Source organism: Rhipicephalus sanguineus, chromosome 5, assembly GCF_013339695.2.
Source record: "Rhipicephalus sanguineus isolate Rsan-2018 chromosome 5, BIME_Rsan_1.4, whole genome shotgun sequence".
Taxonomy (NCBI): Eukaryota; Metazoa; Arthropoda; class Arachnida; order Ixodida; family Ixodidae; genus Rhipicephalus; species Rhipicephalus sanguineus.
Window position 1 is genome coordinate 10,530,425 of NC_051180.1, and position 60,948 is coordinate 10,591,372.

Consider the following 60,948-nt stretch of genomic DNA (forward strand, 5'->3'; position numbering starts at 1 on the left):
CGACCGTGGCAAAAATCACACACACACACACACACACACACACACACACACACACACACACACACACACGCGCGCGCGCACACGCACGCACGCACGCACACGCACACATACGCACACACACGCACACGCACACACACACACACACGCGCGCGCACACATACGCACACACACGCACACGCACACAAGGACGCGTCGGCTCCCACACGGGAGCCTTCTTCACAAGTAAAATAAAAACATGTGTCCGAGCAGTTCGATTTAAATACGCTTGAATATATCACACGGGCAGCGCGCATATATTGAAGGTAGATTGCCATCGCTCGTGTTGAGAGTGCGCGGAGTGGTCGGTATCAAGAGCGACTCGAGATAAAGACGTCGTGACAGCCATTTTTCTCTAGCGTGAGCACGTGCCTTCCCTTAGTCGATTGCGTGTCCTCTGAAACGTGCTCAGCCGAAACACTGTATTTAACAATTCATTTTTCACGTCATAAACGTCCTTCTGTGTGTGTGTGTGCATTAAATGTTTACTTTGGTCGGCGCAGTGCCTCGGGTTTTCTACATTCAGCAACACACGGAGGGATGGTGCGTTTCCCTTTAAGACACTTCAAAGGCCTTTCAAGTGTCTTAACGCCATTTTATTGTCTTTCGTGTACTAACACGCTCGCTGACATTCATTTCGGTAGCGCAAAAAAAAAAAACATGGGCACAGACACAAGAGAGGACACATAGAGAGGACGGGCGCTAGACATCAACTGACTTTACTGCAAGGAAACATACAAAAACCCGTTGCACAGGCGCGCACGCGCTACATGAATGTCTAACCGTGAAATTTTTTGCGATAACCTGATTACGTTCCTTCATATATTCTACAATGATGTTCCACTGTACTAATATAACCTGTGTTTTGTTGCCTTTTTTATTCAATGCTTTTTTTTCTGTTGCACGCTTACTCAATACCCCTGAATGTGTCTGTATGGTATTGTAAATTAATTAATTAACCTTGGGATTTTACGTCCCAAAACTGCGACACGATTATGGGAGGCGCTGTGGTGGAGGGCTCTGGACATTTCGACCATCTGGTGTTCTTCAACTTGCACCTAAATCTCAAGCATTTTGCCTCCATCGAAACGTGCCCGCCGCGGCGGGGATTCCATTCCGCGACCTTAAATAAATAAATAAACAAATAAATAAATAAATATGTCTTGTAAATTTAAAAAAAAATTACATAATCGGCCACAGCTGGCACCAAACACGCGGCTGCATCGAATTTTGCGAAACACCGCCGACTCTCGGTCGCTATTCACAGGAAGACAGACTCAGTGCACTGCCACAGGTCACGCATTTCTCAGAAAGAATAAAGAAAAAGACTACGTACACAGAGAGACAAAGAATGGGTGCTCTTTCCTTGAGCATGGTACCGACCATTACGAGAGAGACGCATGGCTTTAGAAAAGCGCCAAATATAGTTGCAGGGTGTGCTGAATGCCAGAGTAGTCGCTCATTGTTTCAAGCACGAACACACGTCATTAAGTAGGGCTGCAAGGACCACCGAGTCACTGAACTTGACCCGAGTGCTTATTAAAGTGCTTTCCGTGATGGTCCTGTTTACACGTTGTATAGTTTCCTGATAGTCTTTTATTGTGAGTGCGAAGCAAAAATAGTACATAGTACAAATGATATATACACGGATCTCGCATCAACAACAACGCTCGGCGTAACCTTGTCACCCAAGCCATAACAGGAACAACATGAACTCGTTCTTTTTTTTTTTTTTTGAGACCTAACCAATGATTATCTTCTCATTAAATAACGACTGTTTTTACTCCGTGCCTTCGTGATCGCTCTTCACCAGTTGTTGCGATCATTTCAAACCAGTGTTGGCGGTAGCGCGTTACCTTTTTCGGTAATTCAGTAGCGTACTCGTTACCACTGCGTAACTGTAACGGGTAACGTACTTACGCTAACATTTTTCGGTAACGTGAGGTGTCACGTTACTCGTTACTTGTTATGCCGATTATCCCGAGAGTCTTGCACAAAACTCCATTCCCCCTCCCCATGTGTAGCGTAGCAAACAGGGCGAATGGCCTAGTTAACCACCCTGCCTTTCCTACATTCCTTCTCTCTCTCTCTCCTTCGTCTCGTATGCGCCATATTCCCAGAGCTATCCTTTTGTCGTAGCGACGGACCGCCATCGGCCTGCCAGGCGTTGACAATAAGAGTATCATCGAATGCGTCCGTCGACTACCTGCCTATTTACCGTATAGGTGCCGACGTATTCAATAAGAAGCGAGGCAAGTTGTCTGACGACAGCTTTGAAATAGAGCTGTTGCTTAAATTATTCACGTTGTAGTTGTCAAAAATTTGTCCCTGCAATACACTGTTTATCATTCCTGCTTTTAAAATAAAGTTTGCTTCTATGTGCGGGTATAACTTTCTCGTTGTTGAATTCCTGAGCGAGCGAGGCTGACCTTGAACGCCTTCGCATAAACACTCGCAATTTGCGCGGCAATCATATAGGAGGGGCAACAACGTTGCAAATATTTTTTTCCTGTACTATGTAATTTACGGATTTCTTTATTCCTACAAGATGTGCGCATGCGTCTTGTACACTGGTATATAGAAGCACGCTGTCAGAATTACTGTAAATTTGTTGATATCAGTCATGTTTTCTTACCGGAGAGCGTTGATGATGAAATCTCGTTTTCTGCTTAACTTCAGTTTGAGAAATGGCATTACCATGTGCCACAAAGTTATAAGCCATCATATGCAACTCTGCAATAAACATTAGGTCACTATATTATTGATAAAGTCCGGCACACTCTTGCAAAGTTTTCTAGTTATGTCAGTAATACAGCTAAAATCGTTGTTTTTGTTAGGGGTTTCATGTGAAATATAAAATGAGGTTTATTAAATTGTTGTTCTGGTACCTGCAACGAAGGAGCACGCATTAAAATTTTTGATCGTGGAATAACGGCAGAAGTAACGTGCGTTACTTTTTTTCCGTAACGGTAAAGGTAACGTGTTACCTTTTTTGTAGGTAACGCAGGACGGTAACGCGTTCCTTTTTTGTTAGCGTAACGAGTAACGTATTTAGTTACTTTTTTTCGGTAACGCATACAACACTGTTTCAAACGCGCACGTACTGTTTTTCGAATTCCACCTAACCAGAGGGCATAGACCTTTCATATAGCTGCCTCCTTCTGCCAACACTCGGCCACCCACAGAATACAAAGTCTTTATCATGCTCACTTTATTGATAACCATGATGTCGTTGTGAAAATAAAGCTGAATCAAATGTGCTTTTATGTGAGTTAAAGTAGCAAGTCTATGTCAATTAATCATAAGTGATCATTAAGTGCATGAGCTGAATCAAGTGTGAAATCAGGGATTCAAACGTGAATTGAGGTGGATTAATTAACAATCACATGTGAACTGAAGTTTATTGAAGGTGAATCAAACGTGAATTAACAGTTAATAAAATGTTACAGTGGTTTAAGGTGAATTAAAGGTGATCATACGTTAATTAACGCTGAATAAAATGTGAGAGAGAGAAAGAGAGATAATAAAATAAGGAGCAAGGCACGAAGGTCATCCGGACTGCTGCCCTGCACTAAGGGGAGGGGGAAAGAAAGATGGTAACGAAAGCGGGGAGAAGAGCAAACGCGCAAAAAAGACACGAATGAATCAAAGGAACGTGTAGAGCGAGAGTACTACAGCATATTGAATAGGCCACTGCCACGCAAAAAGTTGAGTAAGGCATTAATTGCTTTCCGGTGTAAAGGCACTTCGGGTCGGCATTCTAGCACTGACTGTTCCGACAGGGGTCTGTCGTCAAGGCGGGCCAACACAGCGGCTAGCGGCAGTCTGTGCGCGCTGTACCGAGGGCAGCGACAAAGAGCGTGGTCTATCGTGAGAGCATATAGGCTTTCGCTTGTGCTCTCCTTAGCTTTAGCTAAAGAAACTGTTATTTTGTGTGTGTGTGTGTGTGTGTGTGTGTGTGTGTGTGTGTGTGTGTGTGTGTGTGTGTGTGTGTGTGTGTGTGTGTGTGTGTGTGTGTGTGTGTGTGTGTGTGTGTGTGTGTGTGTGTGTGTGTGTGTGTGTGTGTGTGTGTGTGTGTGTGTGTGCGTGCGTGTGTGTGTGTGTGTGTGTGTGTGTGTGTGAAAGAAAGCATTTATTGTGGCAGGCTGTTGAGAGCCACATTCAAATGACCTTAGCGACGAGCGCTGTGAGCCGGCGCTCATTGCCCTGCGGCCACTGTGCATGTGAGTATCAACAGATGGCGCCCGCTCTCGGAAAGGAGTTAGACCAGATCGATGGGCCCCGCTTACAGTCCGACGCGCCGGGCTGTCCCAAAGGAGAATCTGTTGACAGACTAGCATTTGACGATACCGGCACGTCTTTCGTTAGCTCATCGGCTCTTCTGCGCTTTGAAGCATCTCTCCTCTCCTCCTGTCGGAAGGCAACGGTGATTCGTTAAGAAAAAGGGACGGAAAGTACCGCCTTGTTGCCAACGAGAAATTGTGACAAGGTAAGTAGCCGTACAGTGGCACTTTGTTCGGACAAATGCGCTATCACTTGGAAAATTGAGCGCGTCAACATGCATCTTTCTACTTTTCCGGGGAATGGTATTGTAAGTCTAAAAAAATCACAAACTGGACCAGCAACAATTTAAGCCCGTTCAAGTATGGCATGATTGTGGTAACGCAGCACTGAATGGTTTCTGCAATTACAACTTTGTGGAACCATCCGAAAAAGCCTCTTCATAGGGAATAAACGAGAACTTGAAATATTTCAGTTGAGATTCTGGTCGTCTGCAAAGCAAAAGCATTTTAATGTGATTTGGAAGGTATAGAACAGGGTGGGGTCCAACCATGGCCAACGATTGCACTACCGATACCAGGGACTCTATTTCGGAGGTCGTGATGCAAATATGGCAGCGCAAGTCTACAGCAAGATAAAATACGTTCGCACTTTTTCGTACATTTCATGAGCAGACCTATCACGTGCAACCTGCTAGGGTTACTTTTGCATACCATTGTGTTTCATCCTGGTGGTTTTATGCCAACCAGTCAACGTGCACTGCACTGCTTCTGTCATGTCGTAGAAATATCGCTTCTAGCTTTTACGTCTCTTTACACGGTTACGCCACATGGCAAGTACCCGCACCCAACACGCTAATCCGTTACGCCACCTCTGAACCATACATTAAAACGCGTAGCCAAGTTCAGGCGTGGCTCAACAAATAACTCGTTATTGAGTTTGGCTGGGCTAGTTGGCACTAACTGAATGCATCCATTACTCTGTTCTCTGGTAGTCTGTAGTTCTGTGTAGTCTGTGCAGTTCTGTGTGGTTTTGTGTAGTCTGTAGTGCGTATTCCCTAGCATAATTGATGCATCATGCGGTTCGACAATGTTTACCTTCTAGATCTTTCAGGTGTATGGGTAGCCTCTGTGTGTGCGGTTGATCGGTATCTGTCATCTATTGAAGTTTTTCGCAGGGAAGACTTGGGGAATGTCCCCAAGTGCTATGCTACAAGCCTAAGAAGTGTTCAGTACGGAAAGCCCAGCTAGTTGGTACGAATGCATAGTACAATAGCGCAAGAAACAGAGGGACACAGGCAAGAGAGACGATACTGTATCGTCTCTCTGGCCTGTGTCCCTGTGTTTCTTGCGCCATTTTACTGTGAAAGTGTTCAGGCCCAGGCACTCCGGATTTGCCTAGGTTTGCCTCTTAGTGCATCAACGGTGGCTTCTATAGCGATCAACGGAGACCACTTTGTCAAGACACACATTGACGTTGAACCCCTCAGGACACATATAAGGCATCTTGCTCGGACTCCCCGCCACCACCTAGCCTCTTTGCAGCAGACAGACCACACACGTCTTTTTGCCAAACAATAACCGCGTATCGCGAGTCTTTAATTACCAACATGTTTCACGCCCGCCGCGAGATCCTTCGATTCCTCCGTGGTGCCTGACTCAGCCTAACATCCTACCAAGGTCATATATACAGGCCTAAATGTACAGAGGCTCTATATACACGTATACACCGACGGCTCCGCTTTGCCGAACAGCTCAACTGCAGCTGTTGTGATACACATGCATTTTTATGTGCATATATACGCGCACACATACAAACACGCACGAGCATACATAAAAAAGAAGAGCCCTCTCCACCACCCCACCTCCCCGCTCCCGAAACGTATTTCATGCTAAAAAGATAGGGCGTGCAAACACGGACACAAGAAAGAAGTCAGGACACCACAAACGCGTTTGTGGTGTCCTGACTTCTTTCTTGTGTCCATGTTTGCACGCCTTATCTTTTTAGAATGAATACTTACCAACTAGCTCAGCTCTCTGTTATTCTAAGCTGTATTTCATGCTGCGCTCGTCTTTGTGTATCTCTTCTTTGTCTCCGTGTGCTCGCGCGAATCCGTGAATATGAATGCGTTCCGACTAGGCCGACTTGGAGTATTGTTTCATGCTGCGTCCCTGCAGAGAACAGTATCAATAAAATTGCAGCAGCATTGTGAAACGGGTCTCGGTACTGATATGGATCGAACAATGCAAGGAAGCAACGCCAATCGCGTAGCGAGCTTGCCCGCACACTATCCGTCGGCGCGGACCGTGTAGCGGGGAAAATTTGTTCGCGTCATCGCTGGCTGGTGCATTTACGACCAGTGTTGCAACGTGGAACAGCAACGCGAGCTACTTATCTTTCGTTGCTGCGCGAGCTCTTTTCTACTTTCTCTCTGGCCTCACCCCCACCCTCCACCCTCTACCCACACTGCTGTTTGTGGGAAGTCCGCGTATGTGTATCTTCCGGCAGTGCCTACGTGATGCTATTCACGTACGTACGCCGGCGCCCGACCCGAGTTCGATGCGTCGGCCAGCGTCAAGGGCGCGAGACCGGCGCTCGCACCGGGCGGGCTTCGGCGCCTGTGCAGCCGAACAGCAACCGGTGTCATTGCGTCATCACACTACGCGAGCATTCGCCGTTGCCATGGAGACGGCCAAAGCGAGAATCGTCGCTACGCTACCGTTCCCGTTCTTCCTTTCGTCGGCGCCTTATATTCCATTGGGAGTCGCTGAGGCTCCGTAGAAATTGCCCTACCAGCCTAGAGTTTCTGCGACAGCGACAAGTTAAGAGATGATTCGAATTAAAAAATGTTATGCAGTGAGCTAGTGACTGGTTGCGAGCGCTCTCGTCGGACAACGCGTCTTATTGTGACAGGAAATATATTGCTAGGTATACTTGAACTCCCGTTTTCTGTTTTTCTTTTTAGTATGAAGCATTTAAGAGCTGGAGATCATGTCGCAAAAATACTAAAGAAACACAGCATCGAGCATAAAAAGAATATGCCAGCTTCGCACTATAGTGGTGCCAAGCCTGAAAGAAGAGTGCAGCTGCAGGTGACCTTCCTTGTTTCTCTCTCTATGTATATATAGATTTTCTCTCTTTCTTTCTTCCCCTTCTTTCTTTTTCTCTCTGTTTCTTTTATCTGTTTTTTGTATATGTTTCTTCCCCTCTCTCTCTTTGTTTCTCTTTATTTCTATCTCTCTCTTTCTGTCTTACCCTGCGTTTTCTCTCTCTTTTTCGTGTCTGTTTCTTATTCTATATCTTTCTCTCTCTTTCTCTCTCTCTCTGCTCCTTCCTTCCTCTTTCTTTCTTTTTCTTTATTTCTCCTTTCTTAACTCTTTATCTCTCTGTTTTTGTCTGTGTCTGTCCTTATTCCCGTTATTTCTCCCTATTTTTCTCTTCCCCTCTCTCTCTCTCTCTCTCTCTCTCTCTTTCACGAGTTCGTTTTCTTTTGACACTCGCACCTGCTGTACTCGGTAGTGGGGCGTGCCCGATTCCTGCGGCGCATACCCACCTGACGAGTTTTCTGGTGACACCGCACAAACTATGGCATCCGGCGAGCTGCAACAGCTTCGCTGATTAATAAAAAATTAAAGTTTCACAATGGACTCGTTAAAATCTCCAAGCACAGGGGCGATGCAAAGAAACGAGAACAGCTGTTAGCATTTGTTTTGATCGAGGTCTTACACTGGGGACAATGAAAAGACGCTAGAGTCGTCCTTGAATGCATCATAAATTACTCTAGTGCTTCTTTTTTGTTTTTTTATCACCAGCCAGGTTACAACTGCTTGAAAAAAAACTCTCGTGCCGCATTTGGTCCGTCCGGCCAGCAGCCGGACGGGACCAAATGCGGCACGAGAGTTGAATGTCAGTCACTTCGCCTTGTTTGCACATTACGACATTCATCTGCGCTGTTACAGGCAGCGTGCATCGCTTAAACGACTTCCTTTGACAACACATTGTTTACAATTAAGTATTCATTAACACATCTCGCGTTGATGCACCGCGATCGGCTTCGCCTGCCCGACCGTGCAGATATTGAATCCTTCATTGATTACGGCCGCCGACGGCGCCAGCGTTTTCCGTTGGGTCGCCATGCGCGAATAAGCCGCCGGGCCGACCATCCTTCCTCGTTTCCCTTCTCGGGAGAAGGTTAGGAGTATTCTCGCGCTCTCCGCATGCGGACGCCGTTATGTTAAAGTGAAAGGGGTCGACTTCTCGCACGGCTCGAGCGGAAATTTTTTATTCTTACACCTGTGGCCTGTGCACCCGCCGTGGTGGTCTAGTGGTCATAGTGCTCGACTGTTGACCCGAAGGTCGTGGAATCGAATCTCGGCCGCGGCGGCCGCATTTCGATGAAGGCGAAATGCTAGAGACCCGTGTACCTAGATTTAGGCCCACGTTAAGGACCCCCCGGTGGTCGAAATTTCCGAAGCCCTCCTCGACGGCGTCCCTCGTAATCATATCGTGGCTTTGGCACGCGAAACCCCATGTATTATTATTACCTGCTTTCCGTGAGTGCCAACTTCTCATAGAGCTTTAAAACCTTTTACACCTTTCCATTTAGTCCTATACGTAAAAGTGCCTGTCGATGTAATAACTATTACCTCTTCAAGACTCCATACCAGTGGGCTACATTTAGATCGCAGATGGGTTTCTGAGAGGCGATTTAGAGTTATCAGCATACATTGTGACTGTGACAGCATGTACTTGGTGGAAGACGCAGCGCAACTTTTTGCACAAGCGCAGACGTGCGAAGTTTGAAATTTGTTCGTTTACTCTCTGTCCGCTCGTTTAAAAAATGTTGCGCAACATTCTCGTTTATTCCCACAAAATGTGCCCGCTTTTAATTGGTTATCTCACAGGGCCACGCATATCGGCTTGCTGTGAAAGGCATGTACTGGGGAAAAGTTAAATTCGGTCGGAAATAATCGTCATTGTCGGGGATACCCCTTTACAAAAAAAAAAAACACATTGAAAGCGAGGACATTGCCTTTTAAAAAGATGTGGGTTAGTTAAATTTTGGGAGTTCTTTCTTTTTTTTCATAGTAAAACAGGGAATAAGTTAGCTCTATACCACTGCAATCGCCACTGCTCTCATTCACACGTATATATCGGAGGACAACTTTCCTCATCATCGTCTTATTCCAGTGTAACCTGCGACGCAATAATGCACGGCAACGAAAATATTTCGGGCGTTTGAAATGCCCGGACGCTCCGTCATAGTATGCTGTAACCTGATTCAACAATATTCGTTTCGATCTTAGGGTGTAAGCAGTAGCTGTCACCTGGAGTGCTGCGGAGGGGACCATTGCGCCGATGATGGGTCGCTGTCACCACCCCAGAAAGCCTGCTTGAAACAATCTCCTGGCTTAGCACTGTCCGGTTAACCGCTATGTTGCCTCTAAGATAATGCACGTCCGGTCCCACAAGCGGTGAGGCTCGAAAAAGCCACTTTGTTGATCCAACTCGGATCGATTCGGCGCCTTCCACGCTGACCCAATTCCAGGCTGTCACGCAGTGCTCGTAAAGAGCAGACATTGCGAGCAGATTGTGGCAGCCGCTGACAAATGCTGATGTTTTCGCCATTAGTGACTCGGGGGCAAACGGTGCCTCCGCACTACGATGGAAACGGCTCGGCAGAAGATACAGCGAAATGAAACGGTGACAAAGGGTCGCCTGGTAAGCAACAACGGCTGTTTCGCACGCGAGAGAAAAAAAATCACTTGCTCACCAAACGAGAATTTTATTTGCACACTCACTTGCGGATATTTATTATATTAATTTCGGTGTGAATAGCACACGGCTCTGTATTAAATGCGTGACCTAATAAAACTGAGACATACCGTCACGCGATCCTAAACTACCAGATCTCACGCACGTTGACATCTTGAATTGCATTTGTATGTTGCGCTTTTACGTTCGTTACGTTATTATGCTCCATAACTGTGGTCATGCCGTACGTATCCCGGAGTTCCACAGAGTTGTGTGCACATCTGTATGCGAAGCCTGTGTACGGTCCGAATGCAAGTTCCAGCAAACGAACCTATACGAAACTTGTATGCTGACCGTCATATATGGCGAGTGAACGTGCGCGTCTTATGCATGATACAAGTAAATTGCTGCAAATAACCCGAACGCACAACGCCGGCATCTTATTTTTACTTGGTTATGTGCCACTGCCACGCAAGGGAACAGAGATATTAAATTTATTTACATGTAACTGCCACTGTGACACCAGTGTTGTAAAAGTTGCGACCTTTACGACGCACAAGCAAAGCCATTCTATCGTATTGCCCGTTGCATAGGATGAAGATAAACACTAGTCCACGCACCCCCACTCACTGTATCGAATTTATGTATTCATTTATTTGAAGCTTCGATCATGCGCATTCAATCAGCACTGTCTTTAATGTTTTCATCAGCGGAACATACTTTAATCACAAAAGACCGGAAGCGCCGCGTGTGTATGCCAGAACTTATTGCTTTCCAGGTGTGTATAACGAGACGTATGTTCAAGCAGCTATCGGAGGCTGCGTCGTGCACACCTGGCATGTATTTTACGTCCTCCTCCTTTTCTCGGCCTAATTTTCTTGGATCTTCACTTCCTTCATGTCTATAGTAGAAAGCCATATAGTAGCCATATAGAAAGCCATATAGTAGAAAGACCGTAATAATTCTCAGCCTTCTTTATTCCCCATGCTCTGTCTCTGCACCTTGGGCCTCACTTTAGGCTGTCCGTCTAGGTGCACTGATTTGGCTTCACCGAGCACAGTTACTGGCCTGCGAGCTTCGCCTTTAATCTTATACGTTTAGCTTGTACTGTGACTGCATTCTGCAAGAAATACATTTAGCGAATTCTCTCCTTAATATTTGTACAGAGAAGTGGCACATTTCTGGTAAAATGGCATCGCGGCTTCGTGCGATAGAATTATATACTGCACTGAAGAAAAAAAAAAGAATGAATACTGAGAAAAGATTCTTACACATTAAGGCGCTTAGACACCATTAACACCCATTGGCCGCACTGACTTTCATTTCACACCTGACTATAACCTCCACTGTGCAGTTTTAAATAGCGACTGTCGAACTCTTAATTTTCCTTGCCTACAAACTCATTTAGGGCAAAGAGACATTTCATAGTTCATAATTATTATATATAACAATTGTTGGGGTTTTACGTGCCGAAACCACGATATATGATTATGAGGGACACCGTAGTGGAGGGCTCCGGAAATTTTGACCGTCCGGTGCTGTTTGGCGTACACCTAAATCTAAGTACACTGGCCTCCAGCATTTCGCGTTTATCGAAATGCGGCCGCCGCCGTCGGGATTCGATTCCGCGACCTCCGGGTCAGCAGTCGAGCACCGTAACCACTAGACCACTATTCATAATTATTAACGCTTGTCAAACAGTAAACTTATTACTGCTAACATGCTGACACGAAGATAACAAACCTCTCGCGCAACTTTCTTTTTACCTTGCGAAGCGGCGAGCGACTTGCCGATGCTACAGAAACCGCTGAACAGCCTGGTTCTGCTAAACAGCCACGTCATTTACGTAAATATTAAAACCCAGTGGCTCCAGTACGCTTCCTTACGGAGCTCCGGGCGTTATTTCTAACAAGAAGTAGCGGTTTTCATTAACGACAATATATTGCTGTTTATGTTTAAGAAAGAGTTTAAAAGGTTAAGTGCAACACCACGTAATCCATATTGCTAGAGTTTAACGGCGAAAATTTTATTATATATTCTATCGAACGCCTTCTCAAAATTAATACATACGCTTACCAGGTGAAACATTTCTTTTCAAACCCGTTAAGAATAAATTCTTTGAGTTAAAAACGCTAGTTCGGTTGATATACTGAGGAGAAAGCCAAACTTCGGTGCAAAGAGGCAAAATATCTGAAGAGGCGGATCTTCTCCGCACGAATGCCAACATGCACAGCTGCGAAGAAAGGCCACCGTGACAGCAAGGATGTCAAACACCGGTCACGACCGCGTCAGGGACATTCAACGTCGCTATATCTTTGGTTTTTTCTTACCGTGCGTAAACAGAGAGAAACCAAATACAGCAAAGAGCACGCAGGCCTTCATTTAGCTGCGGCACGAACCACCAGGCCAATTCGAGCCTCGATCGATGCGTCCTTGCTCGGCGCAGCCGATCTTGGGCAGAATGAAAAACGAAGGGCCCATAGTATGACGTGCTCGCGTGTACACTCACGGTTCATTGGAAATTCATGTAAAGGATACGACATCCGAGCGACAGGCCGGCCCGGTTACTCCGAGCACAGATCGTTACACGGCTATTGTTCAAGCAACGAACTCGCACGCGCCACTGTTTAATTTTGGAAATGACGACATGGCGGAAGTTTGTTAAGTATATATGCTCAATCGCGAACGTATCGACAGGTGTGTAACCAGCTTGCGCCTTAGTAGCGGCCGCTGTTTAACGCAGTTTCTCACGGACAATGCTAGCATTGCTGTTTACTTAAAGAATGAAGCCTGGCGACACCTGTATGCAAGATCGGCTGTACTGCTTGTGAGATAAGTGTACTTCACACTGCCCTACCGGAGCGTAAATGTGTGCCTCATCTCGATGCGACGCCAAGCCCGTCAAATGTACGCCCGTCGTAACACATACTACTGCACATTCCATTGCTCCCATGTGCATATTCTCAGGATATTCACCTCTAACTGACTTCGTTGAATTATTTTAAAAAACGCTTTGCCCTCGTCCCTCCCTCTCTACATTTTCATAAATCTAGATGACAAGATACCGATATAAAAATTACATTTAGGACGCCAATTCGCAACTTTCGTCCGCATCCTCTTGAAAACGATGTATTCGAGCCTAGCGCACGAGTTCCACCGCAAACGAAATGAGACCCGTGTCACTTGACCTTTACTTCATCGAGAGCTGGAAATACCCGTGTTTCGCAAAAGCGGCAAGCCGCTTGTCTGGCGTCTATGCTGGGCCCAGCCCGTCCTTCAGCAAACATAACCCGCACCCCTTAACCACATAAGAGGCAGCAAAAAGCGTTGCTTTCCTATCGCGCATATTGCCGCCTTGTTCGCCAGCACGTTCTTCGCAGTAGTTTTTTCTTCTCGCTATTATTATTTCCTATGCATCACCGCATTAACATAATTTTGGATGACAAAGAATGTGTGTGCATCTACAGGCGCCACTCCTTGAGCTTTCGCCTCTGCCGACCACTGTAGTGTTTTATCGGGGATTACCCATTCGAAGGGGTTTTTAGTTTTATCCATACTTTTAGAATAGATAAGAATATTTGTTAAGTAGACGTTTTCCTTAGAATTTGCTTTCCAGAAAATCTTTTTATTACGCTTGTGCGCGTACGAATGTGTCTTAAACCTATCCACTTTCAGTTCAGTTTCATTTTACTGAGCATTCTTCTTTTCACGATGTAATGTTAAGGTACAATGATCCAATATTCGTATACGAAGACAGTGGTTACACACAAAATAAAAACTGAAATAAAATTAAGCAGTGCAGAAGTTTGTTTTATAGCATACGTCTCTTTACCATTGTTTCCTCTTTACTGACCAAACTCATGCGATCCCTCCCCCCCCCCCCCCCCACACACACACACATATGGAGCACATGTATACTTTGAAAGCAGGTTACAGGACACTTAACGTAAAGTCGGCTATGTTCGCCAACGAATTGAAAATAGTATTCGTTGAATCGAAGTGGCATCTCTGCAAACACTGCAGTGCCTCCCGTGTAGAAGCAAAACATATATTCTCACCCTGCTATTCGTTCTCCATAAAGCACTGCTCCACAGCACTCGTTGAAAACACCTTTGTCTAAAATGGTATGTGTTTACGCTGAAGCTTAATACAATGACTCCTCAGTCTCGCAAAACCGACGCGTTTGGGACAGGTCGATTCGCCCTTTAGCGTTATCACTATGAAGATATCAATCAGTAGCCAGACTGCTAATTCCAACACAATTGCAAGTCGCTCCCTGCACCCGCACTTCGATAACAAGACCTGCCTTGTTTGTGTGTTTTTGCCCTTTTATACGCGGGCAGTACTTGAACTATGCGTGTTGCAGCGGAACACGATCTCATTGACATCGGATTGCACAAAGCTCTGCTCGCAGCACTTCCTCTTTCTACGTCGCGTAGAGGTGAGGCCCGCGGAATTCCGTTTCCCGTTCACTCGGCAACTCGCGCTTTCAGCCAATCGGCGTGCGCTCGCGTTTTCTCGCCTCTGCCCGAGTCTGAAACATCGTGGAAGCGTATTCAGTCGGTCATTTCTGGCGTCTATCGCATCGAGTAAGCACCAACTCGGACGCCTTCAGCAACACTCCCAGGTATGTTGAGTTATTACGTGGCCTCCGAGGTTGGCTCTGGCAACGAGTAACGGCGCGTCGCCGGTGCTGATCGCGGAGGCCACGGTTATTAGTAACATGTGCGCGTAATTATAACCACCGTTGATGAAAATACTTAATATATTAAATATTTGTTGCGCATGTAGCAGGGGTCGATTCGCAACTATCCTTCAGCAATACACCGTCCCTCATTGAAGCAGCTATTTTCTAAATGATTGAAGTACGCGCATCGCTGCATCACATATTAATCGTCCAATGTTTACGCTCAATAAATATATCTTTAAGTGGCTACTATCAAAAGAAGCGCTTTAAATTAATTTTTTTTTTTACTTAGCGCTTCTGACAATACGTGCGCTTTCAGGTCATTAAGCCTGTGTTACTAACTAACTTTGTTACAAGACATAATAAAAAGTTTGTCGTTGTCGTTGTCACGAATGACAATGACAAACTTTTTTTATTTCTTGGTAAATACAAACGTTCTAATTAAAGGTACGACGCTTCACACTATTTAGTATGTCAATAACCACGTGGTCCGAGTGAAACCATCACAATTTTTCTTTCTTTTTTCTTTGGTTTCTTTTCTTTTTTCCTTGTTCTGTTCTGAAATATGTTTATTTGTGACTCCTTGCTCAAGATTTGCCACTGGCGAGAAAGAGTGGACCAGCGTTGTCGTGCGTAGCGCCAGAAGGCCATATCATTAATTATGAGTGTAGTAAATGTTTTCTTCGTTATGCGGGCACTAAAATAATACGTGTTGCAATTTATAATGAGGAAATTCCCCTTTTATTGACCACTTTTCTTACTGACTCGATTCATGACCAATCTCCTACAATGTTTTTTATACGCCACAACCATTCAGCACACACCTATAGCAGCAGCAACAACAACTACATCAACAACATTAACGTTCAGTCTTTTTGACAAGTCTCCAAGCGGGTTTTCATCAGCTGGCGCAGTCACAGCTAGCTTACTGTAAATTGCACCCGGATCTTATCTTTTTATTACTGAATAATAGGACATGTTTACGTGAACAATAGGACAAGTACGACAAACTTCGAATGCGTGGGGCATACAACCTGAAATTGTTCCAAAATGATTTGCAACGAAAGAGTTTTATGCGTCGCATATAAGAAGTCTAGAATGTTTCCTTCATTCCTTAACCGCGATGAGCTGAGAATCATCATTTTCGGACATAAAGAGACGTGCGTAAGAGGCAGAACAGCGGCAGCTCTTCGCTTTCATTATTGTGTTTGTTCGTTTGTTTTTTTTTTAATTGGACGCGGCAGTCTTGCCAAGTGACAAGATGATGATGTGGTTTTGCCAAAAACGTGAGCACTTGAAAACCGATCGAAGCCGAAATACTACGAAGTATAACAATAAACACATACGTTCAAATGCGCGAAACGAGCTCGCGCGTCAACTTTCTCGTGAATCGGGTTCAGAACGGTGGCGCTGGCGGCTGGGAAGGCAATGACGTTGGGAAGGCAATGGCCTTGTCAGCGATAAAGACGACGCCGGTGACTCAAGCAATGCAAGGACTTGGCAGCGTCAGAAAAAAGGGCATTGCATGTTTACGACTGGTTCAAGCTTTGAGAGCGCGCGCACGCGAGCACGAGCACACACACACACACACACACACACACACACACAAACACACACGCGCGCGCGCGCGCGCGCTCGCACACATTGGCATTGACGTTAAAAAAACAAGGATTACAGCAGATCACCCGAAATGTGTTTATGACGTTCACTATATACATTGATTGTTCACATCAACTCAACTATACTCTTTCATCGTTCAAACGCACCCATTACTCAACAGCTATGGTGAGTTTGTGCGGCCGCTCCAGTTCAGTACCTCTGTTGTTTTCCGCGATAACATTAAAGTGTGCAACCAAATATAGACCACTACAGAATTTTTCTTAACCACGTTATAATATGAAAACGTTTTTCTTATTTTTTTCTCTATGACGTTGCTGTTCGTTTTGTACATTAGCGATGTAACGAATGGATGCGAGGCAAAAACTGGCTTCACTTTTGGCGGTGAGGCGTTGCGAGGCCTACCACTCCAGATTTTTTTTACCTCTTTGAGCACAGCACGGCAACGTCATTTTGTAACACCCACTCCCTCTTCCCGTAACAACTACCTATAGTCAAGAGAAATGCTTTTCGTGTTCTCATATCACAAGAAGATGCTTGGGAATCCTCTGCACCTTCTGTGTTTTCTACGTTAACATCTTTTTACTCGAAGTATGACATAACAACCAGACTTTCAAGAGCCGATCAAAACGAAGAGATAAGTTGCCTTACGCAAGTTAAATACAGCAATTACATCTGCTGTTGTAATCACAGACTATCTATCTCTCTGTTCTGCACTCTCTGTTGGTGCTAACTCCCACGTAACAAAGGCTTTTCGCGCATTAGTACCCGCGCATCTGAGAAAAGTTTGATTAGTTTGGGTGCCTGGACATGAAGGGTTGTTCCTAAATGAAATATTCGACTTCTTAGCGAAGTCGTTAATAAGTGGACCGATTTCACTGTACCGTACCACCCGCTTATGTGACGGCTGCACGATTTCGCAGGCGTGCCGTTATGGAAGTCTTTGCAGACTCAGCACTAACAAATTCCACCGAATATCGGCACTTATTATATCCCTGGAGGAGATCATTTTGTCAAACCCGTAAACTGGAAGTGTCAATTACGAGGCTGCGCTGCCGTGTACCGAATCTAAATTTCTACCAACACAAGTCTGGTCAGGCACCTTCTCCACTGTGCGCATTCCGTGGTGAGAAACTATCGATCATTTCTTTTTGACCTGCAGGCGATTTGCTACAGCACGAAAAACCCTGTTACCTTGACCTTTACCCTTTACCCTGACCTTTACGTGTTATTGGAATGAATTTATCTGTGCCTTTGATTTTGTCTTTTGGCGCTACTATTTCTGTGTTCTCCAGTGCGAAGGTTTGCGTGGCTGTGCGGAATTACCTCGATGAAACCAATCTGTTAACTGGCTAATATATATTACTATCCTCCTGTGTCATCACATGCATATATTTTAAAAAAATAGGGTATTGATTTATTTGATTATCTATTACTAATACAAAGAAAGCTTTTTTATTTTTTTTTATATACGCATTTGATCGAGCACCGAAATTTCATATAAAATGTTTAATGTTTCTATTCTATAACTTCCCTTATTCTAAAGTACTATAAGATTTTAAACACCACTCAGTTCTTGGCCAATCCCCCACAGTGGGTGTGAGCCATAGTTGAAGGTGAACAAGAACAATAACAAGTTGTTCTCGCGTGAACACTGGATAAACGTGCGCCCCGCCACGGTGGTCTATAGTGGTGATGGCGCTCGACTGCTGACCCGGAGGTCGCGGGATCGAATCCCGGCCGCGGCGGCTGCATTTTTGATGGAGGCGAAAATGTCTGAGGCCCGTGTACTTAGATTTAGGTGCACGTTAAAGAACCCCAGGTGGTCGAAATTTCCGGATCCCTCCACTCTGGCGTCTGTCATAATTATATCGTGGTTTTAGGACGTTAAACCCCAGATTATATTATTATTATTATTATTTATTATTATTATTATTGAATAAACGTGCCTCGAGGAAGACGAAGACGAGTCCCTTTGTCCAAATTATGCCAAAAATTGGCCTTACCTTATACTAAACGGCCTACTACAAAGTCATTTAAAGGGGATAAATACAACAAATATCTACAAAAATATCATAGCTACAGATGCCTCACAATCCGAAGAAAAATCTAGCATCGGTATTTTCTCCGAGACCTTCAACTGGTCATTCTCATTAAGACTTCCCGATTTCTTAGCAGTATTTTCGGCGGAATTTCTAGCGGTGATTATGGCTTTACGAAAGCTCAGCCCACCTACATCAAGCGTGGCCACAGTTACACTCTTTATCTTTGTGTTCAGCGCTCGCTGCTAATAGTGATTCTCAATTATCACGTACTTTTCATTTTCTTCTTCCCACCCACGTAACTTTAATCAGATTAATCTGGGCACCGGGCCTCAAAGAGATAAAAATGAACGAAATGGCGGACACTCTGCCGAAAGCCGCTCTCGGTGGTCCGATACTGTCAATTGTTCCTACGTCAGCACTCATAATTCTTGACAGACTTAGAAGGCGTGCCATAATTCAAGACTCCAGCCATAGAAGCTCCAAGATCCCCCTTTCCCCTTTCCCTTGAATAAAGTTTCACTCTCTCTCTCTCTCCGGTAAAACATTAATTACTCATCTGAACGAATATCGACACCCCTTGTTCCCTTGGCATAGGAATTTCTGTTCGACAAGAAAATAGGAAGTTATTTTTACAAAATTACGCTGTCGTGTTCCGAAACTAAACTTTTTATATGCATAGAGCTGGTCTGGCTCCTTCCCCTCTTCGCTCGTTTTGCAACAAGGACGAAACAGTCGAACATTATTTTTTATCATGCAACCGCTTCAATTTACTGAGGAAAAACATTGTCAAGGCGGTGTTTAATCGAGTTAGATTGAAGTTCATTGCTTCTAATATTCTATCCTTGGGAGCCTCCTCATAAGGTCATTGTCACCGGTATGTCTGTTCCGCTGTACAAAAATTCTTAATCTAATCACGGCGGCCTTGATTTCGAATTTCTAAATTAGCATTATTCATTTATTCTAACTATCCTAAAATTCATTAGTAATACAATTCATGTGTGACCTGTTTTATCTGTAAATTATTCGTTTCTTGGCCGATCCCCCAGAGTGGGTGTGAGCCATTCACAAAGACAATCATCATCATCATCATCATCATCATCATCATCATCACTGTCGCGGCCGGATCCAGCCTCGGCCTGCGTCTCGACTGTTTTCTCTCAGTCAGCGTTGTTCGCCTCGCTAGCAGCTTATCTGTGAAATGAGTCATTCCAGCTTCCATGTATACGTCAGCTGTCCATGCTGAATAGGACAATCGCTGCCGCTTTGATGCTTTTTAGGGGCGAAGCTCCTTAAGGCGGCACCCGTTCGTCCCTCGTAGTGGTCGTAGTAGTGAGTAACAAGTCTTACGCTTTGACCTCCAAGGTGGTGCCGGTGGGAGATTTCTCCTGTGCGTTGTTGAACAATAAAAAATTCGCAGCGTGCGCGTTAACTAAAAGCCGAATTCTTCTGTCTCTCATTCCCCATTAGCAGCCATTGGCATGTTCCAGTAGGAAACGTTAGTAGAAGTAGAAGTGTAAGTGTTAGCTAAAAGCCGACTTCTTCTGTCTCTCATTGCCATTAGCAGCCATTGTTTACCTCCAAGGTAGTGCCTGGTGAGATTTCTCCTGTGCGTGATTAAACAATAAAAATTTTGTTCAAAACGCCGTTGATTGATGAAATAAACCAACGAAAGACGCCAGATGTTTTGTAAAAGCAGAACGAAAGAACACCAGATGTTTTTCTTAAAGTGTAGTAGTAGTAGGGTAGTAGTTGCATGTAGCCACCTCGCCCGATCGTCAACGGGCGAGGTGGACCGGCAACGGCGCGAGGACCCTGCCGTACGAGAGTTAGATCACACTAAAAGACATACTTTGCGGGCGATACACTCTAGTGAGCTTTCAACTTTTCGTCTTAGTGTACATGATAAAGAAATTATTTCTACGAAAAACGCAAGGCACACCTTGAGCAATTTGTTTGGTTTTGGGACGGTAAATGGAACCATGAGGCGATGCGAAGCCGGAGCACTTGCACGATCGCGTTCCGTTGGCTTTCGTTGGGCATGCTACCGACCTGGCGTCGTGGAACGCGCGTCCTGTCTTCCCTCTAGCCTTGCCTTTAATTCGCACAGGGCGAGCGGGGAATGCGGTCGCTCTTGGCGCTCTTTCGCTCGGGAGTGGACTTCTTCCTTGCATTTCACCGATCACAAGTGATAATGAAGGGACCACGTAAACCAACAGTACAATAAAAGTTTGATGTTTAATATATACACGATGTTTCACACTCTTTATATTATGTACTGGGCGCATTTCACGGAAGAGTTTCACGGTTTACAGATGATTCCCTCCGTAGCTTCGCCCCACTCATCATCATTCACCCCGTGGATATGCTGTGATTTTTTTTTTTACCATATCGCACCCGCGAAAAATAATGTCTGAAATTAAATCAAGTTAGTGAGAGTTCCAAGGCTTATCAGTGCCCTGTTACAAGAATTAAAAAAATACAGCTGGAATCAACTGGTGTCCATTATCATTGTCGATGTCCCGGCCCCGGCGGCCAGATTTCGACGGAGGCAAAACTTTAGAGGACTGTGTGCTTAGATTTAGGTGCACGTTAAAGAATCCCAGGTAGCCGAAATTTCCAGAGCCCGCCACTACGGGGTCTCTCGTAATCATATCGTGGTTTTGGGACGTAAAACCCCAACAATTATTATTACATTGTCGATGTCAAATAGCATAACGGCGGCTTATCGACACTCCGCCATGTTGTGAAAACGCGCCAAGCGAAGTAACGCGCTTACTTGCACGCGGAACATTCTTATAGGCGTTCGAATCTACCTGCGAGGCATGCGCTTGTGGCAATGGTTAGAGCACCGGGCATTGGTACTTGAGACGTAGAGTTTACATTCCGCCGCCGGAATATAATTAACATTTTTGTTGATGTTATGTCTCACCGAAGGTTGATCGCCAATGTAAAACCCGTCGTGCTGGACAAAACTAATAATTTAGAACAGCTGAATTGTTCAATGTTTCAAAAATAGAGTAGGTCTGTTACGGATGGAGTACGCGGTGCCATTGATGGCACTAATATCTTAACGGTGCCAACAGATATTCGAGCGCTCGTGTTTTTCAATTCCAAAAACTTAATTAGAGCGCAAACACACGACACACTCACACCCACAGACACACACACACACCACGTGGCTGTTGCCTGGGTGTGTGGGTGTGTGTGTGTGGGTGTGAATGTGTCGTGTGATTGCGCTCTAATTAGGTTTTTGGAAATGATCTACCAACTAGCCCAACCACAAGTTCTTTTACGTGTTTTTCAACTTTATCATCAAAGAATATTCGACGTTTATCGACACAAAAATGTGCTTCCGGCATGTCCGCCGTTGTCATGCCGAGCAAAACTGTTGCCGGAATGTCGTTCTCCACGAAAGCGTTGCATAGTCCCTGGGTTCATTTTGGCGATCTGTGACGTTATGATGACGTCATATCGTGACGTCATCACACGATGATATCTTTCATCACTCGTGTTGACGCCAACGCCGCGGGACGCCGACGGTCAATTTTCGCGTTTGATGAGGCATCTGAGGCTTTCGTCGTAAAATAGAGAGATAGAAAGGAAAAGGGCAAGCTGCTGTGCTGCAGTCACGTAGGCCCACACACTGGCGATGGATGCTTCCTGGCAGGATGCTACGTGCTGACAGCCAGGTCTCTCAAAAGGGCGTGGCCGTGGGAAGTCGAGCACCAGGACAGGGAGGCGTTGACGGCATTGAACTTGAAGCGCGTCGACTTCGAAGCGTTGACGGCGCTGAAGGGCGACCGGGAGCTCTTCGAACCACGTGCGCTCGTCGCTCCGACCTCTGCCGGCTATAGCGCTTGCGAAAGCCGGGCGACCCCTGCGGCAGCGTTTATACAAGCGCGAAAATCTATTTCGGTGCCTTGTTCCTCCTCGCTCCCTTTTGACGTTCTCTTCCTGCACTTTGACGGGTGTTGTGAGATCTGTCTTTGACGAGCGCCACTCTCGCGCGGCTTTCTTTCAGAAACGCGGCAGCCGCAAAGCCGGGGACGCTCCAGATTTCGTGGCCGGTCACAAATTTTTGCGAGGTATTTATTGTTCCTACTAAGTTCTTTTTTCTTATCCACTTATATCATATTACGTACAGTGCGATTTTGATTGTTATAGTTTCATTAAGCTATCATTGCTGTGCTTCATAATATAAGTAGTATTTCCAGTGTTATTTCACGTAAAAGTTTGGTATCATTCTTCGGGAAGTCAATGTGATTTACATTAAATTAATCTTAGCAGTCCAAAGCAACGCACGAGCTGTGGGAAACACCGTGGTTTCAGAGGACTACCGCTTCATTTCAAACATATTTTTTAATGCACCGTTAATTGTCTTATGTACACGAGCGTTTCTTTCTCTCTTTCTTTTTTTATTCTTTTCTTTTTTTTTTTTTGCTGGGCCAATAGAACCGTGTTTTCTTCTCTTGTACCACAGGACAGCCGCAGCCATGCAGAAAATTAAGGACTCCGAAAAAATGAAGATCTTTGGACTCCAGGCCTTCAGAAAGCACAAGGAGGTACGAAACAACTGCGTACAGTTTTCAACCTGAATATTTCGGCCACACTTGGTTATCGTTTATGCATTGTGTTCATTCATAAGAAAGTACCGGCCAATATTGATGACTTCTATGGCATTATTGAAAAGTAAAGCTGTCGTAATGACACCAAACAGAAGACGTACTAAAAGTAGTACAAGCCTATGCTCAAACGTCCAGTCGTGATGATGAACAGTTAATGAGTACGTTAAACTAGCAATGCGAAAGGGCGCAATCTCAGTATGCTAAAGGCGTACACGACTACAATGCAAAAGAGGGGAAGATGCAGGCTGGAGGGACAGGCAATTGGTGACTAAGGCATCGATTTTAGGAATAGTGGAAAAGACACGCTGGTCGAATTCTCGGAAAGGAATCAACTACGAGTTAAGATACGCTGGCGAATAGCCGCTTTTTTTTCCCTCTCTTTTTTTTCGCGTTGTGATGAGTGATTTCATGTCAACGTAAAAAAAAAAAACCTTCGACATACATTGCACGAAAGATTAATAATGGGTTGAGAAAGGAAAGTAAGAACGCTTCGTAGTATCCTTGGAAAATTGTCGCCATGATAGCTTAGAGCGAGTAATTATCATTCTTAAAATAGCTTCAGTTAACTGATAATCAGTCAGTCATGCGAGATGCTGTTACTCAAGAAGTCTAGTGCGAAGGTTGCGTTTCTTTTGTCTTCCAGCGAATTGAAGTTAAGTTTTTTGGTGTAGCCATACATGGTACGCAAAGACAGACTCGCAAAAGCGTTCTCGAGCAGAACGAGAAGGACGGCAGTGGAGATAATGTCGTCCCTCTTTTTTTTTTTACCTGTGCTCGTGTTTGCGCACCTGTCTTCCCGTACAGCGACATGTATTTACTTGTTGCAAAGTACTCAATAACGAAACTTCTTGGAGGAAATCAACATGCGCTTATTGTGTTACGTGTATTTCGGTCCTGCAGGTGATCCCTCTTGTCGCGATCATCTCAGTGGCCACCCTCGGTTGCATCGGCTTCAGCATGTACACGATGACCAAGCCGGATGTCCAGTGAGTTTGAGACATGAGTATTGGGGCGGAAATACATATATATATATATATAATTTAGAATTTTAGAATTCAGTTGGTAATAAAGTTAGTGTTCCTATCAGTATTTCATGTACAGCCCCTTGAAACTGCATAGTTAATGTAAACGTTGTTTTCCTGTTTATATTAATAGCTTGTCTTAGTAGAATGTTCGTATTTCTTGTTCATTTTGTGTGTGTCCATGTTCTTTGCAATGTGAATATGGTTTCATTTATTTCCATTTTTAAACTGCGCTCCAAGTTGAACACACTTCTGCATAGGCCCGAGGATGACCTACAGCATTGTAAAATAAATAAATGAATACAGCAAGATCATGTCATACAGAGCAGGGACAGGATACACGAGATGTAATTGCAATACAGAACCAGCCGTTTCTCTTATCAATATTCACTAATGCTTATAGCATGTTTTTTTTTTATTACACAGGCATGTAAAGACACTGCGGCAACAAACCAACTGTTTTATGTTGCGCTATGCAGCAATTACTAAGTGTGTGTGTGTCACCATTAAATCATCCATGTTTTCAACGTGCATCATCACGCATTATTATAGACACCATCCGTCCATCTTTCGCAGACACATTTTCGGCGTGAATGCCGTTTTTCGCAAATGACTAATAGCACATTATATGAAGTGGAATTTGGAAAAGTAAATAAAGGGGCCACGTTTCAGTAACATTAAATCAGTTGGTAGTTCGCACTCTCTGTCCATGTCCAATGTGTTCAATGGAGTAAACGTTTACCTAGCTACACTGTGCGAAGCACGATATGAAAGAGGTTCTAGCAGTCCATCCGCGTGACCCACATTCGCAGCACGACTTATTGCAGATGTGGTTTTGTTTTGCTCATCTCAAGTCTACCTGTGCGATGACGCGCCGCGGTGGTAAAGTGGTTATGCATGCTCGACTACGGACCCGAAGGTCGCGACATTGAGTCCCGGCAGCGGTGGCCGCATTTCGATGTAGGCGAAATGCTAGAGGACTGCGTACTTATATTTAAGTGCACGTTAAAGAACAGGTGGTCGAAATTTTCGGAGCCCTTCACCACGGCGTCCCTCATAATTATATCGTGGTTTGGGGACGTAAACCCCCAACAATTATTCACCTGTGCGATTATTTTGGATATATTTCCACACTGCGGCCATATTGTAGTACCTGGGATAGCCATACTGGGGGAAACGCGACGCACGTGTCGCGTTTGTATTTTATATTTCCTGCTTTTATGCTTTCTTTTTCCTAACAATTCTTTTTCCGTAATATCAGCCGCTTTTCTTGCGCCAGTAAACTGTAATGGTCAATTCATGTGGTCGGTCCGGTGCACGCATTGCCAGACGCCCAGATCTGAGCCGGAAAACGCGCTACAACGGAAACATGGGTCCGTGTCAGGAGCAGTGACAGGGGAAAACATGAAGGCAGAGAGAAACTTCCGGTGACACCCTATGTAGAGAATATGGCCACGGCCGCCGCATCCCGTAGCAACGGGGCTCGCGAGCCAGTGTCGCTCACTGTCGTGTGCTATAGCACAGCATTAAAGCAAACGTTTTCGTCTGAAATGCTGAAGGTGAATACCTTCAGTACTGTACTGAAGGTGCAGCTAACAAAATCAGATGCGGCCGCTCAAAATCAGCTCGGCGTCGCGAGACCCGATCAGAAACGTCACGCGTGACGTCACTGGTAGAGCGGCACGTCGACCCTGGCTCGGGCAGTAGTGATGCTGAGAAAATAGTGAGAACCGCGAAGCGGCACGGCGTATAGGTTGCTGGCTCGCCAGTGACACGAGTCAACCGCTGACACTGGCAGAATAGCGACGCTTGTGCAACGTCGGGGCAGAACCTTGCCTTTCAGTCGAATTTTACGGCGGTGGTATGACGTCTTATACGTGACGTTTATGCTCAGGTCACGTGACCTCAACTTGCGAAGGTGCAAATACATGCTTCCCAACTGAGCGGACGATACGGCAAAAGCGTGGTGACGGAAGCAAAACTCACTTGATCCGAGAGTGAATCTCGCCGTCGGTACAACAGTTTCCTGGTGCTCAAAATCGGATTCGATTAATCAGCTACGAACCACCCGATCGTGATCGGTTTCCCGTTTTTCGACCACCAACGAGCCCCTCGAGCGCTCCGAAACGACCACCCGCGGATGCTCACAGCAAACACCACTTTTTGGAGCACAAGAATCTTCATTCATCTTGCGCGTCTGAAGATTCTGGGATTTTACGAGCCAAAACCACGCACGATGTTATTATCAGTCACGCCGAAGTGTGGTGCTCCGCAGTAATTTCAATCACGTGAAGTTCTTTAACGCGTAGCTAAATGTACGCGGGTGTCCTTGCAATTCGTCCCTGACTCCCTATCGAAATCAGGTGATTGCGAATCGAACCCGCGCCCTCGAGCTTAGCAGCGCGACACTACCGTATCAGGTGTATTTCGTGCTTTCATACTCGGGTCCCGAAGGGCGTGCTCTTATCTGTGGGACAAAGCGATCTTGACAGGAAAGCAGCGAGCACATAGTGGAAGAAATGCGTGTCAAATAGGCGATCACTACTGAATGGGGATACGCCGCAACGAATGTAAAAATGTCTCAGAGGAACACAAGTGTGGCATTACCCTATCGAAGCGTGTCTTTATTGTTGCTCTTTCATCATTTCAGGTGCAGCAGAAAAGACAAGATCCCGTCATGGATGCGGTACAGCGCCGACAAGACACAAAAGGTACGCATGTATGATGCAACACACAATATATGTCATTCGAGCTTTTCTATAGCCGACACATTTCAGAGATGAGTCATTAAACTCGAAGCGCGTATAGTGCGCCTGCAGTAATTATTCCATTTTAGTCGACGCCATTCCCTCAATTTGCTTAGCTTCTCCTGTACCGTACCCTAAGATACGCGTAGGGCTCCCAAAAAGCACGAGAGATAATATTGCGAACCTCAACTATGCCTTAGCTGTGGTTTTCATGCGCAAAATACCTGCGTAGGCGTGCGCAGGGTTCACCATTAGAGGGGGTCAAGTTTCACCGCAGTAGTGCCATGGCCGGACAAAACCAGGGGCGTAGCCAAGGGGGGGGGGGGGTCCAACCCCCCCCCCCCCCCCCCCTTCGGAAAAAAATTCTGGCTACGCCCCTGGACAAAACAATGTTTCAGTGATCGTGCTCGTCAACACTTCAATAACGTAAAGAATGGATATGGCAGCCACTTAGTTACCCATTGCGAGAAGTGGGCATGTTTTCCCATGTTTAAATGAACCACGTTCATAGTAAAAGGAAAAACTAAGAAGGAAAGAGCAATTATTGCGGCCTTCTGTATTCGAAACGAAGGCGACAACAGCGTTTGTGCGCCATCTCTACTACTATCTGAAAGAGAGAGAAACGTTTTGAAAGAAAGGTTATGGCTGTGCATAGAGATTGTGAATGGTGTATTCGTCGTGCTGTTTCATCCTCTGCTCCAATCGTGAAATACGAGCTGCTTTTGTTTTAACTGAATAGTTTGAGAAATCGTTAAACAAGGAATGTCACTCCAACGTTTTTACAAGTAGACTTGTCTTCGTCAAGGCAGCAACTCTAATGTAGAGTTAGTTAGTTAGTTAGTTCAAAGCAACGCTTGTGTCACAAAAACGCTGTAGTGGCTCTAGATCAACACTGCATCAAGGCAAATTATATATATATATATATATATATATATATATATATATATATATATATATATATATATATATATATATATATATATATATATATATATATATATATATATATATATATATATATATATATACATATATATATATATATATATATATATATATATATATGAGCGTATTGGTCATGACCCAGCTAACCTGCACAACATTTTTTTAAATTGAAACAAGGCATGTGCAAACGTCATTAATTTTGGTTGAAAGGGAACTGAAAGCAACTTAGAATAGTAGCAGGATTTCACTTTGGGTAGAATGCAAGTGATAACCTTTAAAATACATTACATTTTAAAATTTACTATACGTAGAGCATATAAGCCGGTATAACAATATTTCAAACTTTAAAAAATAATGGATAGAGGGTAATATGTTCATTTAACCTTGAAGTGGGGCTTCGCGGTAGTGCGGATTTCCCCTGAATAGGTGTACTCACAGTATAGCATTTCTCTACTGCAGTGAAACCACCTTTACAGGGGGTTACATGCTGTTTATGTATGTTTATTCGTTCATTTCGAATACTTCGAAATTTAGAATAATTCAAATTCGTGTCGAAGCAAATTCGAATACTGTAATATTAGTTCGAATATTCGAAGTGCTCGAATATTCTCACAAGCCTAGTAAAATGTCACAGCTGCAGAGTCATAGAGGCTCTCGATTATTCTTTTCGATTTGGCCGCAAGCCAGTATATTTACCTCTTAAGGCGAAAGCCGTAAGTCTCGTTGCGCGGAGATCTCCAACGAAACACGGCAGGTGAATGAAGTGGTACCAAAACTTTCGGTGACCTTCTCCGAGCGAGAAGTGTGTGGAGAAGTAACGATGACGTCGCGTGACGTCGTCAGATGACGTCACACGATGATGTCTTCAGACGAAGACAATCATCTGAGAACGCTAAGGTAACTTAATGCGTGTGTCTCACACTGCGGCTCGATATGTCTCGCAAGAAGTTCGGTCCCCGGTTTTAATGCAGTACCGAGTGGGAAGCAGGCCTTTGAATTCAAGTGTTAGAGAGTTGCTGCAGAAAATTTTTGTTTGTTAATTAGCTGATTACTGCTCTTGCAGCTCTACACAACGGACAAAAACTGGAAGCTTGACCAACGGACCGTCGAGGTGGAGAAGCTGCGCAAGGAGATCGGATCTACGCACTGAGCCTTCGTGAGGCTCAGCTCGAGCCATTATAGCGTCTTACGTTGCGTAGGCTGTGAATTCAGGCACCTAGCCAATCTGTGATCGGGGAAACAGAAAACTTCAGTGGATCGAAGCCTATAGTTTCAATTTCCTATGCGGACATATTAAACACCGCTCGAAAATTGCATTTCTGGCATCCCAAACAGAGGGAAAAAAGGGTGGGTGGGGGGGGAGGGGGTGCAAATTCAGCCTCGTCACGAAATGTATTCTGGTTTATTCAATTTATGGTAAGAATTTGATCTGGGCGAGTATGTTCATAGCAACAGGAAGGCACAGAGCGACTGAGGCAAGGGACGAAGAACACAGCGCTCGTGTGTGGCGGGTGTTGTTCGTCCCTAAGTGCCTCAGTCGCGCTATGCCTTCCCATTGTTATTCATTTATTTCCGAGATTTTCTGTCTCTGAACACGACGAAATCCCATCAACGAGTCATACGCTTCGCTGTAAAACGATTTTTGCCGCATTAGTAGATCACTCTTCACCAATTATATATCGCAACTTCTACCGCGAAAATGCGCGTTGTAAGCGAGAAAAGGTGGGAAAAGAATGTGGCGACGCCGCCTTGAAGTTCCTGCACCAACCTGCTGTGGTGTCATTCATTTTGGACAGGGCTGGGCAGTATCGCAATACAAGAGTATCGCGATAGTATTTCAGAGATACTTTTGAGTATCTGTATTTCTGTATCGAGATACATTTGAAAAATGTATTTGTATCTCAGTAGTGAAATACTTTTACGATGTATCGCTTGTATCGCGATAAAATGTAGGACACGGGTATCTCGTTACATTTTCTTTTTTTCGGAAAAGAGTTGACGCGTGTTTCCAAAGGGGTATGACGTTTTTTTTTTTCATTTGTTCTTAAGGAAAGGCGCGCCGTCGGTCGCCGACAGAAAGAGCAGCGATGGTTTCTCCTCATGCGCAGAATGGCCCATGTGGTAAAGCGCGCGACGCCGCAGACGGCAGAATCGCGGAGGCAGTGTTGTCGGCCTCTGCCGACGAAAGTGGATGTCTCTCAAGGCCAGTGCAGCTCGCCTAGTTTTTTTTCGGGTGGCAAGCCATTACTTCGTGACCCCCCGCGCGGATACCGCCTTGGAACAGAGGCTTTGCAATGCTTCTCGTGCGTTCATTTCTCAAAGCGGCGGCACTTCTAAAAGCAGTTCCCATAGTCGCGGCGGAAGTGACTAGAAGATGGCTATCTTTGTCGCGCTTTCAGCCACCTCTCCAGCGTGTCAGGATGCGTTCCTAATTGATAACAAGCGTGAAACGGTCTTTTGTGGCACCAGGCTCCCCCACCGCCGGAGGCGACTTCGCCTGGCGCGGCTTGATGAAATGGGTGCTGGCAGCGTCGGTGGCGGTGACACCTTTATTGAAGAGTGACCCTTTCGGCCCAGGCGACGAGTGCTTGCTGTAGTTTCTGATGGGGCGCTCTGAGTAGCTGTGCCTGATTCCACGTCTCTTTAGAGAGCTTGCAGGAGGAACTTTGGAGGGCTTACACCCTCTCACCCCCAAAGAACGTGATTTTAGGAAGCCAATTTTTGGATTGTGCAGTTTCGGCATATAGGGCTCCATTGCGCGTGTGTAATTATGACCGGCATATATGGGCAGCGGAATCCTCAGTCGTTTGACCCGGCGTCGACCGGGATAGACGGCTGAGGATTCCGAAGATGGGGACCGACTTGGGTTTCTGAGCGGTCAGAACAACCCACGTGAGGTAGGAAGTGTTTCGGAATCTAAATGGCCCGAGAAGAGATGTCGCCGCGCTCCAGGGCTATCCGGCTATGAAGGCGGTATTTATTCACTATAACACGAATTTGTGCCCGTCTGCAGCTCTAGATAGACTGTTTTTCTTTCGCGAGTCTTGTGCTGAGGCCGAATCGACGCTGTCTAGCAGACAGCCTGCTTCAGAAGCGAACAAAGCAACCTACTCAGCAAAGCTGATCTTATGTGCAAAGTAAATGTATACTTTTTCTTAGTTCACTGGCGTTCATTAGTGATTCGAGTGATTTGCTTAAACTATGCTATTTCTAGCATAGCTCATTTAGTTGTCACCAAGCATGTCGATTGCGGTGCCCAATGCTTGTTACTGTTGCTGTGAAATAGTGTACTTTTTTATTGCGATGGGTATGTGTGATTATGTCATTATTACTAATTATGTACTTTGTAAGCCCCCCCCCCCCCCTCTGTGATGTCCTCATGGCGCTGAGGGTATTGTAATAAACAAATAAAGTAAAAGTTTCAATGCACTGCAACAATATTTACACCATTATGCTGCACTTATAAATGTCGTTGCGGAGTACGAGCATCTTTGAAATAAAAAAGAAGTATTCTAGTATCTGTATTGCAGTATCTGTATTCCGGAATACTTTTTTCGTCATATTGCAAAAGTATCTCCGAAATATCCCGTTACGCTAAAGGCAAATGTATCTCAGTATCTGTATTTTAAGCTTACGGTCCATGTATTTCGATATCTGTATTCCGGAATACTTTTCCGAGTATCTCTGCCCAGCCCTGATTTTGGACGGCGTCTGCTAGGGCCTGCGTAGTTCTTCAGCAGTATAAATGAAATACGCTCTCCTCACCAAATCTTGCTGACCCAATACGGCAAAAAAAAAAAACCTAAAGACACTTTGGAATTCCTGGCGTCATGCTGACAACAATGTGCAGGTATTTGGGCGCGAAATTTAAAATTGAAACTTAGAGCTTAATTTTCTCTGATTCATTGTTTCACTTCAAGGGGCCCTGCAACACTTTTCGAGCATGCTCAAAAAGCGCTGCCGATCGGTAGTCAAGGCTCCCGAGAACACGCGAGCCAAATATTATAGCGATGCGCACGGCCTGGAATTTACAATAAATTCTCAAAGTCAGCTGAAAATCGCTCCCTCTTCTCTCGACAAATGATGTATTAGTCCGCAAAATATGACGCGATTGTCGGCAGTTCCACCATTGGCTGATGTTATAATCACGATAACACCCTCATTATTACTTTCGTTGTTAATTTTGAGTTCAATAAGTAGATAATATGTATGTTTATATTCTGTTATCGCGTTAAAAACACCGAACAAACATTAATATTAGCACTTCCGGTCTCACCGACAGCTCGTCTGCTCGTAGTTGCGTGGTTCCGTTTTCTTCGCCATGCGCAGTGCCGAAAACGTGAATATTTCTGTGCTTTTGACCATCGCCGGTTGCCGTTGTGAGTGGCAGCCGTTCGAGTGTTGCCTCGTCAGCTGGGAACTGCATCGTCGGCACGTTCTCACGACCGACCGAGGCAGGGGCGCAGCATGTCTCCGATAACAATGCTGGCGTCCGGTAATGGCGGCGCTTCGGGGTCGTCTGCCAGTGCCGTCTTACGAGGCGGTGTATCGGAGTATGGGCCGAAACCGATCTCAGCTGTCATTCGTTCCAAACGAGCGCGCAGGTTTGCTTCCATGGTTGGCAGAGCGATGAAAACACTACGGCGTTCGAGGTGCACACCCAACATTACCAAACCGACGCGCAGTTTTCAAGCACGCGCGATACACAGTGCGATCGGCTCCCCTCGAGGAGAACGACGCAAGCCGACCGGAAGTGGCGGCACAGACCACGTGGCTGCGCCCAGACGTCAGAGAGAAAAAAATGAAGAAAAAAATTCCGCCGGCGCTCTTGGGCGCAGCTTCGCTCCTCTGCGCTCCCTCCCTCGACTCGCTGCCTAGCTTTCCGCGCGCTCGCGGCGTAGAGTGGAGGGCGAAAGCTGCGGAACGTGATTCCTCTAATTTGGTAACACCACTTAGACTTGACGGATTCGAACATTTTTGCGGCATATGACTCGTGAAGAGTCACACGTCAATAATGAGACTATTCCAATATAACACAGAAAGGTGTTGCAGGGCACCTTTCAGTGTCGCGTTAAAGGGGCCCAATTGCAGTGCTGTACCGCTTATAATCTGGTGCGAGCGGCTCGATTGTGCACTGCAGTGACTGCCCTTTTACAACTGCAGTGAATCTTTAGGGAGAAAAGGACTGCACGATGTTGTACATATCCTGTAGTTGTCTCACAAATCAAATCGGAAGTGAAAGGTTTCTCACTTTCTATGCATTGCTTGTTTCCTCAACAGTTCCCGTTTTATTTATCTGAACGCAGCTGAAGTCAGCTTCCGTGCGAATAAATTAATGCACCACGAGAAATACGTGCGCGTTCTCAATTGTTCTTCAAAGAAACCATTAAAGCATTGTCCGCGTTGTTTTACCACTGTCATTGTGTTGCACACAAACTACATCAGATGATAGTTTATAGATACATTAATTACAGGAACATCGTTCAGACGCACTTTATTCTGCCCGAAATTCGCTAGTCACGTGGTTTGTGTCCGGAGGCCAATATGATAAGTTATTACCAATGTTAACAAAGTGTATTGTACATTCATCATCAATGTGCTACTGCGGTTATGATAGTGATGTGCTATTTATTGTGTATATTATGTGTATGTCAGGCATATTAAAGATGTCATTTCACAGGCCAAATCCCAATCTGTCAGCACTGTTTCATTGCAGCGCCATGCTTGCCTTATGTATGAGCACATGAATTTCGCCAAATAACAACAACAACAACAACAACAACAACAACAACAACAATAATAATAATAATAATAATAATAATAATAATAATAATAATAATAATAATAATAATAATAATAATAATAATAATAATAATAATAATAATAATAATAATAATAATAATATCTCGTGTTTAACGTCACAAAACCACGATATGATTATGAGAGACGCCGTAGTGGAGGGCTCCGCAAATTTCGACCACCTGGGGTTCCTAAATGTGCTGTTATGATCGGCTTTCACGGCTTGGCGCCGCTGGGCCGTGGGAATGATTTGGCGGCATCTGCCCTGCTTTCTTCACCTTCAACGTTCCCCGAAGTGCACCTGATGCGGCTACAACACAGCTGCAGTGTCCTGAACCCTTCAAGGCTGTCAGTGCACCTCGTCAATCGCCTTGGACACACCCGGCCGAGTTTGACGGTTTTATGGCCTGGAAGTGAGCTGTTTGCCGTCATAACTGCTCGGAAGAGGCATTCACTTGTGCACTGCTTTGTTCAGCATTCTGCGAGATGCCTGATATTCCTCATCGGGCACCTTTTCCACACTACGAGGTGTCTTTGTGGCTTTGTGACCCGACCGGCAGCTGGCCGTCTGCTGCGCCGGCGGCGCTATCGAGGCAAGGAAAGACTGCACCTAACAACACGGCCAGTTTGCAGGAATTTGCGCCTCCGTGATCCCTTCTTTGTGTGTATGGTGCCCTATTGTGTCTTTTGTTCACCTCCCGGGCACCGTCCGTTGAGCCGGGCGTGCCGCTTCTCTCTTTCCTGCAGTGGGAAGGAGGCAGTGCTTGACCTTTCCCCTTTGGGGGCGGAGATGAAGACAACTTGTTGATTGGACTGTCCTGGACTCAATGGTTTTCCCCAACATGGAACCTGGGGAAGACCCAGGCTTTATAACGCGAGCGTCGAGACGCTCCAAAGCACGCTACCGCACGCTACCAAATCGTCATGTAAATAAACGTTCTTGCAATCATCTCCGGCTGGTGAACTCTACTTCTTCCTGAGGCCGCCTGGCAGCTCCCCGGTCCTATAGGCAGACCCCCGACCACATCAGTGCCCCTAAATCTAAAATTCCGCCAATATGATTAGCAGTATTGGTGTATACCTAACCCCACTTTGATGATCTGCTGTAGAGCCGCTGTCGCATGATTACTTCAGCCAGCAATTGTTATTTAGCCAATCGTTGTTAAGATGATTAAGAACATGAGGTCTGTGCAATGAGCTACGGACGAAAATTGTTAGGCGCGCAAAGTTGAGACGGGAAAGCAGCAGGGATCAGAAAGCTAATAAAATATTTGAAATTCTAGAGTGACAGAACGCTTAATTAGCAAGTCGGTAAGAACTCACAAAAGAAGGTAAGGAAACACAGACGCAGACTATCAACCGAAGGCTCACCATCTAATCATTCTTTACATTGTCGAGAGTGTAAATACACGCCAAAGTTCGATTAATGCAGGTACAAGAATGAAAAAACGCGTCTAATTTTTTTATGCCTGGCTACGATGACATCGACCAAGCGTCAGGCCGAGTGTCAACGTGACGCTGTGTTTCACGAGTGAAGTAGTACAGCAGAAATAAAACAAGATTCAAGAGTTCTTCTCAAATGGTCAGGTTTTACGTCGTAAACGCGTTTTTTGTGTGCTACAGTAATAGAGCATGTCAGCGATTATAAAGCTAGGAGGCTTCAGTGCGGACTATAAAAAAAATAATTTCTGGGATTTGCATAGGCACGCACAATGGGCGACTCCGGATAAACCCAGGCCACCTTTTTCTTTTCCTTTTATATCTCATTATCTGTTTACTGCGCGTGCACCAAACATGACCGTGTACTGTACTTAAGTACACGGTCGTGTTTTTTATCATTATTATAACCCGCATCGAAACGCCACCAAAGCTTTAGTTTGAGATCATACACAGTTGGTCATACACACCTCTGCAAACATCTAGGCGCGAAGAAGACGAAGACAAAAAACACTGTAACACCCGTCTGCAGTGTTCTTCGTCTTCTTCGCGCCTAGATGTTTGTATAATAAATGGCCGGAAATCGAACCGGCGCCCTCGTTATCTTCGTAACGCCATAGGCAACAAGCCAACATGGTGGGTAATGCGCGGGCTTCTAAAGGGACTGGTCCACACAGTTCACAAAGAAAGTGTTTGCCACTACGTATACCCACATCGGGGACCGACGGTGTACGATGTCAGGTCTTCGTGAGCGGAATCATCGACTTCAGAGCCCTCAAATATATGCCCTACTTGCCTTTCGATCCACACATTACTGAATTGTTGGGCGCAGAAATGGAAAGTCAATAAAATCGTCAGAATGTCGTCACGAATATTTCTTCATGATTGTGAATGGCCAGCTAGACGGCTACACTACTTGAATTCTTATGGCATCAACGTGACAATCATCGTAAGATTAGGTGTGCTGCAACTTTTTCCATGACATATTTATGCTGTAATGGCGACGCTCTCTAACTTCAGTTAGTTGAGCTACAGATCCAGCTTTTCTGGACACACAACTAACCACACCGGAACATTTTTGAAACGGCGCAACGACGATACGGACGAAGAGAATAGAAGCACAAACCACAGCGCTGACTCGCAAATGAATGTTTTTTACAAGCATATGAAAGAAAAGAAGAAAAAGAAAAGGACTACACACCCCTCACACCCATGTGACCTCATTTGAGCAAACCAAAACCGCAAAAGAAACAGCAAGCCAGCATTTCATCTTGAAACGGAAAAAACCGGAAACAGACCACGTGTACTCTACAAGACAAGGAATTTTAAGATATACTGTACAATCTAGGAAATAAACTCTCTATCATGACTCGAAATTGAATGTTCATTAAAAGCATATGAAAGAAGAGAAGAGAAAGACTACACACCCCGCATATACAGTAACTCTAGAGGAGCGTTGCTTTAAGCGCACCCTTCGGGCAATCTCGCAGGTGGTACTACACATACTGAAACACCTCCGAGCTCTGCGTGTCGTTAGCGCTAAATGGTGCGTGGCAATATAATAAAAGTCGGGCATTTTTGGGATTGATTTTAGTTTGAAGGCTAACATCAGTGTGTTTCACAGTCTTTGAATGTCAACCCTTGCCCTCTTTCCTATTACGCTGATTTGTTGAATTTCTGTAGTTGAGCAGCCATCTTAATTGATATATTCTAGATTCTAGAAAAACAGTGGTCTACAATACCCATCATTTCATTGTTTATCTGAACCGTCTCGTATCGCCCTGTTGTCAAATTTATTGCTATAAATGTTTAGAAAAAAAACCAGCATGCCTTCTTCTTTTACCACGATATGATGATATAGTCCTCAGTATCGAGCAGGTACAGACGCCCACTTTTTTAACCTGAACGCGCGGGCGTCGACCGGCGAGTTTATAAGCGCCGCACAACGGAGCGCAGAGACGAAATGAACGAGAATACGCGCATGCGCGCTATCAGCAGCCCTGTGCAGCTGTCGTCCGATAGGCTTTTACGGGAACCGGACACCACGCCCGCTTCTTTTGAGCTACGCTATCGTAATTCTTTTTTTGCTTTTACGAACGATGCCATCAAGTTATAAAGAAAAGGTCAAGTGGTCGTGCTTCAGGTGGATGGGATGTGATTACACCCGCTAATTATACTACGTGCGTATCAGCATTTTGACAGCGGAGCCGCTAAGGCTTTTCGTTATGCCGTGCAGAGTCGACAAGAAACTCATCAGCGGCTCTGGCTCTCTTCCGCCTCTTCTTTGTGGTCTTCGTGCTTAGTCAAGCCAATTAAGCCAAGCTTGGTTAAGATCAAACTAATTAAACCATGCCATGTGTTAATCACGTTAATTAGTCAGGCTAATTAAGATCTTGTTAATTAAGATTAAGGTCTTGTTAATTAAATTAGACCCACGCTGATTAGGACTTTGCTAATGAGGATCACGTTAGTTGAGAACTTCTTAATTAAGATCATGGTAATTTATGCATTGCTAGTTATTACCATGTTAATTAAGATCTTGCTCATAAGCTAGGTCGGCCGCAAGCTCCGCTGTCATTGCAGCCGCGCACCACTAGAGCAAGCTGCCAACACTTTTTGTCCGTTATCGCCTTTTGTTCTCTTTTCTAAACGCCGCTGAGAAAAGATTATCAATTGTCACCTGGTACCCCCTTCTTTTCTGTATTTGCAGAAAGATGTGAATTGCTAAGCGAAATATTCCGATCAGATGTCGTTGCTCTTCGCTGTTATAACGCCTTTCATCCGATTTCTCGGGAATGCGCTTCGCGTAGAATCAAGGATGCCGCCTCGGCTGCCAGAAGAAAAGAGAGTAAAGCGGGCGTGGTGTCCGGTTCTCGTAAAAGCCTAGCAGACGACAGCTGCCCAGGATTGCTCATGGCGCGCATGCGCGTATTCTCGTTCATTTCGTCGCTGCGGTCCGTTGTGCGGCGCTTATAAACTCGCCGGTCGACGCTCGCGCGTTCTGGTTAAAAAAGTGGGCGTCTGTACCTGTGTTATGTCGTGCTGGGAGCTCTGTTTAGCCGAGGAGAGGGCTGCACATGTTGACAGCTTGGGAGCAGAGAGTAGACTGACGTCTATATGCAAGTAAAAAACTAAAAAGAGTTCAGGCCGAGTGTTGCGAGAAATTATTTGAGTTTTACGAAAATAAATAGTGGGAAAACTCAGGTTACTCTGCCGAAGGCGCACCAAGTTGGGCTGTGAATTTAGGGTCTTTTTTTTTTTTTTCTAGAGCAAGAACCACTGAATTGGAGTAGAAGGTATTAGGCCGAATTAAAAGATGATAATAATGAAGAAAAAGTTTTTTCCATCTTTGTGGCGCCCAGGTCACCGCCCCGTTATAAAGGGGACGCTCATCGCATCCGTCCATCCATCCAGGTTGGGGACGTGGAAATTTGTGGTGTTCACCTTTTCATAGGAGCTGCAGATATACAATATATTTGTAGAAAGAAAAGTGCCGGTCATATCAGGTCAGCTTGAAGAGCTCAGAAGCTTAAATTGTGCAGGGCTCATTACTTCTAAATAATGTCAAAGGATGTAAAGAGATACAAAAACACCCAACAAAAACTTAAAAGCTTGGCTTGCAGTCCACGATGCAGCGTTGATTAATATCTCATTTACGGCAGCATATGGCAGTAACTCCGCCTCCTTCGTAATTTCACGAGATGTAGAGCATACCTGAAACATCTAATGACGCAACTTTTCCTACTGCATGCATTTTGACCGAGGGCGGAACCTCTTAACGCTCCACAATACTATGGTTGTTCTCGTTCGAACAGTTGTTTCTTCCCAGAATTAGTTAGCCATAGGCAAATACGGGACTCGGTCACTCATCAAATGATCAATCGACACCAGCAGGTCACGGGTAAAAAGAGCTCGGATAGACTTTTGCGTTGTAAAACACCAATAAATTTACGGACTGCCGCAGTGGTGTGGTTTATGAAGTTCCTTTTAGCTGCGGCCCTTTCTACGTAGGGCAGACAGGCCACCGTGATAATCATTAACTGGAGGATCACCATCTAATCATTCTGGCGTTGTTGAGATTGTAAGTGCACGCCAAAATTCGAATAATGTGCCGTTTTGTACAGTCACAGGGACGAAGAAACCCATCTAATGGCTGAGTAATTCGGGCATAGCAATAGTAGTGGAAGCGCATGCGTGAGCCAGCCATCAATACCTGAGCATGCGCAGACAAGTTTTGTGCCTGCCTTCTTTCCTGCCACTGGGCGCCCTTTCATTTGACAGTCGGCGTTTGTGTTGCCTCGTTCTCTTTTCCTCTGTCCTTGTTTGCACGCCAACTTTCTTTCGTGACGAGACCATTCAAGCGACGCGCTCACGGAGCAACTCGCACCTAAGCCACCTAAGCTTTCGGTTTCGGTGCTGATAAAGCAATTCGCTGTATGAACACATAGCACCTAAAAGCTGAAAGCCTACATTATTGTATTATGAGGGTTGATTTACGTTTTATAAAATGCATGTGTCAGCAATAAACCGTAATAGGTGATTTACCTCAAAAACAAAACCTTTTTTGTATGCGTGGCATGTGGCATATAGTTGGCATGTGGCAACGCTGTGCAAACGACTGCGCGTGCGCGTTCTTATTTAGTCCATTCTGAAGCGCGTGCCGTTTGTGTTTCGTTCTGCGGCCGAGCTTTTATACATTTTGCCTAAGGTTTATTGTCTTCCTATTCTCCACCGTAGGGTATTAGTTCAAAATGTCCCACTCCGTGAGCGATGTGTTCCTGTCATTTCAAGAGCATTTGGACGGCGAGCAAGACATTCGCGAGGCGAGTAGTTCTTTCTCAACCGGCCCTGTCAAAACGCACCTCGCGTTTTCGTCTTCCTGACGTTTGTTGATATGATATTGTAAGGGTAATTTAGACGTAACAGTTTATTTTCTCATCTCTTAGGGAGTGCAGTAGCACTGTATTTAGAATATATCCTGTCGTATAATTACATGTGCGGCTTCGCGAACGTTACCCCGGCGTTTCTAAACGTTCGAATCGTCATCATCGCATCTAGTAAGCGATCAGTGAAGCAGCGGTGGTTGGCTAAAACTCGCTGCATACGCCTGTCTCAGCTCATAGCTTTAGCTGAGCACCAACAAGCTGATATGTTTGCTAGCGATTGAGGTTGCGTTCCAATGTGAGATTGTACTTCTATGCCCCGCAGGTTTGAAAGTCGCTAAATTATTCAATTGCTTTAGCAACGCCACTGCCGCTCGGAAAGAAATTGATAAAACGACAAGCACTGCCCAGATATGTGTAAATTTTACACATCGTTACTGTCGCGCGTGCCTTTACGCCTATTGAACCGCAGAAAGCTGAGTTTGTTAGCAAGTGTTCATCATAGAACGTAGGACGTGCATGCACGGTCTAAAAAAAAAAAAAAAAAAAAAAACGCAGCACAACATCCGAACCGCACACATAGGAAGTGTTGTGGTGTAATTACTATGGTGTTGGTGCAAACCTGCTTTGTCCATCGCCACCTTTTTGTTTTTTTAACGAAGATATTCGAACTTGCCACTACAGTAGTGCTTATGGGAACATACTCATTTTTCATATTTACCAAGCTCTTCAGTATGGATAGGATTGACAGGAACCTCCCAGTGGAATTATAAAGGCAGTCGCTTTACTGAAGTATTCTGTCAGTGTCTGTAAGTGTGTTCTACCCTTTTTCCCAATAAACGTAAATTACTTTTGTATTCACTAGACTCACATTCAAGCCTAAACTGCTTGTCTTAAGTGTCGTGTATCTGTACTCTCTCCTTTTTTGATCTGCCTTCCTGCAATAATACCTGTCAAGATTGGCAGCATATCTAAACAATGGTAACAACCATGCACTTTCCTTGACTCCTCAGTGCTCTGGTAGTGTCGTATATGTTAGTGCCAATGCTTACGCCAGAAAAGTTATTAACTATCAAAATGACTTCGCGGCAGTGTGCCAAAGGACGTGGACACATGCAAAATAAACATAAGACAATGCACAGTGCGAATTTGCAACAATAGGTTTATTTCCATTTTACAGCTGTATTTGTACCACTCTTTCCCATGTGTGCATGTCCATTGACGCGCTACCACGAAGTTTAATAATGAAATACCCATGTAGCCGCCCTTAGCACAATGGCTGGCGACATGTTTGTCTGTACCTCTAACCGTGTATCGTTGAAGCGGTTTGTGTTGATAAGGTGGAATCATCATTACAGGAAATTCGCCTGGCAGTGCGGGACCTAGAGCAGACAGCTCGTGGCATTCTCACCCTGCTGCAGGCCATCCACCAGCAGGCTGGCATTAATACCAGTGAGTCTGTCATTTCTAAATACTTCAGCTTAATGCCAGCTTAAACAAAGACCATACAAACTGCACTGACTTGGAAATCTGCAGCTTTCCAGATAAGGCTTTTGTGTGGTGTGCTCATCATGCGTTCCCATGTACTTAGATTTTCGTGCACAATAACCCCTTCAGGCACTGTGGCACCATTTGTAAATTATAGTTGTTTTTAACAGTTACAGCCAGCTAGGGGCCATGAAGGAGCAAGACTTTGGTTGAACTGAACCTCCTGCATATTCAGTGTGTCTCCATCTAACTTCATGCTGCACATTGCTGCAGTTGATTACTTTTGCTGAAGGCACTACCACATTCGAAGAGTCGTTTGACATGTCGTTTTCTGAGAATGTCATCGAAATCATAATTTTCATTTGCTCGAAATGAATATAACCAATGACAAATTGTACATGTACTTCAAGCCTCATATATGATTCTCTCTATACAGAAGTAGAACATGACCGACTTCAGGATAGATACAATATTAATGACAACTAACAGACAATAAAAAAAGAGCCCTTAAAAGTCATCTTCTTTCCTTCATTCAGAATAGATAGTGTTTCAATTACACCCTGATTATAAATATGGAAACATGCACAAATCCACACATTATCACCTTCTCCTTGTTGCAGAAGAATATTGAGTGCCTTGGAACAAAGTTATGTAAATGTGACACTTTTACAGACAGTACATCATAATTCACACCTGAAGGGGTTAAAGAACTTCAGGTGTTTAAGATTAATCACAGAGTCCCCAAATATGGTGATTTCATGGTCATATCAGGGGCTTTGGCATGCAAAACGCCAGAACTTTTTTTTTGCCAAGATGACTCTTCACATTTAGACCAGGATAGCAAATGACAAGGTTGCATAAAGCTCAGTGTTTTCACAACGTTAAGGCAAGCTTTAAGGGACACTAAAGGCGCATAATTTATGTCAGAGTGAAAGGTCAATGTGTGAGAACATCGAAAACGTCAACATTATCAACAGCAGTGCTCTACTAATCGAGAAATTAAGGTAAATCTACGACACGATATGCGCCATGAGTGGGACATTTTGGAAATTATCCCGATGACGTCAAGAGTCCCGAGTACAATTAACCACTAGTAATCAAACTAGTTTCAATAAAAGAAGAACCTTCTGTGGATCACAAGACGTAATAAAATGCTGCTTGTTCGTTTCGGCTTGGTTTATAGATAAAAGAACCTCTTGGCATTACCATGGGGAACGGCACGGGTGGTTCAAAAGTTCCGTTTTCGCCGAGCTGCGCTTTGCTCACGTAGTCGCGTCTCAGTGGTAGTTTCGGTACCATATACTGCTACGTGTGCTTGGCTCTCGCTATTTCGCACTGTTGATACTACAGTGTTAACTTTACTTATGCTGCTGGCCAAATTAAGCTCCGTTACAGTGAACTGTACACTTTCGAAGTGGCCCATGGCTGCGTTTTGGCTAGGTTGATGGCTGCTGTTGCGCAAGAAACCGTAACGTCAGCGGCCAGGCAGTAAAGGCGGGCAACGTTGGGCACGGCAACTGCTACGTCAGAAGGCCCGTTCAGGCAGGTGATTTGAAGTGCTCTAACGCCGTGTGGACCACTAAAATGTGATTTTCTTTCAAAATGAGCATTTCCTTGGCACAAAACAAGCATTACGAGGTTTCTTTAACGCTATTTCAACAATCAACATCGACTTAATATTTGCCTTTAGTGTCCCTTTAATGACTGTGTTATCACCTGCATTGATACTTTGGCAAATTTAGTTCGTGCATAGATTTGAAAATATAGTTTTTCATTATGATGGCAATAGCGACATGTAGAATCCTCGGTGTCAAAGAATTTTACGAGTGACTCATTCAGCAGGCAAACTCAATTTTCTCTTCAAAACATCTACATTTTACTGAAACAAGGCTGTTGCACCTGAAAGTGCCATCCCCTCCATACCACTGTTAACTTTGCATTGTCTAACACTGTGCGTGAGCGTTGCATGTGTCCCTTCAACTGTCCACAGTTCCCGAGGTTTGTGAGAAGAGCAAGGCACAGTTTGCCACTATCAGGGATCAGTACCAGGTGCTCAAGTCTAAAGTGCCTGAGGGGCAGTACTACAGGTCAGTACTGACTTTCATTCCATTCTGTCATACAAACACCTTGAAGTTGGAAAAGTAGCGTAGTTTTACTTCTTGTGACCTAATGTATTTTATCCACCCTACGTTGACTTCATATTTACAGTATGTATTAAATAAATAAATAAATAAATAAAAATACTGAAAAGAATGGATGTTACACACATTTTTCTATCAGTGAGCCTCTGTCTGTTTATATGCACAGGATTAGTTACCGTATATTGCCGATTATAAGTCGACCCCCCAACTTGCAACCCTTTCTAGGGGAAAAAAAAAGTTGACTCCGAACACAGCCTCATGCTGTGTTCGGAACACAGCCTCATGGAGTGATGCAAAGACACATTTATTTGCCCGTGGAACATTGCTTACGAATCGTCGTTGTTTGAGAGAAGGACGCAGTCACGGTCATTGCCATTGTGTGAGCCACTGCTGCTGCTCGCTGTCGGAACGGGTGCCGGTGGTACTGAGATTCCACACGTGGAAAACGCCGCACGGACCATGTCGGTTGTCAGTCCATACCAGGCATCGTTGACCCATTTCTTGGATATACTTTGAACTCGGTTTGCGGGATGCACATATCCTTCGCGGCAGTGCGTGCTTTTGCTTCAATATCATCGTAGCAAACACTCAGGCTCTTGCTTCTCTAGTCGTGAACCCAATCTCGAACCGCCTCCTCAACGGCAGGGTATCGTCCAGACTTCGGTCCGTGAAAGGAAGGGCGTGTAGCAGCGCACGCGAAGATCTTGGTCCTTTGTTTTCTCCGTTCCCTCACGCACTTTTCCGACTCATCAAACTTGCGCCCTGCTTCAACGTTGCTTTCCGACTCGGCGTAGCGGTGGCATCTTGCCGTCCATTTGGCAGCATCGCAAATCACGCACACCACTGCTCGCAAGCGAAGCGAAATGCAAAAATGGTGAACAGGCGTGAGCGCAAAAAGACACGAAGACGCTTGTGGGCGCATGTGACTGGTCACGTGGTTTAGTTCCCCGCAAAGTGTTGCCAGCCCACACGGCGCTGCCAGCTTTTCTCTGGAACGCCGATGGTTTGTCAACGAATCATTTCTATTGTGTGAAGACAAGACTGCAGGGTACATTGCAAGATAAATTCCTCTTTATTCGTAAAGCATCGTTCGCCCTGTATCAAAGGTTTGAAATGCTGCTTTTGAGACCGTGTTTCCCAAGCAGTTCGCATTAATGCCACGCGGTGGTGATTTTTTAAACGTGCTCCGTAGTTTCGCCTCGCATGGTTTCGCTATAGTTTCGCGATTATCGTGGCAGATCGCAAAAATGTCCGGCTCCGGAAGTGGCGTGCGTGCGTTGGGAGATAGCTGCTGCCGCGACTCCGCTGCCTCTGCAGCTGATGTTATCGATGCGTCGAATAGCAGGAAATCCGAGGACGACGACCTTTCGTCGGACCCCACAGATAAGTCGACTTCATGATTCCACGTATAGGTAGACTCCGATTATACGTCGACCCCCGAACTTTGGAAGGTCATTTTATGAAAAGAACGTCAACTTATAATCGGCAATATACGGTATTGGGTCAAAATGCTGTTAGTACCTGGGCTACGTAACAGTTGTGAATTTTATGTAGATAATCAGGCACAACAGGTGCTTACATTTCATTACAGCATGGTAGTAAAAGCTCACAGGGTCCCTTATGCATTAACCTAAGATGATTCAAATGCGAAAGCACTTTACTGTGCACTTTATGTCGCACGAACAGTGCTTTTTAAAATTTTTTATTCATACAAACACTGCAAAGATGAAGTAAATATGCTGCTCGCACATCGAGCCACGCTTGAGAGAAATGCTGTTGCTTCTGTCTCTCTCTTTTTTCTTTTTTGTCACGCCAATGTCGCAAAGACCAAGTGAATGCACAACTCATGATCACTGCAACTGTTTCTTTCTTTTTTTTTTTGCTTCATTTCACTCGCACCGGCTTTTCACTCAAGTTCATGTTCGCATTATATATGAAAGGCTTTCGCCCTAATAATGAGGAGAACCTCAAAGTATTACAAGATTTTCCAAAGCTCTGAGTGTGGCTGTCACACAGACAAAGCTACGTAACATGTCTACACTGGCTGCAAGGTACTTCGCAGGAGTGTTTCACACTGGCACAGCGGGACAGCAAGTGTGGCAGCAAGTCAGTGCTGCTAGAAACGTGTTCGCTTCTACTCTTGTGGTAGTGCTTTGCCCTAGTCTAGCACTTGACTGGTAGCACTGCAGGTCAGTTCAGCACTTGATTGTATTTGCAATGCAGGTTCCATGACCACTGGAGGTTTGTGACTCAGAGGCTGAGCTTCCTTGCAGCCCTCACAATCTACCTGGAGGAAGAGCGTCTTGTGCAACGTGAACAGGTGGCTGACTTGCTAGGCGGTGAGTTTGATCTCTCTCCAAAGTTCGATCCGAAGCAAGAAAAGAAATTGTAAACAAGATAAGAAATTGAATTTGCCTGCATCATTTCAGAGAGCGAGTCATATGGAGAAAGCCTTGAATCAGTAAACCTTACAGTTTTCCTGTGCCCCTTTTCAAGACAGGTTACACTGTGTTTAGTTAACGGGCTCCAAACAATGCGCAAATGTTAAAGTTTTGGTCTAATTATTCAATGGTACGCAAGTAATTTTGCACATGGGGTGAATTATTAAGCATATGCCTTAAAAGTATTTGCAAAACACTGCAGAGCAAATGTCATGTGTATGTAAATTTCACGATAAAGTATTAGTTACTGTGACACCTGAGTTCTTGTATCATTCGGACATGTACGACTATAAATGTTTTGTGTGATTCTTCTCAGGTGACATGCACAAAGTCTACTGCAGGCTTCATTTTGTGATATTTTAACTGCACCTTTTGCCTTTGCAGTGTGCATAGAGCAAGACAAGGGCTTCCACTTGGATCTGGATGACTACCTGAGTGGGCTGCTCATGCTGGCTGATGAGCTGGTTAGTTTTTGCTTCACTTGTCAGACTGCTAGGCTGAAGCACACATCCAACGTTATAAGTGCGTTTGTTTCTTGTGGCACCATTACAGCAAACCAGTGCAAGTTTTTTACTAGGTAGCTCTCATGTTACTGGACGTAGCAGCTAACCATTTTTTCAGAGCACTACTTTATTTAATACAGTACATTTCTGTTAGCACAATCTTTCAGTTAAAGGGACACTTATTTAAAACAGTGAACTAATTTAGACTGATAAATTGTTAAATTGTTGTTTGAAAACTATACTATCATTAATTTCACCATTGCTGGTCTATTAATGGAAGAGAAAATGAAGGTCAGATTCATTCTTAAGTTTATCGCCAGAGTCTCTGGGCATGAATGTCAGCATCACGTCACAGACTTCAAAGTGTTTTTTTCATACTTTGGCAACATTGGCTCAAGAAAATTTCCTGAAAGTTGTGTTAAGTCTCTGGCCCACTAACAGGACAGTGTACTTCATTTTTACCGATTACAAACTGCATAGGCACTGTATACCCTTCCAAATCTATAACATCACAGCAAGTTGGTGCGGGAACTTCAAAGTGGCGTCGCCACCGGCTTTTTCTTTTTGTGTGTTTTCTCGCTAACTAAGTGCATTCTTCTGGCAGGAGGTCCTATTGGAATTGTGAAATGGTAATTTCACAATTGGAAATGGAAATACACTAAAAGTCGGTTTTTCTTTTTAACCCTTTCCCTACCGAAGACGAGCTGAGCTTGTCCACACAGTTTGTACCGCTCCTACCGAAGACGAGCTGGGCTCGTCCACCATGAAACAAGGGTTTAGTGGCGCCGCAGTTAAGCTACCCTGATTCATTGTGCTGTGTTCTCTTTGGCTTCAACAGATAGCACAGTAAAAAATTTCAAAACACGCTCAAAGCATGCATTTTGGCCGAGAAAGGACTTTATTCATGTAACCAGAATTAGAAAATGGCGTCCTCCTTTGTGCGCGAGCGTTGCGTGCATGCCGGGACAGCTTCGTTAAGTGAAGAATTCCAGTTCTGCAAGTGTGGCAGCAACTACACATGGCAGCATAGTTTCTATAAATCATTGTATTCGGACGACGGCCGTGTATCGATGCATCGGCAGTGAATGTCCTTGATGTAAGCAAACTCCCATCGGCGCATCCAAGGTTTCTTTCACAAACTCGCTTCCTTGCTCTTTTAGATGCGAAGTATCTTAAGGCGGAGCTCAATCCGGTGGTGGTGGTGGTGGTGGTGGTGGTGGTGTGCGGCGTGACCACCCTTACTGCGCATGCGCATACCCTCTCCACACACCTCCTCTCCACTCATTCTCCCCTTCCCCTCTCCACTTTCCCTCTCCCCTCCCCCTTTCCACTCTTCCACTGAAATGCGGGCTAGACATGCCGAAATTCTCTCCTGCGCAACGCCGCGATGAGCTCGAGCGCATGCGCGTCCCCTCCCCTTCTCCCTCCTCTCCTACGCTGCCCCCCTCTCGCCCGCCTGTCGAACGCGTTCCCCGCTCGCCCTGTGAGAATTAACGGCCGGGCTAAATGGAAGATACGACGCGCGTAGCGTCCCTCTTCGCGTTCCACGACACGAGGTCGGTAGCATGCCTAACGAACGCCAACGAAACGCGATCGTGCAAGTGCTCCGGCTTCGCGTCGCTTCATGGTCCCCTTTAGCGGGAGATGGTGTAATTTATTTCTTTGATTTCAAAGAGGCATTTTCTGCACCAAAGAGTGGAGAGGCTAGGGCACTTTCCGTAGTGCAGTGCAGTAAAGACAGTCGTCTGCACATTTAAAAAAAATATATTTTGTATGTATGTTGAGAATAAATAAGTGCCTTTGGATAATTTTTTTCGTTGTTTCAAAACCCATAGAATAAAATGGGCAAATAAAACAAATCTGTATTTTTGTATTGTTTTTGGTCAAGAAACTCTGTAGGGAAAGGGTCCCTTTAATTATAACCTGACCCTCCATACCAGCACCAGCATGTTTGTATAGGCCAGAAGCTTTGTTATTTAGATTATGCAATCAGCCTGTGGCGAATAATTCAGAATAAGCAGCACATGTGTCTGACACCAACTGCCACGCTTATGGCTACAGCATAAGTCTCGGCTGTGTTAGGACATAAAGCACATTTGATATGCACTATTTTCTGCCAAAAATGACAATTTCTTGGCTTGTCCTTGGTTGGTTTTTATGAAATCACGCCATGAATTATTAGTATTTGCCCTATTTTAATGTATGCACTTTTGATTTCATGAAAGTTATTCTGAAAATTGCCTGCATGGATTGATTATACAAAACTGAAGTTGTGTCGCAGCGTTAGTAACAGCCCACTATTTGACAAGATGGTGTCAGAAGAAGTTTTTGCATAGCCTGGCAATGACAATGTCGTTTTCATTGTTTGGTTATGGAAGCTTGTTCAGAATTAAGTTGCTTTACGTGCTAAGCTGTTGGCTATAGACTTCAGTCACTTTTCCTTTTTTGTTTCACTGCTCCAGACACACGTCTATGAAACAGGACAATCTGGCAAAGTGGTTAATGTAGGCATGGATCAACATCTTGTTTGTGATTGAAATGGAGTGTTTTGAGACATGCATAATGTAAACTGTGATAGATTGTAAGGATGGCAATGTATTGAGTTTTTTATACAAGCGTACAGAGCTTTTCGGCAGCAAGGAAAGTGGGTCTCTTAAGTGCTAATTCTCGTTGTTGGGGTTACCATTGAATCCAGGTGCATGTGTGCTGACCAGTCAAGTTCCAATTATTCAAGGAAGGCCGACTCTAGATTGAAATTACAATAGTTTGAGAAAATGTATGAGTGCTGGCCACACCTTCTGTCAGGATCAAATAGAGCATTTGAATTAAGTGTAGTTCAATTAACAGAAGCCTAATGTATGTATGCAATAATAGTAGTATGTTTGCTAAATCAGTAATCCTTCACCAGCGAGGATGAAGTTGCAGTCGTGCATGATTTTTGAGCAGTAATGCATTGGGGGCCTATAATATGACCCTATCTTTTTTCTGTAGAGCCGCTTTGCTGTGAACAGTGTGACTGCCGGAAACTACAGCTGGCCAATGAAAATATCAACATTTGTGACCGAGATGAATTTGGGATTCCGACTTCTGAACCTGAAGAACGATAACCTTCGCAAGAAATTTGATGCACTGAAATACGATCTCAAGAAGGTGGAAGAAGTTGTCTATGATCTCTCAATCCGCGGACTCAAGCCATCAGGTGATGCTGACTTGGTGCCCAAGAGTGGCTAAGTGTGTGTTTCTCTTTCAGACATGGCCGTTGACTGCCTCATCTTATTCTGTTGTGTTTGTCATCACATTCTTGTTCATTCATTTAGTGGCAGTGGAAGCCACTGAATAAAAAGGTGTTCAATTTTGCTGATTAAGTACTTCATGTTCTGGCTTTAATATGTCTGTAAGCCCCTGAAAGGTGCTCCAATTCTTCTCATCATGGTCAGTATCAAGTTCTATTATTTGTTTTGAACTTAGGTGTGGTGTATTAGGAGTTGTGGGTTTCCAACAGTGAATGGAAGGCACTGTGGTTGTTTTTCAATGCTAATTACCGTATTTATTGTGTATCGCAAGTTCTCATTTGTGCTGATGCACTGTAACCCACATGCAGGTTCATCTTATTGGCCACTCAAAGGCAGCATTAACATAAATTCATTGAGAGGACCAGTGTTTCAGTGCGGCGTTTACAGTGGGTCATTTTGTGATTGAGCTGAAAGACGGTGCTTCAATTTCAAAGATGCAGTTCACTTGCATGGCTTGATGTTTTGTGAAGGAACCATGAGGTATAAGGGACTTTTAGCTGTGCGTATACTTCTTAACGTTACCATGTTACTGGAATACTGGATTGCGTTTTCCATGTTACCGGGATGCATGTTTTAGAAAAGTTTTAGCTCCCCGTATGTAAACGTTTACTTATGTACGTGAACGTATATCTTTACATTTGCGCAAACTACTAAATGGTGATGATAACTGCATTGAAACTATAATTTAGGTAATATTGAATTACCACTGCGACAGTCATAAGAGAAGTTTTTAGCGTTTGCAGTATCCTGGTATATGCAAAGGGGTGTAGGAATACTGGATTACTGGACGATGGTGTCGGCATCTTGTGGCGCTTTGTGCAACCACAGTCATGGACACGCTTATTTTCTCCTAGTGTTTTTGAAGGATAAAAATGATTGAAAAGGCAACCCATTCGTAATTATGCCGCTGCAGGGCACTTAGGAGTGCAAGTAGAATGCACGATGTCTCTGCAATAACAATTTTGTGCTTGCGTGGTTCATCTTGGCTCCGCTAGATGGCGCTACCTATACAGCCTGTCAGGGGCTTTAGGCCTCTCACGTTTACGGAATCGGTATTCTAATTTCTAGCTCGCTCTAGCTTCGGTAATCCAGCTGAAACAAGGTGAGCGCAATTGGCGCTCGCACTTCGGCTTATTTGGCTCGGCGGCTGGAGTTTCCGCAAAGCGAATATCGCGAGTAGATGCGAAGGAAGGTGGATTTGCTAGATAGGGCTGTAAACGTAAGTGACCTGTAGTAAGGTACGCATTTGGGCTGGTTCATGATTACGAGTGAAAAACAGCGCTAAAAAAGACTGGACAAGAAAGGACACGAAACCACGGCGCGAAAGGACAGCACCGTGGTCTCGTGTCCTTGCTTGACCTGTCTTTTTAGCGCCGTTTTTCCCTTGGAAGTGACGTCAGTTCCTGTCTTCCGTCCGCCATCACCGAGCACATACGTCTCAGAGACAGCGCGTGTTTTTGATCGTTTGCCTTGCGCTTATGACGAACGAGAATCGTTCAGTACATTTTGCAGCCTGCTGTGTCGTCAGCGGTGTCGCACGTAATGGTTGAAACAACTTCGCACGAGTCACCTACAGCGGCGCTGTTCGCCGCCTGCATTTTGCGGCGCTCAAACTGCACAGATTTTGTCGCTGATTGCTGCATAAAACCATGGTCAAATAACATGTTCAGTGATGGGAATGGCCAAAAGTGTTTTGTATCAGGTTTTGTAGCAGGAAAAATGATGATTTGTAGCAGCTGCCCTCAGTTTTGTAGCAGGTTGCGAAAACGAAAAAAAAAAAAAACAGGTCAGGTGGCGTTTTAATGCTTTTATTATACAATAAAAGGAAGTATTAAATACAGTGTGCGCATGAGTTCAATGACGGCGCAACTAACGCAAGCTTTAAACAAAGCCTAGGATCACAAATATATGAAAACTGGTTGGCACAAAGACGCAGGTACACAATACATGAATGTCACTTCCATGAAACACACTAAGCTTTCTTCCCTTTTTTCTCCGCATGCAAGTGTGGCATACACTCGGCCATCTTTTTTCGTGCTTGAGCAAGCACTGCTCGCCCACTCTCGATGTCAGAGAAGTTCTTCAACTTCATGCCCCGCTGAATCAACAAGTCAGCATTTTTAATCAGCCGTTCTGCCTCAGCCACTTCCTTTTTGGCTTGGTCATTGGTAAGTTCCACATTCAGTGAACTTTGCTCTGCATCTATACGCATACGCTTTGATGGTCGCTCTTCAGCTGCAAGGCGCTCCGCATACCGTCTTGATGCCCCCTTGACAGCCTTGATGACATCGGAATTGACTGGAAATGAGCACGGGTCACTGTCAAACCTCTTTGAATATGACATTATGTGACGTATGCCATTTACGCTTGAGAGAGAAAGATTTGACCTGTCGTGCAGGACTCTTGAGTTTTCACTAAATCCACGCTCAACATCGCCATTGCCATACGGAAGTGATAGAAGTGCCTTGACTAGCTTGGACAATAGCGGATATTTTGGCCCACCCTGACCATCTTTCATGATGAAAACTTGATGCCGGTATTTGTCCAGTGGCATGTCAGAACCTGCATGTAACTGGTTCAAATTTAGCACCGTCAATTCATCAAGAAGAGATGAAACTTCAGCGGGTTGAACCACCTGGGGTGCACACTTTGCAAGATATCTGAAGGAGTCTCTTGAAGATTCCGCACTATGATTGCTCGGATGCAGGCACCTGACATGTTGCAGCATCTGATTCTCAAGAGGAAGTTTTGCCATCAAGTACTTCGAACATGTAATGTAGAACGACCTTGCTCCTAGCCGAAACGCAGCTTTCTCTGCAGCAGTCCAGGTCTTAATAGCTTCTTCGGTGTCTGCTCCTACCTCTACATGTTGTTTCCAGTTCCGAGAGGACTCAACGTCAATGAATGCAAGCTGACTGCCTGACTTTGCTTGAAACACTTCGGTCCTTAAAAACCTTCCCAAGATTTTTTTAGCAGCATCACCATTTCATCATAAAGAATGTGAAGCAGGGGTTCGGTTCCCTGAAACAGTTTTAAGAACCTTGTAAGAAGTCACCAGCATTTTTCACAAACAGAGCCAACAAATCCCCTTGACGGTGGCCTCCGAGATAAAGCGGCGCATTGCCAGGTAATCTCGGAGGCTATGCGTAGCAGCTTTGGAGCAGTTCTGCTCATTTGTAGCATGGATGTAGCAGCTTTCACGAAATGTAGCAGGTTGGAGCAATGGTGCTCATTTGTAGCATAGATGTAGCAGCTTTAATGAAATGTAGCAGCTTGGAGCAATTGTAGCAGCTTTCCCATCACTGCATGTTTGGCGCCCAGGCGGGTTCGTTTCATCGAAGAGCTAAGAGGGCCTCCCGAAAACCAAGGCGCGATCGCCGTTTTCAATTCGGTGCTTCACGTTTCGACAAAAATTGACCTCGCCCATAACTCCGTGGTGATACACTCGGCGGAAAGGTGAGGAGATTCGGAAGCATAACTTGCGTGTTATGAAGTGACACCCGCACACACAAACGTTGTGCAACGTCTGAGGTCCTTCCTGTTTACGCGCCAAACGCTTTACGCGAGGTGTCGTCGGTATGCTTGCGGGGGAGTGAGTTTCAGTTGATTCAGCGGAATTTAAGATAACCTTTTATATGCGAATGCATTTCTTACCAGATTGCATTTTGCGCGAAAAAGCACGAAGGGAAGGACTACGAGACGAGCGCATACTAACAACTGCGTTCTTAGTCGGGCTATGTAAGGCATCCGGCGTTGTCCGCGCGCCTCTCCACTCTCACTCTCTCTCCCATAGCAACAGCTGCGGGCGCGCGCGCTTATCCTCGCCCCTAGTAAACGGAGCAGGTAGTGCGGGCGGAGTAGCGGAGAGTGAGTGGAGAGGAGGAGCGCGCTCTGGCGTGTGAGGGCGCTCGCATCGTGGGAGCTCGGCGGAGCTCCCGCGTTGTGTGGAGAGAGTGTAGGAGAGGGTAGGTGCAGTGCTTCGCCGCTCCTCTCGCCGTTCGCTCTCTCTCCTCCCTGCGCCACCGCCTCAATGCAGTGCGTTTGAAACGCGTTTGTAGCGTTTGTGTTGCCTTGGCACAGCCTGAAAACAGCGCGTTCTAAACGCGTTTGTGCTGCATTGAAGGCGGTGGCAACATCCCTGAGATGATTACGAACGCAGTAGGAAGCGTTCGTTGAAAGAGGCGCCCAAAGGTAGACACTTAAGCGCGTCGATGTGTCCATCTTTACGCCATTAAGATTACTACGCCGTGTACTCTCGGCACAAGAAATGCATTCGCATTTCCTCACGATTCCCTTCGGGGAGGTGGGGGCATTTTTTTAAAATAGTTTTTCTTCTCACTGGATGTGTGCGCAGGCGCGCTTGTGGTGTACTATGCTTATATACCTATGTTTTTTCCGAATAAAACCAGTTGGTAGTGAGCGCTCGTGTAGTCGTCTTGTCTTCTTGTGTCCCGCCCATTTGCGCTCAATCTATAACAACTGTTTACGCGCCATGTGCTCCGCTTCTCGGACAGCTCTTTCGTGCGGTCGCACGGGTTTGTGATCACGTTTAGCAAACAGTACGTCCCCGCGTCTGGTCTTTTTCTCTATTATTGATTTCCACTTCTCGTGCAGCAGCCAAATATCGCACAAATCGCCGTTGTGATGTGCAGCGTTGACGGGAAATGCGAGAGTCGCACAGCTTGAGTCGGTGTCGTCTGCTGCCATGTGCTCGGTAATGGCAGCGCATGCCGCGAAACCCTATCCCAGAGTTCCGCGGTATTTACGTTCCGTAAACGCCCGTACATGCGCAGATTCTTTCCGGTATCCGGTAACGTAAAGAAGTATACGGACAAGCTGAAGGCCCCTAGTACCATTGTAGCAACAGCTGTGTTACACCCTCTACTGTTCCTACAAGGGTGGGGGGGGGGGCAGCGTTGGGGGTTACGCAGCTCCGGCAACACCTGCGCACTTGGAGTGGCCGGGCGCGGTGGCGCGCGCGCTGTCTTGGCAAGGATTAGCTGACGGTTCATAACTTTGTGCGTATACTGTGTTCTCACCGCTCAGTTTGCATTGAAACGGTAGACAGCACGAAGGGCGCCAAGCGTACTTTTCCTCATTCGAACCGGTCCCATCCAATATGCGTGGTTACGGCACTGCAAGTATTTGGCAATAATGGCGGGCCGAGGACCCCCGATGCATTCCAAAAGCTTCCCACATCTACCCGCGGAAAACCTGGAACCAAAGGCAGGCCGTTATGAGCAGCACGTCATCGTTTCATTTTCATTTTTGCCTCGATTAATGGATGCAAGCAAGGTTCGCAATTGCGAAGCTTGTTTTCTTTCGCACTCGACGGGTGCGGCTGCTGCGGTGCGGCCGCGCGCGCTTTGCGGCGGCTTCGCGGGCGCGCACCGCCTCGAGATCCGCCTGGCGCCGCGCTCGCTTGGCGGCAGCCTCTCGCTCCCGAGAGGCTCGCTTGCTTGGCGCTCGCTTGGCGGCAGCCAGGCGGATCCCGGGACGGGGCGCGCCAAGGACGCCGCTGCGAAAGAAGCGGATCCCGAGACCATGATTGCTTCAGGAGCTTCGCCCAAGCTCATCGTTCACCCGTAGATATGCTGTAATTTTTTTTTGCCATGGCATACAGAGCTCAAAATGACGATCGATCACATTTGCCTGCCCGACCTCCACATCATATCAAGGAGGTGCCCCCCCCCCCCGATAAAAATTTCTGCCTACGCCCCTGGAGAAAGTGGGTGGACCTGTGAGGCAAGTTCGCCCATAATAAACAAGCTTTAGAACGCAGTTTTAGGCGCCCGTTCTTGCGTTGAGCTGTGTCGGCGTCATCGTAACCGGCAGAACGAACGAGGACGAAAGAGAGCGAAGGCGGAGCGCAGCGGAGGATGAAAGACTGCGATAGCTAGGAGGGAACGACAGTGGCGAGACGACAGGTTCCGCGGCGCCACAGTAGTGCGCGCCATCGTGCGGTCGCCGATGACGTACCATCGCTATGGTATAGGAGACCGGTGCCACCACCGGATAACAGTCTAAACAATAGTGAGGCAGTCGCATGGCGGCGCCTGCAAGCTGGAGATTTCATAAACCCGGTCTGGGCATATCATGTTCAGACAGATAGGCAACACGATAAGTGCAAGCAATGTGCGGCGAGAGGGACCTTCGACCACGTAATCTGGGGGTGCGATAGCTCCTCAGGGCCTAAAACAAATATAAATTGTAGAGAGGCCTGGAAATTTAGCCCTGCTGCGGAGCGAGGACCCTGCTTCACAGCAACAAGCCATCCGCCTGGCGGAAGAAGCCGCGAAGAGTCAAGACCTCTTTACCTGCTTCTAATCGCGGAGGTGCCGGACCCCGTCACCTAGGCCTGTGTGCCGGGGACGGGGAGTAGGGGGCCTCTTTATCTGGCGGAAAATAGTCGTTATCATCATCATCATGCTGCGAGGGCGTCCACCGATACCATATATGGAAATAAAGCTCTGCATGAACGAATATGTGTCTGCGGCGGCTGTTGTGGAATGCGCCCACGCGCTGCCTTTCGCGGTCTCCCGGTTAGCGAGGCAGTTGCGCCCCAACTTATAGCAACACCTAAATAGCTGCGCTCAGAATTCGCATTAGGCAGTATCGTAATCATCGGTGACTTTTTTTTTTCCCCGTCCCTACCAGGGCAGGAGAGTACGCTTCATGAGGGCCGGCCTCCAGCAAAAGAAATAGACTAGGACAGGCCGCGTAATGCAAGGACAGACAGCAGGTGGTCATTATATAACTAACGGAATCGATATACGACGAGATTGGGGAACACAGCCGATGATGGCAACACCAATTTTCTGCACATCCAGAGAGAAGAAAGCAAAACGCTTACCAGCTATAATCAAGATCTATGCTGCGTGTCATTATTGTCGGTGCCTTGAATTCACAGACGACATGCATGGAGCACAGGAGCATAGCAGTCCTGGTAGGAAAGTATCATGTAATGAGCATTAAATATTAAAAAAAAACATACGCAAGATTCATGACGAAGTTATTGTTAAAGGACAAGATAAGCCGCAAGCTCTTCAGTAAGAAAAAAATAGAGTGCACGTGCGTGCATAGTGCGCATGCACAGTGCGCCGTCTCCATTATGCTGCTTATAGGCGCAACATGACGTCAGCGCTTGAGCGAACCAATCTGTGCTCTCCTATGTATGATCGGTTCTATTATTATTATTATTATTATTATTATTATTATTATTATTATTATTATTATTATTATTATTATTATCATCATCATCATCATTTTGTGCTAAAGAAACCAAACCAAGTCTTCCAATAGAGGAAAAACCATACGGGTAGAAAGCAATTGATCTAAATTGTGTAAACGATTCTCCTAGACCTCTAATCCTGCTAAAAATAGCGGCAAACCGCAAATCGTTCCTTAATTATTTGATATATTTTTTTTATTACGAGGCACTGGATGGTTGCGTGGTAGCAGGACAGCAGGCCGTAATGCTAGTAGCCGGTGGTTCAACCTGCACCCCTCCTCCCTTCCGAAATTTTTAATTCTTGCGTTTTGTATGTGTAATATATGCGCACGCATACAAACATACGCACGAAGATAAATCGAGGTCGGACACCCCTTACCCTAACCCACGCACATACACCACTACAAGAAAAAAAAAGAAGAAACAATTTGGCTACGCCTTTGTCTGGCTGCTAGGCCTCACGACTAGCCCTTCAGTAAAGCAATGAATGGGCCTAGTTGGTGCACGTTCATGTTGACATACGCTTGGCATAACAGTTACTCAAGAACTAAAGAACCACGAAGAAAGAAGAACGCACGTACGTCCACTTGTTCGTCTTTCTTTAGTCCTTGAGTATAACTGCTATACCTAGCGCATTTCAACATGAACGAGTAGTCCTGCATAACCCAGCGTGCCGGTACGAATGTCAGAACATTGTGGTGGCCTGCTACAAAGTGATTACATAAATATGAACGTATAGAAAGTCCGTGTCTCGTATAGTAGGACGTATTTGGAAAATTCAAGCACATATGTTAGTACTGTGTCAACAGATGTCTTTCTGCTTCCTTCGGCCGTATCATTTGCAAAGGGAGCTCGAATTTGCTGCGCACTAACTTTCGAAATAAATTCCAGTGCGCATGTAAATCACGTTTCTTCATTGAAGAACCGTGTCATCATGCACCAATATATATATATATATATATATATATATATATATATATATAGATATATATATATATATATATATATTGGTGCATGCTGTAATTTGCGTTTATGGAGGGTGTGTCATCATGCAAAGGCATGATGACACACCCTCCATAAACGCAAGAAAAAAAAAGAATACTAATTTTACTGTGGAATATACAAAGCCGCAGTTCGACTCATACTTCAGAATGCTTCCTTTCTCTGACTTTTATTCCTCAAGGATCAAGTGTGAAAATGGCAAGCCGCATTGTTGATTTTGTTAGCAGTAGCCGCTTGGCGCTGATCATCATAACGGTAAGTGATTCCTGTTGATTCCGTTCAGCTTGTTCTTTTCTTTGTTTCTTCCTTCTTTTTCTTTCTTTTTTTTTAAATCTAGCGCCACATACTATAGAAGTTAGGATGGCGATTTGAAGACTCAGAGATCACCAGCCGCTGTAAAACTGGGAGTCTGGACTCTGCTCTGGAGGCCGCCTTTTCTCTTGTTTCTTTCTTTTGGTAAACCTGAAAAACACGGCAAAAAGTTATTTCATCCATATATAACCTCTGCGTGAACTTCACAGCTAGTGGCACCTAATACATTGCACAGCATAAATATGAGGTGGAACTGAACCATTCATGGACGTCCGGAGAGGGGGGTGGAGCCCCCCCCTCCCCCGTCTGGAATTTCGGATAATATTTCTCTAAGCAGTAGCAATAAGCTACACAGCTCGATTGGCACACTCAGGCTCCGCATGTCCGTGTGAAACGGCCTCCAGGATTGCCAGCCAACTTTGCACGTTACACGTCTAATCTTGCCGGTCATGTCACGGCAGTGAAAGAAAGGCTGTCTGTGCTGGATGCCCCCCCCCTCCCCCTCACCTGCAGATGCACCCCCCTGTATTAAGTTTGCGGACTCCCTTGGAACCATTTGAAAGGCATTGTGATATCACAGACCAATTAAGTATGGCGTTACATTCCGCTTTACTGATGTTCATTCATATAAGTATTAGTAAACAGCGAATGTGTATAAGGCAGCCGCAATTTGTGCAGCCTATCCCTTGTGGCCTATCAGGTATGTGCCACAGGAATTGGGTAAATCCCACTACTCACCACTGGTCCACTAAAAAATGCCCCCACCTCCCCGAAGGGAATCGTGAGGAAATGCAAATGCATTTCTTGCGCCGAGAGTACACGGCGTAGTAATTTTAATGGCGTAAAGCTGGACACATCGACGCGCTCAAGTGTCTCCCTTTTAGATGCGAAGTATCTTAAGGCGGAGCTCAATCCGGTGGTGGTGGTGGTGGTGGTGTGCGGCGTGACCACCCTTACTGCGCATGCGCATACCCTCTCCACTTCCCCTCTCCACTCACCCTCTACCCTACCCCTCTCCACCTCCCCTCTCCCTCCCCCTTTCCACTCTTCCTCTTAAACGCGGCTAGACAGCCGAAATTCTCTCCTGCTCAAGCCGCGATGAGCTCGAGCGCATGCGCGCCCCTCCGCTTCTCTCTCCACTCCTACGCTGCCCCCCTCGCGCCCGCCTGTCGACCGCGTTGCCCCGCTCGCCCTGTGAGAATTAACGGTCAGGCTAGATGGAAGATATAACGCGCGTAGCGTCCCTCTCCGCGTTCCACGACGCGAGGTCGGTAGCGATGCCCAACGAACGCCCAACGGAACGCGATCGTGCAAGTGCTCCGGCCTTCGCATCGCCTCATGGTCCCCTTTAGCGGAGAGATGGTGTCTTTATGTGTATTGGGCGCCTCTTCAACGAACGCTTCCTACGTGCGTTCGTAATCACCTCAGGGATCTTGCCACCGCCTTCAATGCAGCACAAACGCTACAAACGCGTTTCAAACGCACTGCATTGAGGCGGTGGCGCAGGAGGAGAGAGAGCGAACGGCGAGAGAAGGAGCGGCGAAGCACTGCACCTACCCTCTCCTACAATCTCTCCACACACGCGGGAGCTCCGCCGAGCTCCCGCGATGCGAGCGCCCTCTACACGCCAGAGCCAATGCCACCTAGAAAAAATTCTAGAGGGCGCTGCCAGAGCGCGCTCCTCCTCTCCACTCACTCTCCGCTACTCCGCCCGCAACACCTGCTCCGGTTGCTAGGGGCGAGGATAAGCGCGCGCGCCCGCAGCTGTTGCTATGGGAGGAGGAGTGAGCAGCGGAGAGGCGCGCGGACAACGCCGGACGCCTGACATAGCCCGACTAAGAAATGCATTCGCATTTAAAATGAAGAAGACAGCAGTTAGCCCATCAAACGGGTATGTGCCACAGAAATTGTGCGGCCTATCAGAAAGCTATCATCATCATAAACGAGTATGTGCCACTGAAATTGGGTAAGTCCCACTACTCACCAATAGATATAGTATGAGAGATGGCAACGCTTGGTTTCAGCGCGAGTTTCTGTCTCTGGAGTTTGGACATCCGTGTCGTGTCTGTAACTGTCTGTGGCTTAACTTGAACCTCTCTGCGCTGACAATCAACGCGAGAGAAACAAACCTAGCATCACCTAGCTAAAGCCTACCTACGACCTGAAAGAAACCTAGAAACAACCTGCATCGCCTAGCTAAGGCCTAGAAACACACCTAGAAGCAACCGGGTTAGCCCTCAGAATCGTCCAGTTTCGCTGTGTCAAGAATTGCGCGGTTTTGTGCAAGCTTCGCCATTTTTTTATTGTGGCGTGACGTCATTGCAATTCATTTCTTATTTTAAATTTACAGACTTATGTGAACTTCTTTTGCAGCAACACAATCTTCCAATATCTCTGTTGGGAAAGCTCACCCATCGTAACTTTGCATCAATGCAGGGAAATAGCCAGCCACGATGTCCATGGTTCATTATTTCGTACACACAATAATGAATAATGTGATAAGCATCATGTGACAGTGACACCAGATCGTGGCGTTGCACTGCGCACTCACAGCTTGCAAGTGGGACTCCTGCAAGGCAGAGCTGCACCCTCCCGAGGCTCGTCCTCAGCTCTACCAGTTCCGTCTTCGAGAGCTGCAGCTGCGGGGTATCCCCTCAAT

General features: G+C 45.6%; 2 protein-coding genes across 2 annotated transcripts; both read left to right on the forward strand.

Moving 5' to 3' along the window:
* Window positions 1–14,682: 14,682 nt before the first annotated feature.
* LOC119393195 (normal mucosa of esophagus-specific gene 1 protein) lies at window positions 14,683–29,102 on the forward strand. Its single transcript, XM_037660042.2, has 6 exons — window positions 14,683–14,698; window positions 22,442–22,505; window positions 22,901–22,982; window positions 23,946–24,031; window positions 26,718–26,778; window positions 28,823–29,102. Exons 3-6 carry the CDS (start codon window positions 22,914–22,916, stop codon window positions 28,907–28,909), a joined length of 303 nt encoding a protein of 100 aa, XP_037515970.1. The 5' UTR covers window positions 14,683–14,698; window positions 22,442–22,505; window positions 22,901–22,913; the 3' UTR covers window positions 28,910–29,102.
* A 10,521-nt stretch (window positions 29,103–39,623) lies between these two features.
* On the forward strand, window positions 39,624–49,812 carry LOC119393196 (translin). Its single transcript, XM_037660045.2, has 6 exons — window positions 39,624–39,818; window positions 41,237–41,330; window positions 43,357–43,453; window positions 45,731–45,846; window positions 46,333–46,412; window positions 49,443–49,812. Exons 1-6 carry the CDS (start codon window positions 39,747–39,749, stop codon window positions 49,680–49,682), a joined length of 699 nt encoding a protein of 232 aa, XP_037515973.1. The 5' UTR covers window positions 39,624–39,746; the 3' UTR covers window positions 49,683–49,812.
* Window positions 49,813–60,948: the final 11,136 nt, after the last annotated feature.

Excerpts from the sequence above, each read along its gene's own strand:
- LOC119393195 (XM_037660042.2), top strand. The coding sequence starts at position 22,914 with ATGCAGAAAATTAAGGACTCCGAAAAAATGAAGATCTTTGGACTCCAG. Across the intron at positions 22,983-23,945 it reads CCTTCAGAAAGCACAAGGAG|GTGATCCCTCTTGTCGCGAT; the intron begins GTACGAAACAAC and ends TCGGTCCTGCAG. Across the intron at positions 24,032-26,717 it reads ATGACCAAGCCGGATGTCCA|GTGCAGCAGAAAAGACAAGA; the intron begins GTGAGTTTGAGA and ends TCATCATTTCAG.
- LOC119393196 (XM_037660045.2), top strand. The coding sequence starts at position 39,747 with ATGTCCCACTCCGTGAGCGATGTGTTCCTGTCATTTCAAGAGCATTTG. Across the intron at positions 43,454-45,730 it reads CCTGAGGGGCAGTACTACAG|GTTCCATGACCACTGGAGGT; the intron begins GTCAGTACTGAC and ends TTTGCAATGCAG. Across the intron at positions 46,413-49,442 it reads TCATGCTGGCTGATGAGCTG|AGCCGCTTTGCTGTGAACAG; the intron begins GTTAGTTTTTGC and ends TTTTTTCTGTAG.